General features: G+C 44.7%; 8 protein-coding genes across 11 annotated transcripts; 5 read left to right on the top strand and 3 right to left on the bottom strand.

Annotated features, from left to right (window-relative positions):
- Positions 1-2,156: 2,156 nt before the first annotated feature.
- Positions 2,157-2,890, bottom strand: LOC135427679 (uncharacterized). Its single transcript, XM_064681257.1, has one exon. The coding sequence runs from the start codon at positions 2,844-2,846 to the stop codon at positions 2,424-2,426; it is 423 nt and encodes a 140-aa protein (XP_064537327.1). The 5' UTR covers positions 2,847-2,890; the 3' UTR covers positions 2,157-2,423.
- An 11,357-nt stretch (positions 2,891-14,247) lies between these two features.
- Marcal1 (SWI/SNF-related matrix-associated actin-dependent regulator of chromatin subfamily A-like protein 1) lies at positions 14,248-17,064 on the top strand. Its single transcript, XM_064681284.1, has 7 exons — positions 14,248-15,143; positions 15,205-15,695; positions 15,752-15,902; positions 15,959-16,123; positions 16,185-16,467; positions 16,526-16,720; positions 16,790-17,064. Exons 1-7 carry the CDS (start codon positions 14,425-14,427, stop codon positions 16,979-16,981), a joined length of 2,196 nt encoding a protein of 731 aa, XP_064537354.1. The 5' UTR covers positions 14,248-14,424; the 3' UTR covers positions 16,982-17,064.
- Positions 17,065-17,518: 454 nt separating this feature from the next.
- Positions 17,519-30,257, top strand: LOC135427638 (cilia- and flagella-associated protein 44). The gene is made up of 9 exons (XM_064681204.1): positions 17,519-17,700; positions 17,766-17,928; positions 17,984-19,800; positions 19,860-20,504; positions 20,573-20,680; positions 21,843-23,463; positions 27,413-27,835; positions 29,006-29,230; positions 29,287-30,257. Exons 1-9 carry the CDS (start codon positions 17,588-17,590, stop codon positions 30,187-30,189), a joined length of 6,018 nt encoding a protein of 2,005 aa, XP_064537274.1. The 5' UTR covers positions 17,519-17,587; the 3' UTR covers positions 30,190-30,257.
- On the bottom strand, positions 30,179-32,238 carry LOC135427639 (KIF-binding protein). Its single transcript, XM_064681205.1, has one exon. The coding sequence runs from the start codon at positions 32,129-32,131 to the stop codon at positions 30,329-30,331; it is 1,803 nt and encodes a 600-aa protein (XP_064537275.1). The 5' UTR covers positions 32,132-32,238; the 3' UTR covers positions 30,179-30,328.
- A 145-nt stretch (positions 32,239-32,383) lies between these two features.
- Taf10 (TBP-associated factor 10) lies at positions 32,384-33,093 on the top strand. Its single transcript, XM_064681208.1, has 3 exons — positions 32,384-32,676; positions 32,734-32,883; positions 32,945-33,093. The coding sequence occupies exons 1-3, from the start codon at positions 32,437-32,439 to the stop codon at positions 33,050-33,052; spliced, it is 498 nt and encodes a 165-aa protein (XP_064537278.1). The 5' UTR covers positions 32,384-32,436; the 3' UTR covers positions 33,053-33,093.
- Positions 33,094-33,215: 122 nt separating this feature from the next.
- On the top strand, positions 33,216-62,117 carry tweek (transmembrane protein KIAA1109 homolog tweek). Of its 3 annotated transcripts, none has more exons than XM_064681300.1 (22): positions 33,216-33,736; positions 37,785-38,064; positions 38,121-41,307; positions 41,609-41,812; positions 41,874-42,393; positions 42,456-42,718; positions 42,783-42,894; positions 44,700-45,280; positions 48,441-48,777; positions 48,840-50,075; positions 50,136-50,300; positions 50,382-50,583; positions 51,688-51,796; positions 52,036-52,091; positions 52,150-52,944; positions 53,004-53,883; positions 53,938-54,559; positions 54,616-55,539; positions 56,634-60,366; positions 60,429-60,629; positions 60,690-60,820; positions 60,892-62,117. In XM_064681300.1, the coding sequence occupies exons 1-22, from the start codon at positions 33,623-33,625 to the stop codon at positions 61,558-61,560; spliced, it is 15,321 nt and encodes a 5,106-aa protein (XP_064537370.1). In that variant the 5' UTR covers positions 33,216-33,622; the 3' UTR covers positions 61,561-62,117. The 3 variants fall into 3 exon arrangements, with proteins under 3 accessions (XP_064537370.1, XP_064537369.1, XP_064537371.1); XM_064681299.1 differs by having other exon boundaries at positions 51,976-52,091; XM_064681301.1 differs by lacking the exons at positions 33,216-33,736; positions 37,785-38,064; positions 38,121-41,307; ... (3 more) ...; positions 42,783-42,894; positions 44,700-45,280 and having other exon boundaries at positions 48,364-48,777; positions 50,382-50,634; positions 51,976-52,091; positions 60,892-62,113.
- LOC135427701 (methylmalonic aciduria and homocystinuria type D homolog, mitochondrial) lies at positions 35,203-36,446 on the top strand. Its single transcript, XM_064681297.1, has one exon. It carries the CDS (start codon positions 35,574-35,576, stop codon positions 36,297-36,299), a length of 726 nt encoding a protein of 241 aa, XP_064537367.1. The 5' UTR covers positions 35,203-35,573; the 3' UTR covers positions 36,300-36,446.
- LOC135427704 (uncharacterized) lies at positions 45,576-47,553 on the bottom strand. Of its 2 annotated transcripts, none has more exons than XM_064681302.1 (5): positions 47,393-47,553; positions 47,159-47,336; positions 46,208-47,102; positions 45,865-46,087; positions 45,576-45,815 (listed from the first exon to the last, which is right to left on the bottom strand). In XM_064681302.1, exons 1-5 carry the CDS (start codon positions 47,453-47,455, stop codon positions 45,690-45,692), a joined length of 1,485 nt encoding a protein of 494 aa, XP_064537372.1. In that variant the 5' UTR covers positions 47,456-47,553; the 3' UTR covers positions 45,576-45,689. The 2 variants fall into 2 exon arrangements, with proteins under 2 accessions (XP_064537372.1, XP_064537373.1); XM_064681303.1 differs by having other exon boundaries at positions 45,576-45,801.
- Positions 62,118-69,360: the final 7,243 nt, after the last annotated feature.

Below are 69,360 nucleotides of genomic sequence, written 5' to 3'. Positions count from 1 at the left end.
TGCCAAATTGATCTAGAGGTCAAACCATGAACAAAAAGACAAAGCTTTTGAAAATCGGATGAGTTTTGACCAAGTTATGGAGGTGGAAAAAATCGACCTATGTCTATATAGGATATTGCAAGGGAACCATTTTCACATGAACTTCGACCAAAAATAATGTTGTCGGATTTGGTTGCCAAATTGTTCTAGATGTCAAATAATGAACAAAAAACAAAGCTTATGAAAATCAGATAAGTTTTGACCGAGGTATGGAGGTAGGAAATTTCGACCTATGTCTATATAGGATATTTGAGGATACCATTTTCACATGAATTTCGACCAAAAATAATGTTGGCAGATTTGGATGCCAAATTGTTCAACAGGTCAGACCATGAACAAAAAGGCAAAGCTTATGAAAATCGGATGAGTTTTGACCGAGGTATGAAGGTGGGAAATTTCGACCTTTGTCTATATAGGATATTTGAGGATACCTAATAGTTTTTTCTTTTTTAGTTTCCAAAGCCGCTTGAAAACTAAAATATTTCTTTGAAGCTATTTTAAAATCGAAATATTTGCAATATTTTCAAATTGAACCTTGAAAAACGTAAAATCCAAATTTGCATAAGAGACAAAGTATTCCCATTTCGAACTGTGATATAATTGAGACCCAAATTTCAACAAGCATTTATTGATATTGATTACACACACACGAACACACACACAGATGCAAACACACACACACACACACACACACACACTGGCAAGCGCATGCAATCATTTTAAGCAATTTCCTACTGTATTTTGCATAGAGCGGTTCGGATTTTTGGTCGGGGCGGGGCACACATTTTGCAGCTGAGCCAAAAAGTATGCTACAACGTTTTTGATTTATATAGAGATTGATGCAGAAGGTGTTTTAGCACATCAGCACACAAATTAAGCAGAAAATAACAATAACAACAAGCAGTGAAAATGAAAACTCATGATGGTCATCATTCCAAGCTAAATGCCTCGCCCATTGCCCGGTAATTGCCAACAAGAGCAACAACAACAAACACGTATGAGTGCTGCAGCCGGGAATGTCCTCCTACCAAATACCCTAAACGCATTTTGGCTACCTTTTTAACATACACACGGAAACATATACAAATATATACATATACAAAGGAAGCACGTACGCACTTTATGCAGCTCGCTCTACTTCTGCTTCCCTATGGACCTTGACATGTAAGGGGAAATGCATTCTTGATTACCTTCGGTGCTTGTGATCCGATTCTTATGAGGTCTAAAGAGATTGTGTGTGCATATGTCAAACCTATAGAGAAGCTATATTTTTGTATATATCTGTGTATATCTTTGGTGTACATAGCTCTCTTTTTCTCTGTGACTCACAAGCTCATTCTGCCAGTTAAGCTGAATATATATAGGAGAATATATATTGGAGAATATATATAGGAGAATATATATTGGAGAATATTTATAGGAGAATATATATAGGAAAATATATATAGGAGAATATAAATAGGAGAATATATATGGGAGAATATATATAGGAGAATATATAGAGGAGAATATTTATAGGAGAATATGTATAGGAGTATATATACATATAGGAGAATATATATATTACAGATTTCACATTTCAAGCATCTGTAATTTCCGAATAGACCTGTTCAGACGGACTCGGTTCGATCGACTCGTCCGGAGTCGCAGCTGCCTCATCTTGCCTGTTACATTCATTGCCACAAAATCATCATACCCATTCTCAATGGGTGCAGGGTATAACAGCAAAAACAACGAACAAGCAAGCACAACAAATGCCTTTGCTTTCTGCTGTCTGCGCTGTTTCAGTTGCAATTTTCCATTTGCAGTGTTTAATGGAAAAATCAAGCCATCAGTTTTTCAGCTGCCCATAGTGCTTATGTTGCGCCCAACCCCCCTCCCCTCCTTTCGTCCCCCGCTACCCGGCAACATTTCTGTCTCTGCTAATTGCAACAACAATTGCAATGCACTAACTGAATCTGAAGGCAAGAGAGAACTAGGCCATAGCCGAACATGGCCAGAGCGCTGCCACTGAAAGCTGTACCCGCCCACAACCCACCGCCCACCGCCCATCGCCCAGCAGCTGCGGGGCGTTGGGATAACAAGCAGGGTGCAAATTTTACAAATTATAATCGTCATTTGTCATGATGCTGCTCAGCAAGGACTCAGGGTGTGGCCGCTCGCCTCAGCGCCCGGGCTGGTGTGTGTGCCCAGGACAGGCCTTCACCCACATCGCATTTTTATTGACACATTGAAATGACAAGGGACACGAAGACAGAGACAGAGACAGAGCAATAGAGATGAAGACGGACAACGACAGCGCCAGTCACGACTGATGATGAGCAGCAGTAAGAAAACTGAATTAGCAATTCACTTAAGCGCTTCGTTTCTGGCCTTAATCTCGTTCAGGCACGTCGCCGGCAACGCACTCCAAAGATTTCCAGACCCGGACGGCATTGCTGCAGCGTATCGAACAGCATGCCGCCGAATGCATCGCGCATTGTCATGCTCAGATCCTCGACATGTCCGATGTCGCAGTACGCCATCAGACCGTTGCCCAGCAGCGACTCGCAGGACGTGCCCGCCACCAGCTGCGGTTCGTAACGGTAGACGGCGACACACAGACGCACCTGCTGACGTTGCAGCAGCAGCGGTATCATCGCTCGCCAGTTCACCTGCGACAAATCCAAGTCATCCTCCAGCAGTGCCATCAGCTCATTGTGCTCCAAACGTTGTTCGGGGATCTGCACAAATTCCAGCCGATGGCCATGCCAAAGGCAGCTGAGCAGCAAGAGCTGAAGGCAGGCACCAGGCGGGGCTAACTGCATTTTTAATAGATATTTTTCCCCAATTTTCTTGCACTATTCAAATTTCTTTTCTTGCTGCGCAAATTTATGCAGCAATTAAAATCGCGTTTGTACGAATCGAAGCTTGAACACAAACTGTGCGCTGCCGCAGACAACTACGTGACTCTATACGCTCGAGAGTCGGGAGCGGGAGTCTTATTAAGTCGGGTAGAATTGGATTTTGCTGACGTGTGTGGCCCGGCACGACGATTGTAAATAAACCAAACTGCGTCAGTTCGGCAGAGTCGAGTTCTAGTTGATAAGTAGCTGGCGGAAAAGACAAAATCCAAGCTTGCTTTAAGACCGAAAACAACTTAAAGTGCTCTAATCGGGTGTGCTTGACGAGCAGATACCCTATACACAGCGCTGAGCTGCCTTTTAGCTTCCCTTTGCCTTATATTTCAAATTTCAAGTCTCTAGCTTTTATATTTCTCGAGATCGATGCGTTCACACAGATGGAGGGACAGACCCAGGCGGAAAAAGAAAGACTCAGCGGAATCCGGGTCAAGAGTACACTATAATATTTATTTAATTCTTATTCTATTATATAATAGTTTTCAATCTCTTCAATAATCCAAAGAGCATTTAATAGTCGTTTACTCGCCTAACATACTTTCTCTTTTAACTAAATCAAAAAGTTTTCCGATTCAAATGCAATTTCATGTTTCATTTAACGAATCGCAAGACTTTATTTGAATTCAAAAATTTTGCAATGCGAATGTTTAATGTTTAGCTTGGTTTTAATTTCTAGCTGCCAGCCGGGCTACGTGACTGTCGAACGGTTTCAAATGCAGCACGTGGCAGGCCGCTGCGGCATAACAAACTTTTATTTGCCCATTGATGACGCGCAGTCGACGCAAGCGACGACAACATTTGCAAGAATGTAGAAAAAACTAATTCCTTTAAAGCTTACATTTTAGAGCAACTATATTTTGAGCAATGAAGAAATTGAAGGAGTTTTCCAAACTGTTTTTATAATAAACTCGAAATGGGGGATATCTTCGGCATTAATAGACACTTCCCTTTTGCAGATATGTAAGAATTGTGCAGCTCGCAAATGCTGAGTTTGTGGAAATATCTTTGAAAACAGAATATTTTCCCTTATAAGATCCTACTAAGTATTCTATCAATCTTTCCTAATGCAGCTGTATGATATAGTGGTGCGATAGCTAATTATTATTAATTTATTATTATTAGTAATTTATGATTGTATTTTGCATATATTTGAGAATCATAATGGAGCTAATAAATCCCAAGTTTGTTCAAGTTATATTAAAGCAAAGAAAGGTTTCCAAATCGGAACCAACTTTTCGACCGATCGTTCCTATGGAAGCTATATGATATAGTGGGCCGATGTTGATAGGATTTTGTATATATACGAGGAGCATAGTAAAACTAATTAATGCCGAGTTTGGTCAAGATATCTTGATAAACGAAAAAGTTTTTCATCCAAGAACCTACTTTTCAAACGATAGTTTTTATGGCAGCTATATGATATAGTTTTCCGATTCAGCCGATTTCGGTACTCAAGTACTGCGTGCAACAGAAAGACAGGCCGATGCAAAGTTTCATGAATATAGCTTTAACACTGAGGGACTAGTTCGCATAGAAACAGACGGACGAAGAGACAGACAGATGGACATGCCTATATAAAAAAGAAGAAAAAAACTGGTCTGCTGATCAAGAATATATATACTTCTTCTACGCTTAACACATTTCATAACAAAATTATAATACCCTCTAGCAGAGTAAATAGTATGGGAAAGATTCTTAAGGAATTTAATAAAAAAGGTGTTTCAATATTATAAAACAATTTTTAGACTTGATCTAAATATTCAGAAAAATGAGAAATATTTAAATAGACATTTACATAAATATCAATTGAGCATTTCTTCATGACATGTTTGATAATAATAAATTTGTATAAAAGTGCACTCAATTATGCATTTTATGTCGCTTAATTTTCAATTCAGTAACAAATTTTTTATCAATTTAAAATAAACGTAAATAATTGAGCAAAAATCAAAGGCAAAGCGCGCAAATATCGGATAAAATTAAAAAAATATCATATAATATATTTTTAGAACTTTTTTTGGCAAATGGAAATAAAATGAAACATTTCTGAGAGCAACAGCTGCGAAATAATATTTGCATAGAGTTTTTTGGCGAACCCATAAATCGTGGGCAAAAAGTCAAACTAATAAATGTCCGAAGGACACGCCGAGAGACGCATTACACAACTAATTGGAGCCGGAATCGGGATCAGGCTGGATATGGCAGCAGCTGTTGTCCGGAAAGGGGCGAAACGTGCCAGTAAAATAACAAAAATAAAAAGAAATAAAACCCCAATTCGAAAGGATATATGTAAAAAGCAGACGAACATTTAAATTATAATTTTTTAATAATAATAAAACAAACAAAGCTGCAAGTTCAGCTAGCGTCGACATTGTGCGGTTGCGTTGGGGTCCACAAAATGGCGCAGCGGCCATTTGCCGTTTGGCCGGAAACAAATTACAGCAAACAATTTAAAAAATGTTTGCAAACAACAAACAGGAACTACAAAAATAAACTACACAAAAAGCAGGCAGGCAGGCGGGCAGACGGGCAGACGGAAACGTTATCTAGGCAATGGAAGAGAGACGGACGGACAGACAGAAGAGACAGCCGGAACGACGAACTCTGGGCCAAAGAGCAGAGCGCCCAAGATAAAAGTCGCTTTCAGTGCCAGAGACGATGTCCTGACGCCAGTTCCTGCCGGAGAGTCCAGCTCCAGCTCCAGCTCGAGCTTCTCCTCGTTGCGGTGCTGCTTTTAACCTTTTCTGTTTCACTTAGTTAAGCAAAAAATGAAATTTTTATTGCCAAAATGCATAAATGAATAGAAAATAGTTGCACAAACCAAAACACAGCACAAAACCCACAGCAAAACTGAAGAGCCAGCCCAGTCTGCACACACACACACACACACACACACACACACAGATACACACACATACCACACACAACCTTAGCCCACATGCGGCACACTCTTTGATTTCGTTTTTTCTGCTGCCCTCTGCGCTATTTGTGGACTCTCAAAGCGTGCTACGTGCCACACCTAGGCAAAATGTTAACCTCAGCACTAAATTTGAACTCGTCTAATAACTTGGACTGTTTGTTTGTTTTTCATAACTTTGCGATGCGCTAGCAAAGGGTATATTAGCTTTGGCTTGCGATATGCAACTAAAAAGCAACATGGCAAAAGCAAACAATGTCAACATCTACTTAGCCAGCTTCGGGTTCGAGCTTTTTTTTTATCATAAATACTTATATTTAAATAAACAGATTGTTTCTGAATTTATACATGTAAAAAACTTAGAAAAAAATGAATCAATTAAAAAACATGAATTCTATTCAGTTTAATGTTCGCATCTTCTTCAGCCAAATAATCCGATTTAATTTTCGACTTATGACTAAGAAAAGATTTGAATCGGTTCGGTGTAAGCCAAGTTAAAAGCCTTGGTGATAGGTTTGAACCCAAAACTTAAATATTATTTATAATTATAAATATATATTTTTTAAAATATTATATCTTTTATATACATATTTTATTACTATCACCCGAACCTTAAGCCGAATTGGCTTTCCCAAAGAAAAAGTTGAAGCTGGACTGTATTTAAAAATAAAAAGTGGGAAGCACAAAGAAAAGTTTAGATTTTCAATGGATAGACATATAATGCACAGTTCTTCTCAGAAAACATGCCTAAAAAAGTTGACTAAAATATATTTTTCATAATGTTTGTATATATTTAACAGTAGACATTATCAGTAGGAATAGCTTTACATAGGGTATTTTTGGATCGGCTTCTGTAGTCAACTTTTTTTTGTCTAGTTATTGCGCCTTGTTTCAGCTCGTTTGTGAGTTAAGCCAGGAATATTTTTCCCTTTGTTGTTTTGTTTTGCAATGATTTAGACATTAGATGGGGGGCGTGGCACATGAAGTTGCAGCACAGCCTCCAATCAGGCTACTTGCCACTTGCCACTTGCAACACTCTGCCGCACCCTGCTCATCAGGCACATGCGTAACTTTTTGCAACATTTCAATTAACAAATAATAAACAAGCTGGCAACAAAAAGCGCCTAAAAACACACGAAACTTGCAGTGCCCAGAAAAAAAGTAAGGAAAAAACAACAGAAAAAAACTTGTTTCGTAAGCAAATCAGAAAGTCATCAGAGTGCCAAAAATAGGCAAACGCTCCAAAGCCAATTTGCATTCGGGCCAATGAAGAGTTAGGTCCAAAGGCAAGTTAGCCGAGCCTGCTTGCCTGCTTGCTTGCCAGAGCCTGCTCACATTGCTTGCGCACTTTAAAAGTAATTTATCCTTTTATATACCCTATAGACAGTGGAGATAGGGGATGATGGTACTGTGAAAATGCATGGTACAGGCTGACAGCTGCGACTCCGTAAGCAGAAATGCGCGCTGAGCTGATCTAGTCATGTTTATCCGTCAGTTTCTGTAAGTTATTCTAAGATCGATAAATATCGATTTTGAAATTCGAGTTTTTGACCTATATATAGAAGGCAGCTAATAAGAGATTGTGCCACAAAATTGTGAGCTTTTCTATGATCGATAAATATCGATTTTAAAATTCGGGCTTTTGACATATCGAGACGACATGTAATAAGAGATTGTGCCACAAAGTTCCAACTTTTTGGTATAAATACACAATTTAAATATAATCTTTACGCCCTAAAATTTGCATAGATATTGAACAGGAATCACAGAAGTTTTTATAGAATATTTATAGAATAAAATAGAAAAAATAAAACTGCGGAAGTTCAAATGCTTGCTGCAAGAGCTCGAAATTGGGTACAGGGTATCAGCTAGTTGATCACACTGAATTAACGCACAGTTACTTGTCTTTTTTTGTCCAATTTCGGGACTCAACATGGCATTTGCATAAAACTTGCATGTGCCTCAAGTCCCGTTGGCATAAAATCCACTTTGTTGGCAGCAGCATTAAAAACTGCAACTGTCTCTTGTTGTTGTTGTTGTTGGCATTGTTAATTACTGCGCTTACGGGTAAGTTTTCAATAATGCGGAAAGCATGTAGCCAGAAAATTCCTTTTGTGCATCAATCTCTAATGACTTTCCTTTGTTCGCCCAAAAATACAAAAAAAAAAAAAAAACTGTGTCAATTTGAGAACTTACTTAGCCAAAGTGCCAGCCAAGTTAGCGTGTAAATATGCTTAACGCTTCACGCTGAGGATGAGCCGCACTTGAGTGAAAGTTTCATTGAACCACTAAGCACATACACCACATAGTTCGAGACTTAAAGGATGTGGGGTTAGCGCCAGAAATTGATGAATCGATGAATGAAAAAAGTGAACGCGAAAGCGAAACTGGAACAAAGAACTTTTTAGCTGCTTGACATTATTTACAGCCTCTACAAGTATTGGATAATAGAGAAGAGAAAGCGAAAGAAAGCAAGTTCCAGGAGAGCTGCATATCAACATAATTACCTGGCCTTGCCTTTGCCATTCATTCGATTTGGGTATCTAGTGCTCCCCCTGTTTTAGCATACACAAATTAACGTTCCAATGCACACCCGATGCGCACTGAATCATGGTGAAATTCCGTTTGGCTATACGCAAATACATATGAGTTCAGCACTCAAGACGGCAGACGATCTATAAAAAGACAGGTCGCACTTTCGATGCCCTACAAATGGGCATCAGTAGTATATATATAAGATTGTTTCTTCAGACTGATATTTTTATATCGAAACAACTAGAAAACTTTATTTTCCAATTGAAGTTTACTTTCTTGAGAATATTGAATACTATTGAAGACTTTGGTTAATTCACCACAATGAGCGGAAAATAAGGGAAAAAGTAATAGTTAAACGTTTATTATAAGTTAAATGAAGAAACACTCTTTGTGGAAACATTCCGGAAAATCTTTCCAGCCTTACAAAGCGTGTCACATACATTCACAAAACTTTCCTTTGGTAAAGTCACATACATTCACTCAACTATTCTATTAATAATTGATAGTCGTATATACCTTTAAGAATGTTAGGGTATTGTATACACACACATCCGAGCGGATCGCACGATTTGCACTTGCAGCTGAAGCTAAATAACTCGACGTAGACGCTCCTAAGAACTTGAAGGACTTCTAACACACACAGACAAACACACACACACATGCACACACACATACAAGTGCAGGGCTGCATATGCTTATTTGTTTGCGTTGTGCGTGAATGAGCCAATGAGTGATTGGAAAACTGTGAATGATTGAAGGCTTTGTCCGAGTGTAATTTAATTAAACAAATCAAAGCGTGTGAGTGTGTGTTGTGTGTGTGTGTGGGGGGGTGTTAAATGAGTGGGTTTTTTTTTTCTGTTAATTGAAAATGTGTTCAGCGAACGCGAACAAATAGCTGAAGGGGAGCGTAGCCTGGGGGTTCTGCCGGTGCACTCATTCATGGCCTTAAATAATAAACAGGCTTTTGCACGCTTCAGCATTGTTTTCCGTATTGTTCCAAATATATGCTGATTGTAATTGTGTGTTACGCGCAAACGCACTTGTATTCAATTTATTTGCAAATTTGTACGAAATTCTATAAAAATAAACATATTGTTGCCAGCATGTTGAGGCAACGGCACGCATAAAGTCAAATATATTAAAATACATTAAATGGCTCTTAAGCGCTTTTCTTTTTTCTTTCGCTTTTTTTATAATTATACTGTGTGACACACGTGTGTTTGTTTGTGCTTTGTGTGAAAATAATTTATAAAACACGTGCGCATTTAATTCTAACAAAAGTGAGTGCCAAAAATAATTAGCATATTTAATGGCATTTTTATGATAATTGTTTGAGTTTTATGATTTATTCAGTATTTACATTTGTTCAATGCGTATTAACACTTTTGTTTATTTATTACCCATTTTAAGCCCAAATGCAAAGCATCTAAAATTTATTGCCCGTTTTTTTTAATGCCCGCCGATTAATCAGCTGCATATCAAATGCTTAAAAATTATTATTGTAATATTTTAGACACAAAATAAACTATTTTATGCCGGAAATTGCAGTTGCATACATTAAGCAAATATTTTAACTATTTAACAAATACAAGAATTTATTCAAATTCCATTTGAAGAGCTTGCAACATAGCATTTCTTTTGCCAGTTCTTGCATATTTTATAATTATCTCCGATCAGAAGTTGTAACGAATTGACCGCAGAATTAACATACCAAAAGTTGTTGAAATAAATAACTATAAATATATGCACATTTGTTTATTATTTTAACCGTGAAGCGTCCTTGAAAACTAAAGCTTTGCCTTAATCGTTGCAATTAAAATGCAACGAAAATGTAAGCAATGCGATAATTTTTGCACACAAAACCGCAAAATGCCAAATGCAAAATGTAGAATGTAAAATGCATTTTCATGGAAAATTTTTTGTGCTTATGTTAAGCAACTAAACAAACACTTTAAAACGAGTGTTAAATATTAAATGTCACTGCAAAAACAATATCATTACAAAAATTTTATGCAAGCTAATGGCCGTCACATTCCAAAATGGCGCTGCATCCGGAGACAAAATGGCGAATGCAGCGGGAGGCGGGCAGCGGGCAGGGAGCAGCGAGCAGCGAGAAGCGTGACCTTGTACAAAATATAAAGGCAATAATAAATGGTCCTTCAGTTAGTTGTTCTTTTGCGGAACAACACATGCTGACAGAATCTTCAGCGTATCCCCCCCCAAAAAAAGAAGCCAGTAAACAGGATGCCAAAGACAGCGCAATACTCTGCCGTGAAGAGTCCTCTCGTCCAATGACTGTCAAACTTCAAAATTGGATATGGACTTTATATGTGGGCAGACGTAGGAAAGGCTCGAGAATAAGAGTCCAAGGTTGCCTCGAAACTATGCTAGACATAGTTTTTCATAACTTGCCCGTTCCGCGAGATACTCTTCTGATTTTGTGAAGAGAGTATAGAAAAATCTCCAAGAAAACGCAGAAAGGTTAAGATCAAGCACTCACAAAACCTTTCAGCTATATTCCACCCTATAGAACGAATATACATATACGCTTAAGGCATTGCACACCTTGAGCATAACCCATCTATTTCCTGAATGCAGGGCATGTGAAATGTGAAATTGGCTCAAATTGACAGTTCGAATTGCAGTTGAACGTTAACGAAACGTTTGAAAGTTAAGAAAGAAATCAGTTATGTTTTCTAACTTTACATTCCCGAGCTTTAAAAACTTTGCCAACTCTTTTCAACGTGGAAAAATCGCAAACTATTTGCGACTTATCGCCGGCAGAAAAAATGGGCCATTGAATAAATATCAAAAGCAAATGGCCATAAATATTTTCTGATCGGCTTTTCATTTCTCTTTTTTTCTATTCTTTGCCGCTTTTTTGTTTTTTTTTTTTGTTGGCAGCCACAATTTTTTTTTATGGTATCTTGCGCAGAGGTTTGCACATGGCGCACAAAAATACTTATTTTTAGAGAGATGCGAGACACGTTAAAATCATTTATGCCGCTTAAAAAGCCACAAATGTCGACTGGTATCCCGGCCAGACCGGGACACTGGGGCCAATGCCTGACAGCCGAGCCGCGTGGATTTTTGTTTTGCAAAGGGATTTGCACGGCTGTAAAGCGGGAGCTGAAAAGTGCGAGCACAATACTCGTACATAACGTATAACGTATACGCCGCGTATTCTTTTACGACGATAGAAAACGCGACGTGCAGCTTTACGATGCCCGCATCATTTGATTTTATTGCAAATGGGCCGAAGAGCGGCTCGCGAGTGTCAAAAGGGAAGAAGAACGAACCAGAAATCATCAAGAAAATCAAAACAGAGGTGTCCTAGTCGAAAAGTGATCGACTGGGAATACCCTGCAGACAGCTTTGAGCTCGCACAAGCTGCACACATTTCTTTCTCGATATTTATCGTTTTCAAGAGGAAAGCACGAAGCAGAAATCATAAAGCAAAGCAAGTCAAAAGTGCTCGACTAGGGATACCCTGTAAAGAGCTTTGAACTGGTATAAGCTGTGCATTTAATCCTCGATATTTATCGCTTCGAAGAGGGAAGGAAATGAAGAAAATCAAGTCGAAAGTGCACGACTAAGGATACCCTGTGAACAGCTTCGAACTGGCACAAGCTGCACACATTTTTTCCTCGGCATTTATCGTTCTGAAGAGACGAGAGTAATCGATCATTAATACGCTTTCATACAGAGAAAAAGAGGAACAGATAAATATAACTGGTTCAACTTGAATGTATATATAAACTCTATATATATATACTCAACTCATACAAGCCCCGATTCCTAGCATTCTTTTGAACGACTTCATTATCTATTTGCAATGTGTACAGGGTATTAAAGGAGAGCAAAGTTTTTGACGTGCGGTGGCGTATGAGCAACATGGCCATGTCCTTGAGCCAGTTGCGCCCTTTGTTTGTGATTAATGCGATGATTCCGACAATGCCGTGAATGCAGCGATGCGCAGCACGTCAAATGCAAATAACCGGCGGGCTGTATATAATCAAATCGAAATGGTAACAACATCAAAGATGACGACAACGGAAACTGCAGCAATGAAACAAAACACAGCGCAGCCCCAAGGGCTCCAATGTTTTTGCGAATGTGTACATGTGTGTGTGCGTATGCCAAGGCCAGGCAAATCAATTAAATTATGGAATTCCTATGCAGTTGGTCCCCAGGTCGCCCAGGTGCACATCTTCAACATCTTTTTCTAATGTAAAGCTCAGCAAATACTTCCACATTTTCTCATTTTATTGACATTTTCTATTTGCCGACGGACAGGGCAGACCGTCGGACAGCCGGAACAGACCAGACATACCCACACTTGGACAGGTTATTTCAATCGAGGTTTTCAAATTTGCAAAAATGTTCCATACTTCGGCATGTCACATTTGCATTTGACAAATGTGCATGTAAACTGAAGCAGGGAAATGTATTTGCAGTTTACATGTGTGAAGAATATTCCAAATTTTGATTTGTTGTGGGAAAAGAAATCCACCAGAAAGTGAATCAACATCGTATACTATGAAAACATGGAATAACCCATATGATAAAGTCGTTCTGAATAATATATATGAAAAAGAACTGGGAGAACGAAGAGAGAAATTGTGAGTAGAACCCAAAAAACCCAAATTCTTATACTTATATGTGCAATAGGAAGTATAAGTATAAGTATAAGTATAAGTATAAGTATAAGTATAAGTATAAGTATAAGTATAAGTATAAGTATAAGTATAAGTATAAGTATAAGTATAAGTATAAGTATAAGTATAAGTATAAGTATAAGTATAAGTATAAGTATAAGTATAAGTATAAGTATAAGTATAAGTATAAGTATAAGTATAAGTATAAGTATAAGTATAAGTATAAGTATAAGTATAAGTATAAGTATAAGTATAAGTATAAGTATAAGTATAAGTATAAGTATAAGTATAAGTATAAGTATAAGTATAAGTATAAGTATAAGTATAAGTATAAGTACAAGTATAAGTTTAAGTATAATTATCCTGCAACTAGCTTAAACTTATTATTATTTTTATTTTTATTTTATATTTTACTCTCAGACTTCATTGCTCACCGGCAGATGAAAAACATATGTATGTATGTGTGTATGTTTGTATGTATCTTTGTAAGAAGTTTAGCTTGGAGCTCCAATGGGCATACATCTATATGTGTGTATGCTTGTAGGTATCTTTGTCAGAAGCTTAGCTTCGAGCTCCACTTAGCACTAAAAATATTCACGTCCATTACACGGGTGTCTATTTAGCAGCGAGAGATTAAATTTAACTATTTGCACTAAGTAATTTTATGTTTTCACTCAATTAACAATTGCACACAAAAATTTATACGGTTTTGACTTTTACTGTTACTTTGCGGCTCTTGATATCGATAGTGTGTGGCGGCCGCACAATAACCGATAGCTCCGATCGATAGACATATAGTTACAAAAAGAAAGTAGGTTGGCAGCAAAGCCGTTCTTGGCTAAAAATATCGATAGCAAAACAACTTCGCCATATAAAAGGAGAAGAGTGCAAGGAATATAAACAAAATAATGGATTAAATTCATTTTGGCTTACTTGATATCTAAAAACAAATAGCAATTTATATTAACATTCAATTGTCAAAAAGATTCTACAAATGACATCCTCCTTTGCTTGCAAAATATTAAGCTAATTTTTACAATGTTGCCATTAATAACGTTGACAATTCCGAGTATATGGCATTTACACGGTTCGATAGTTGTTTAATCAGCAGATTTACGGTCATGATAACTTAAGAGGCTTGCGTGATTAAATGTCAATATAATATATAATTATAATATTAAGTACAAATATATTATGCACTGATACAAATCTAAAACTCACATTTAAATCAAACGCATTTGTTCGCGCCATCTGTTGAGCGCGAACAGCTGTTCGCGAATCAACCCTGTTTGTGCCTTGTTTCGAGCGCTTTGCTTATTTGTAATCAAATTCTAAGCGAGGCATATCCTGCAAATAAATATTAGCAGCGATAACCATGTCCGTCTGTACGGCTGCTGAGATAGCTGAGAAGCGACGCATTGCACTGGCCAAGCTGCAGGCGAAAAAAGCCCAAGCGCCGTCGATAAATTCAAGTACAAAAACCACAACAAGTGTCAGCGAGCAGCTGGGCGCCAAGTCGGCGGCCAACTTTTACAGATCCCCGCCACAAAGCAATGCACCAAAAGGCCCAACTGTCACCAATAACAACAACAACAACAACAACAATAGCAGCCAAAACAAGAGCTCCTCCTTTTTGAATGCGCTCAAAGCCATAAAGTCAACAAGTACGCGGGAACTGGGCCGCGCAGCTGCTCATCCGTATCACAAGCCCAAGCTGCAGCTCAGTCCCGATAAACAGCAGCCGCTCGCTGCTGTGTTTGTAAAATCCATCAACTGCCGCATCTATATGATAAGCGCACAGCGCTTTGCCGTTGCCGCCTCGGGCTATCACGAAAAGCTCATAGAAGTGTTCAAGAATATGCCCAGCAAATCGTACGACAGCCAGACACGGAACTGGGATTTCGATCTGAAGGACTACCAGTTGCTGCAGCAGCACGTAGGCGATCTCAAGCCACATGTGCTTATTGGCACCATACCAAAGAAAATCATTGAATTGTGCAAACAGCCGCCGAAGCCGCTGGAGCGCAGCGTCTTGGCTTCGATTGACCCGACGCTGGGCCAGAAGCTGATGCCCTTTCAGGAGGAGGGCGTCTGGTGAGTGGCATCGCACTTGGTTGGCCCCGCTCTTCTAATCTACTACTAATTTCTCTTACAGTTTCGCCATTGCGCAGCAGGGGCGCGTCATGATCTGCGATGAAATGGGCCTGGGCAAGACATATCAGGCGCTCGCCGTGGCCGACTACTTCAAGGATGATTGGCCCCTGCTCATCTGCACCACGGCCAGCACACGCGATGCCTGGGCTATGCACATAACGGAGCTGTTGCCGTCCGTGTCCGTGCACTGCATCCAGGTGCTGACCAACAATCAGGTGTATCTGACCGATGCCAAGATCCTCATCACCAGCTACAACATGATGGAGCGCTACATGGACAAGCTGCTGCAGCGCAAATTCGGCTTTGTCATCTACGATGAGTCGCACACGCTCAAGAACGGCAAGGCCAAGTGCACGGCGGTGGCCAAGCGCCTGGCGGATCAGGCCAAGCGTGTCATTCTCTTGTCCGGCACGCCCGCTCTCTCGCGTCCGCTTGAGCTCTTCACGCAGCTGCAGCTGGTGGACAGCCGGTTCATGAACTTCATGGAGTTCAGTAAGTCAACTAAACTAGAGGTATATAAATCAATTTGTAATATATTTAAATGCCAGCCTCGCGCTATTGTGATGGCAAGCAGACGCACTTTGGCTGGGATGCGAATGGCCAATCGAATTTGGAGGAACTGAGGGTGATTTTATTGCATAAATACATGCTGAGGCGCACCAAGGCCGAGGTGTTGCCGCAGCTGGTCGAGAAGAATCGGTACGTTAATTCAATTCTTATTAAATCCAATTAATATTTCATATATCTCTGCGCAGTGAAACAGTTGTGCTTGATCCGGCGCTGGTTTGGTCCAATGACGATGCGAAGACGACTTGCCATGAGCTCAACAACGAGCTGCAGAAGGCCAAGGGCAAGTCTCGCGAGGAGCTGCTGCTGCGCTTCTATGCGCGCACAGCGGAGGTCAAAACGCGCGCCGTCTGGTAAATATTGAAGGCTAAAGCCTGAATCTTGGTAAAGCTTATCCCTTCTCTCGCTAAGCAGCGCCTATCTAAAGACCTTGGTTAAGGAGCCAATCAAATTCATAATTTTTGCGCATCATCGCGTCATGATGGATGCCATCAGCGATTGTCTAAATGGGCTGAGGGTCTCGTTCATACGCATCGATGGACAGACGCGCAGCGATGTGAGAGCCGCCTACGTGGACACCTTTCAAAAGAAGAGCAGCTGCAAGGCGGCGGTGCTGTCGCTGAAAGCCTGCAATGCGGGCATTACGCTGACCGCCGCCGAAATGATTGTATTCGCGGAGCTCGACTGGAATCCTAGCGTATGCCTGAGCTCATGCATATTTGTATATTCTTTTATTATGTTATCAATTATTGCAGACTCTGGCGCAGGCCGAGAGTCGCGCCCATCGCATTGGCCAGACAAAGCCCGTGGTCTGTCGATATCTGATGGCCAATCAAACGGCGGATGATACCATCTGGAATATGCTGCGCAACAAGCAGGAAGTGCTCAGCAAAGTGGGCGTCTTTGCCGAGAATCTGCAGCATGCCACGCACACCGCCGCGCCCACAACGGTAAATTAGTAGCTCCAATTAAAATCCATTTGCAATCGGTTTAATTTTCTTTTGCACTTTTCGTTGCAGTCGCGAAAAATTGAAGAGTTCTTCTCACCAAATAAATCGACACCAGCCAAAAAGGGCACAATCGAGCAACACTTTGCACCGGTGCCGGCGCCGGCCTGCGATAAGGACCAGCCCATTGTAGATACTGAAAAGGATATAGCCGCCTTTTTCAACGAAGACGACGATGATGCATTTAGGGATTTGGTCTTTTGATTGTTTAGTTATAACTTATATATTTTGTTAGGTTTTCTTAATGCAATTGTACGAATAAATCAAGTTTCATTTAAATTTCATAATATGTCTAAGCTCAAGAGAGCGAAACCTGTCTAGATCTAAGCTATAAAACCTTGTTTTAAAAAGAGTTTAAAGTAAAGTTTAAATAAGTGTAAATATTCATTCTTTAGCAGTATCAAGAATTGCGTCGATTTAGCCAAGTTTGCGTGCTTCGATATGCGTCGGAACAGGCAGGATCGGGCGAGTATATTATATAGCTAATAACAATTATTATTATTATTTATTATGCTCATAACAACAACAACTGTTTTCTATATAATATAGCTCTTATAGGAACAATCGATTGGAATGTGAGTTTTTGTTTAAATCATTGTCTAACTATAGAAATATATATAAAAACATCTTCAATATTTCAGATTTCCTTCAGCTCTTGCCGAAAGGATACCTTTCCTTTGCGCATGCCCCGCGGCAAAAGTATTTGTAAATAAATGGATTCGTAAGTGCCTTGGCAACGATTCAAACAATAGTCGAGAAAACTTTTTGAATTGACTCAAAACAATAAGATAAATAAATAAACCGAGAGGCATGGATAGCTCAATGGGCGATGTGGTCGAGCCCGTGGGCGCCGAGGGCGAGGAGGAGGATCTGTTCGACGATGACTACAATGTGTCCTTCCTAACCGACATCCTCAGCCTGCAGTAGGTCCAGATACCATCCTCTATCCATCCTCTCCCTGAATATATTCCTGCGAGTTTTTCTGCAGGCACTCCTTTGGCTACGATTGCAAGCGGCTGTTCAACCTGGTGCTGGCGGACGATGATACCCTGATCTTTGCCTCCGGCAATTTTCTGCACTACTTTAGCATATCGAGGCGCGAGGTCACCTTCCGACAGACCGTCTTTGGCTGTGGGGTTGGCTTCATAACGGTGCGTAGGTCGAGTATCAAAAATCCACAAAAATTCCAAGCACAAACTTTTACAGAAAAACGAGCGGCCCGAGTTCAATAATCTGTTTACCGTCGGTGAGAACGGACCCAAGCCGACGATCTTTATCTATGAGTATCCCTCGCATGATGTTCGCATCAAGCTAACGAATGCGGCCAGGAACTGCTTTACAGCCGGCTCCTACAATTCGAGCGGCGAGCTGTTCGCCTCCCAGGCTGGCTATCCGGACTTTATTATCACGATTTGGCGCTGGGAGCGCGCCGAGGTGGTGCTGCGCGCCAAATCCTTTCAGAGCAACATACTGTTCGTGCACTTCTCGGAGCACAATCCAATACTGTTGTGCTCCTCCGGCCTGAGTCACATCAAGTTCTGGAAGATGGCAAACACGTTTACGGGCCTCAAGCTGAAGGGCGACCTGGGACGCTTTGGCAAGACGGACTTTAGCGATATCTATGCGATGTATATGCTGCCCGACGAGAATGTCATCTCGGGCTGCGACTGGGGCAACATGCTGCTGTGGGAGGCGGGCCTGATCAAGTTCGAGGTGTGCCGCAAGGGCCGCAAGCCGTGCCATGAGAAGCCCATAACGCGGATCACCATGAAGAACGGGGAGGTCACGACCGTGGGCATGGATGGCTATGTGCGCGTCTGGTTTTGGGAGACCGTCGATCTGGCCGATCCGCCCGAGGATGATCTTTTCGTTGAAATCGATCCCATCTATGAGTTCAAGATATCCGAAGTCGAGCTGCGCGCCATGCAGAAGGTCAAGCCCCACGACGAGTCGGATTTCGGGTATTATGCGCAGGATGGCGGCGGCGGGATTTGGTTCTGCGACATCAATACCTACGATGTCCCGAGGCCGTCAAAGCAGCTCTACTCGTGCGTGGGCGGACGCGTCCTGGCGGCCCAAATGTCGCCCATTTCGCCGCATCTGCTGGCCCTCTCCGAGACGGGCAAGATCTTCATCTACGAGTACGAGCAGAAGAAGCTCATTTTGGAGAAACAATTTGCGGCCAACGGCGTGGACATCCTTTGGCTGGACACACAGATCTCCAGCCTGGGCACGGAGCTGATTGCCGGCTTCGAGGACGGCATACTGCGTCAGCTCTTCCTCGATCTCAGCGTGCCGTCAAAGGCCTCGGTGCATCTGGTGCGCGCCTACAAGGCGCACACGGCGCCCATCACCGGGATCAGCGTGAATCGGGCGTGCAGCCTGCTGATCAGCGGCTCGGCAGATCGGAGCATGTTCATCTATAAGCTGGGCAATGATGCGGAGCAGCTGGTGGAGCTGCAGCCGCTGGGATTTGTCGAGCTGAAGGCGGTGCCCAGCTGCTTCTACTGGCACCTGGAGGATCCCGCCGTGGTGCTGATCGGCTGCAAGGGCGGCGAGGTTTACGAGTACAATATACGCACCGATGTCACCGAGGAGGAGACCTATCTCACCTACAATCTGACGGATGCGGCACGCATGCGCAGCACGCGCTTCGTCTCCGTCAAGAGTCGCATTCGCCGCGACCTGAAGCGGGAGAAAATCAAGAAGCGCAAGGAGAAGAAAAAGGAGCGCAAATTGCGCGAAATCGATAAGCTGAAGCAAGCGAATCCGGGTCTACAAATCGACATAGAGAGCGCCCTGGTCGATTCGGAGCCCGACGAGGAGGAGGATCCGCTGCATATACCCGCCGTGCCCAATCGCATCATCTGGCTGCGCTACACGGATCGCGACACGATCTGGCTATCAATGGCGGGCTACGATGCCGGCTATGTCTATGAGCTGGACTTTGAGAGCCCGGAACCGAAGATCTGCACCTTGATAGCGGATGCCGATGACATCGAGATACACTCCTATTACATTGTGTAAGTCCCCCGACTTTCAGATCTTCCAGATCTTCCAACTCTGATCCTTCTTGCCGCAGCGATGAGTTCATCATATTTGGCATGAAGAACGGCAGCCTGAGGATTAATCGTCTGAATCCTGAGGACTTTACGGATCTGGCTGACTATCGGAGCTATCCGATGCACGATTCCCTCAAGGGCATCATACCCTGCATCGTGAGCAGCTATAATGGCGAGCATCTGGTCAGCGTTGGCTACGACGGCAATGTCTTCCTCTACAAGTGGGAGGGGCCGAAGGTGAAAAGGAACTTGCTGAGGCCGAATCTGCCGGCGTTGCCCAGCCCCAAAGCTGTCGGGGACATAATCGATCCGGAGACACCGTCGCTGGAGCAGGAGAAGATCAATGCGGAGCTGAAGCGGCAACAGGAGGCAGCCGAGGCGCATGATCGCGATGTCCTGGCCAAGATTGGCGCCTTGCAGAGCGTTTACTTTGAGATTATCAAACGGAACGAGGATCTGCCGGCGGGTCTGCGCGTCGCGCACAAAGATCTGCTGCTCGATGAACGGATCACGCAACAAATCCGGGACGAGCTGCAAGCCGAGCTGGACGATGTGCGCGAGGATCTGGCCTACGATCTGGAGTTTGCCCAGGTCGGCCACAGAAAGCTCTTGAATCATTTCCTCCAAAAACTCGACCATGTGCCCTTCACCGTGACGCCGCTCTGGTAAGTCCCTTGATCCTTGACATCCACGCAGATCACGAATAGATCTAAGATCTCACAAATTCAAATAGTGCCAATATCGATGCGGTGTCCACGTTTCGCTTGGAGACGCTGGGCGAGGAATTTCAGCAAATCAAGCGCGACATCGAGGAACGTCTCAAAATGGAGCAGGACATGCGGTAAGCGTGAGGATTAGCTCCTTATCCTCCATTCGTAAATGAAAATATAATATAAATAAATTTGAATTATTTTTGAAAAACAACCGCCAACAAGCAGCAGAGAAAGCGACGAGCTTGTGCCAGAGCCGCCCGTAGTGTAAGAGTGTCCAACCAAGTCAATTAACTAACTAGTTAGACTAAGCAGTATTGCACATAAGCATGCTATTCATATACTCTTAAGAAGATCATTTTTTGTTATATTTCCTCTAGTTTTTAGTATCCAGAAGCTGAATTTAGAAGACTTCCTTGTAAACCTTGCTTTATCTTCCGTTGTAACCTTTTAAAGCTGCTTTTCATCAGTTGCTTCAAGGCTTAAAATTGTTCTAATTTCCCAAATTTCCTTAATTATTCCACATATATTTCTTTAATTTAACCTTATACTTGTATTCCAATTATGTCATCTTCCGCCGTAAATTCCCTGTAAACCTTGCTTTATCTTTCGTTGTAACCGCTTCACTTCAAGAAGGAATTCAATTTAAAAAATCCTTTGTTAATAGGTTTAACATTTTCCTAATTTCCCTAATTAATCCATACATATTTCTTTTAATTATCTTATTTTATACCTTTATTCCAATTATGTGATCTTCCACTGTAAATTCCTTAGGGATGCACTTGGAAGAAATTTTTAGTTAAACCGGGTTTTATATACGTTTATACTTCTAAGATGACCTGTAAAATTAATCGAAATTTCATTCATTTTTGGTTGTATTTCCTCTTATTCCTCTTATAGATTCAAGAAGCTGAATTTGGAAGACTTCCTTGTAAACCTTGCTTTATCTTCCATTCTTAACCTTTTAAAGCTGTTTCTCTTCAATTGTTTCTAAAAGAAGAATTTAATTTAAAACTTCCTTTGTTAATAGGCTTAAAATTTGTTAAATTTCCCCAATTATTGCATGCATATTTCTTTGATTTAACTCTATTTATACTTTTATTCCAGTTAAGTTCTCTTCCACTTTTAATTCCTGTGGAAACCTTGGGTGCACTTGGAATTTTTAGCTAAACTTTTTCTATATTACATTCCCTTTGATATTTCCACCTTTGCCAAAATCGATAAATATCGAACGTACACTAGTTTTATTTCCTATAAAGTCCATCCGCACATTTAACAAATTCCATTCGTTAGGCTGACCGAGATAACAGCCGACGATGTGAAGGAGGATCTGATGGGTGGTCCGCCGCCGGAGACGTTCTTCTTTGGACGTGATCCGATGAGCATAACGCCCAGATTTAGCAAAAAGATGATGCGCCTGCTGATGCGATACCGGAAGCGGCAGCTGTACGAGGTGCGGCGAATCTTCGACTGGGACAAGCTGGAGCGCCAGAAGCCCGATCCGAACCGCAATCATCCCGACGACGATGCACAGATTGCGCTCGCGATGCGCAGTCTGGGCGACTACAAGCTGAAGATCGGAGCGGACTACGAGCCGAAGACCTCGGAGACCCTGACGGCCAAGTACATTGAGATCGTGGAGTGCCGGGAGCGATATTTCGATATACTCGACTCGTACAATCAGCGCGTGATGATGTTGCGCGACCGCAAAAAGGATCTCATGGAGTTCATACAGAAGCGCCGCGAAAGACTACGGGTCATACACCAGTATCTGCCGGAGCTGAATCGCATGGACATCCGGGAGATCAAGGAGATCGACATGGAAATGGAGTATCCCGAGCTGAATCTCATCGAGCACTGCATGCCCGGCTGCGGCGTCAATGTGGATGACATACTCTATCTGGATTGGAGCGTCGAGGAGCTGATTGAAGCCAGGCAGCCGCAGATGACGCTGGACAATGTTAGCCTGTACGAAATGGCCGCCTTGGATAGCCCCGAATTGCACGAGGTGACCAAGTTCAAGGCGCTGCAGATCTCCAAGCTGAAGAGCACGCTGCCGCAGGACGAGATGATCGACTATATAAACAGCTTGCCGCCGGTCACCGATCCGGCCTACTTTGAGGTGAACGAGGAGGGCGATTCGCCCATGATCATGGAGATGCGGCATCGCTGGCTCCGCCTCCTGGTCGTCGAGCAGCTGCAAATCTTGTCCGAGGTCGACGAGGAGATACGCTTGTTCGATCTGGAGCTGGACAAGATTCAGGCGCAACGCTTCCACGTGAAAATGGATGCGGAATTCCTATCCTCCTACCTGATCACGCTCAACCAGGAGCTGTACATATTGCGCGACAGCGAGGAGATCGAGTCGCAGCTGCTGCTGAACGCCAAACAGGCGATGAGCATTCGGAATGAGCTGCAGGTTGTGATCAATGCCACCAACCGGCAGCTGGAGGAATTGCGCAAGAGCATCGAGAAAATCAACGAGCAAATCGCCGGACTGCAGACGACCTTCATGAACACGGTGAAGGGACATAAGTTCTATGACTTTTTGCGTCGCATCTTCAAAAAGAAATGGCGTCCGCCGAAGCGTGTCCACGGCGATGACGAGGAATCCTCATCGTCCTCCTCCTCGTCATCGTCCAGCGAGGACGAGGGCGTCGATGCCCAGAGCGTCGATTCCCTCGATATGACCACCATACGCCTGGACGAGGCCACCTGCCCCACCGGCCTGGATCGCACCCTCTACGAATGGTCCTTCTCCATGCGGGCCGATCGACACGCTTTCGAGCGCACCCTCGCCGACTGCCATCGGGACGTGGAGCGCAAGCGTCGCGAGATTGCCGAAATGCAGACCAAGATGAAGTACCACGAGGAAGTCTACCAGCGCGAGAAGAATACGCTCCTAGAGTTTCGGGTAGGTCGAGTGGAATAATAATTCCTTTATAACAGGGAAAATATCGAAAACTCCAGCATATTTTCGATATCGATAAATATCGATTTCGGGTAGGTCGAGCGGAATATTTCTTATACCTTGTAATCATGGAGAGCAATTGGAGTGCATATGTATTTGGAAGTCAGGAGAAGAATTCTTTCATCTTTCTAAAGTCCATCTGTATTTCACGGGCTTTTTAGAGCCCCAAAATCGATAATTATCGATTAACGCTTGGTTCCATAAAATTATTTCGATGAGCCAAAGACAAAATTCCTAAATCACATACAAAATATCGAAAAATATCCAGCATATACACAAAATCGATACATATCGGTTTTTGTGAGATTGGTAAATTGATATATATCGATTTTTGCGAGTGGGTATTTGCATATCTCGAAATTGAGCTGAGTCAAAGACTCTGAGTTTGTTCTGGCCCTTGTTTTATATACGAAAAGAATTTAATTCGATATCACATGCAGATAAATTTTTCAAAAATCGATAGCAATCGCACATACTCAAGATCGATATGTATCGTTATCTATGAGTGGTTTTATGTCCATATTTCAAAACTGAACTGAACTAAGGACAGGAAAATTTCACTTTATGCATAAGTTTCGCCTGCTCTTTTTTAGAGGTATTGATTAGTCTTGATTTTTCATATATAGACACATTTGAATGTCTTCTTGAAGGCCCTGAAAAACTCATTCATATCAGAAAATTAATTCTGAAGTTATTTAGGGATTATATTTTTCATAATTTGGGGCTCAGGCAAAACGAAGCGTGAGATTTTGTGGGTAGAGACTAGAAGAGATTTTATAGAAGTTATAAAGTTCGACATAGGTCGAAATTTCCCAACCTCATAACTCGGTCAAAACTCATCCGATTTTAACAAGCTTTGTCTTTTTGTTCATGGTTTGACCTCAAGATCAATTTGGCATCCAAATCTACCAACATTATTTTTGGTCGAAATTCATGTGAAAATGGTATTCGCAAATATCCCATATAGACATAAGTCGAAATTTCCCACTTTCATAACTCGGTCAAAACTCATCCGATTTTCATAAGCTTTGTCGTTTTGTTCATGGTTTGACCTCTAGATAAATTTGGCATCCAAATCTGCCAACAATATTTTTGGTCGAAATTCATGTGAAAATGGTATTCTCAAATATCCTATATAGACATAGGTCGAAATTTCCCACCTTCATAGCTCGGTCAAAACTCATCCGATTTTCACAAGCTTTGTCGTTTTGTTCATGGTTTGACCTCTAGATAAATTTGGCATCCAAATCTGCCAACATTATTTTTGGTCGAAATTCATGTGAAAATGGTATTCTCAAATATCCCATATAGACATAAGTCGAAATATCCCACCTTCATAGCTCGGTCAAAACTCATCCGATTTTCAGAGGCTTTGTCTTTTTGTTCATTATTTGACCTCTAGAACAATTTGGCATCCAAATCTGACAACATAATTTTTGTTCGATATTCATTTGAAAATGGTATCCTCAAATATCCTATATAGACATAGGTCGAAATTTCCCACCCCCATAACTCGGTCAAAACTCATCCGATTTTCAAAAGCTCTTTCTTTTTGTTCATTATTTGACCTCTAGAACAATTTGGCATCCAAATCTGACAACATTATTTTTGGTCGAAATTCATGTGCAAATTGTGTCCACAAATATCCTATATAGACATAGTTCGAAATTTCCCATCTCCATAACTTGGTCAAAACTTATGCGATTTTCATAAGCTTTGTCTTTTTGTTCATGGTTTGACCTCTAGATCAATTTGGCATCCAAATGTGACAACATTATTTTTGGTCGAAATTCATGTGAAAATGGTATCCTCAAATATCCTATATAGACATAGGTCGAAATTTCCCACCCCCATAACTCGGTCAAAACTCATCCGATTTTCAGAAGCTTTGTCTTTTTGTTCATGGTTTGACCTCTAGAACAATTTGGCATCCAAATCTGACAACATTATTTTTGGTCGAAATTCATGTGCAAATTGTGTCCACAAATATCCTATATAGACATAGTTCGAAATTTCCCATCTCCATAACTTGGTCAAAACTTATCCGATTTTCATAAGCTTTGTCTTTTTGTTCATGGTTTGACCTCTAGATCAATTTGGCATCCAAATCTGACAACATTATTTTTGGTCGAAATTCATGTGAAATGGTATCCTCAGTATCCTATATAGACATAGTCGAAATTTCCCACTCATAACTGGTCAAAACTATGGATTTTCATAAGCTTTGTCTTTTTGTTCACGGTTTGACCTCTAGAACAATTTGGCATCCAAATCTGACAACATTATTTTTGGTCGAAATTCATGTGCAAATTGTGTCCTCAAATATCCTATATAGACATAAGTCGAAATTTCCCACCTTCATAACTCGGTCAAAACTCATCCGATTTTCATAAGCTTTGTCTTTTTGTTCACGGTTTGACCTCTAGAACAATTTGGCATCCAAATCTGACAACATTATTTTTGGTCGAAATTCATGTGCAAATTGTGTCCACAAATATCCTATATAGACATAAGTCGAAATTTCCCATCTCCATAACTTGGTCAAAACTTATGCGATTTTCATAAGCTTTGTCTTTTTGTTCATGGTTTGACCTCTAGATCAATTTGGCATCCAAATGTGACAACATTATTTTTGGTCGAAATTCATGTGAAAATGGTATCCCAAATATCCTATATAGACATAAGTCGAAATTTCCCACTTCATAACTCGGTCAAAACTCATCCGATTTTCATAAGCTTGTCTTTTGTTCAGGTTTGCTCTAGACAATTTGCATCCAAATTGCAACATTTTTTGTCGAAATTCATGTGAAAATGGTCCCAAATATCCATATAGACATAGTCGAAATTTCCCACCCATACTGGTCAAAACTCATCCGATTTTCAAAGCTTTGTCTTTTGTTCATGGTTTGACCTCTAGAAAATTTGGCATCCAAATCTGCCAACATTATTTTTGGTCGAAATTCATGTGAAAATGGTATCCTCAAATATCCTATATAGACATAGGTCGAAATTTCCCACCTCCATAACTCGGTCAAAACTCATCCGATTTTCAAAAGCTTTGTCTTTTTGTTCATTATTTGACCTCTAGAACAATTTGGCATCCAAATCTGACAACATTATTTTTGGTCGAAATTCATGTGCAAATTGTGTCCTCAAATATCCTATATAGACATAGGTCGAAATTTCCCACCTCCATAACTTGGTCAAAACTTATGCGATTTTCATAAGCTTTGTCTTTTTGTTCATGGTTTGACCTCTAGAACAATTTGGCATCCAAATCTGACAACATTATTTTTGGTCGAAATTCATGTGAAAATGGTATCCTCAAATATCCTATATAGACATAGTCGAAATTTCCCATCTCCATAACTTGGTCAAAACTCATCGCGATTTTCATAAGCTTTGTCTTTTTGTTCATGGTTTGACCTCTAGAACAATTTGGCATCCAAATCTGACAACATTATTTTTGGTCGAAATTCATGTGAAAATGGTATCCTCAAATATCCTATATAGACATAGGTCGAAATTTCCCACCTCCATAACTCGGTCAAAACTCATCCGATTTTCATAAGCTTTGTCTTTTTGTTCATGGTTTGACCTCTAGAACAATTTGGCATCCAAATGTGACAACATTATTTTTGGTCGAAATTCATGTGAAAATGGTATCCTCAAATATCCTATATAGACATAGGTCGAACTTCCCACCTTCATAACTCGGTCAAAAATCAACCGATTTTCACCATGCTTGTTATTAGCTTGTTGTTCCTGCTTTGGCTTCTATAACAATTCGCCATCGCAATCTGGCAACATTATTTTTGGTCAAAATTCAAGTGAAAATGGAACCCTCAAAAATTTCCCACCCCCATATATATTTTCTCACTCCGATCTGCAGCGCAATAGACAGCACGAGATCAACAAGGTGCAGATAAGCACGATCTTGCGCATGGATCAGCTGCAGCATTTCTATGAGGGCGAGGACTTTCGCGATGTGTCCAATGCCATACTCTTCGATGCGGATATCCTGGTCGATCTGCGCCGGCGGGCGGAGAAGCTGCACGAGGAGACGTTGGCGACGCGGCGCTGGCATCGCATCAATTTCATTCATTTGCGCCGCATGAATCGGGACATCAAGTTCATGCGCTTCGAGATAACGCGGCTCGAGGAGGAGATCAAGCAGGCCATGATGAAGCGTTTCGGCTTGATCATCAATCTGGACGAGCTGGAGGAGGAGGTGCTGCGGCGCTACATATTTGAGCTGGAGACAACGGCGGAGGAGGAGCTGCGCGCACTCGAAAAGGAGTTCAGAGAGCGACAGGTGGGTTTGAATCGGAAAAGATGCTGGTTCAGTCTGTATTCAAGTTCATTATATCTTCACTAACAAGCAGTTAAATTTAGCCTACATGTCAAAGTGCTCCTCATGATGAAGCTTTCTTGTTTAACAAGCAGTTAAATAGTCTGTATTCAAGTTCATTTTATCTTTACTAACAAGCTGTTAAATTTAGCCTACATGTCAAAGTGCTTCTCAAGACGAAGCAGTTTAATAGCAGGTTCAAGTTGAATGTTACTCCCAAATAGTTAACTGTTAGTTAGCAAGCAGTTAGATAAGTTAAACTTCGCTTCATGTTAAAGTACATGTTAACTTTTACATGAGGATGCAAGCTAAAGTTCAGGATTTTTTTAATTTTCAACAAACTTGGAGAATATAATCTCGAATCTCCATAAGGATTCAGCGTATATTTGACAAGCAGTTAAAATCTAGACTTCCTCATGTTAAACTGCTAGTCAACATTTCTTATTCACTAATATTACAAGCTTAAACATATCGCCCTCAGTTTGAATTATTAGATGAAATTTTATTAAGTTCGTGTCAAAGTGCTTGTCAAAATTAACAAAAGAGATACGAGCTAATTCTCAATTACCATATTCCAAAGTGAACTTCTAATTTAACTATCAGTTAAAAAGCTAGTGCGGGTTAACTATAGGCCAAAGTGCTTGTCAGCAAATAAGAAAATGGTATTTCTTAAGATTTAACTGTTAGTTAAGATTCGTTTGTTAACTTTAACACTAGAGTGCAAATCATGTTTTCTAATTTTCTACTCGGATTCAACTAATATTTGATAAAAAAATTTAATTTCACTTACCCCCTGTCAAAGTGCTTGTCAAAACTAACAATCACTTGACACGAGCTTTAAATATGGTCTCAAACTGGTCTTTAGACTGAGTTATTTGCTGACACACAGTTGAGTTCGTGTCAAAGTGCTTGTCAAGATTAACGGGGACTACCCACTACTCGGATTCAACAATAATTGATAAGATAAATTTGACTTACCCCCTGTTAATGTGCTTGTCAAAACTAACAATCCCTTGACATGAGCTTTTAATCCTATCCTTCAGACTGAGTCATTTGTTGACACACAGCTCATGTCAAAGTGCTTGTCAAGATTAACGGGAACTACGCGTTCTCATCGATTTTCTCCACCTCCAGATTGAGCTATCGCGCTGCGAGGAGGAAATGGTCCAGGAGACACAAAACAACACGGAGAAGGTGAACATACAGACGGTACTGCTCGACCAGAAGAACGTGCTGGACGTGCTGCTGGACAACCAGGAGCGCAACTACAACAAATGGGCCAGTCCCCAGGTGCTCAACCTGAGCTACGACATCGAGAAGCTGATGGGCATCGACAACCAGCTGCTGCAGCAGATCGAGGTGCGTAGCCACAAACACTTTTTGTCCACAGCCGAAACTAAGCCAATGTCCAATAGTGCCTGGAGCGGGAGATCTGTACGCTGCGCCTCAAGGCGAAGCCGCTGCAGATAAACGAGCTAATCCCGCCGTCGCCGGAGGTCGTCCGCAGCGAGCTGCTGCCGCCTCCGCTTGGCAGCGAGACGGAGGTGTGCCCGGCCATACTCAATGTGGACGCATATATGCTGCCGCCCATGCCGGATGACTTCATCATGGATCGCGTGCACATGATTGTCACGAAGAGCTTCAATCAGTTTCTCGGCCGGCACACAACAGCCGAGAATGTGCGCAAGTTTGCGCAGAGATCGTCGCTGTATCTGTGCCAGGCGGCGTACAGCTTTCAGGGCAGATACACGGATCGCATTGCCGAGTGCATCACGGAGCATCTGGAGAGCATTGTGCCCAAGAAGTATTTCATACACATTCGTGCCGAGGATTTGCGTAAGCTCTTCAACGAGGTGGTCGCCGTCTTCGATTACGAGCGCTCCGACGTGAACACCGAGGAGCTTATCTCGGGCATATTCGAGCATGCCAAGGATTCGCTGTGCGCCCGCGGCGTCTGCGAGGTGGTCAATCGCACCCAGTTCCTTGTGCTGCACATGTTCAAGGAGCTGATCGAGGTGCTGCCCCTCGAGGAGTTCCAGGCGGAGGAGACGCTGCGCATCATTGTCGATGTGCTGGAGCGCGAGCCCATGTCCGATCCGCGTGCCATCAATGTCGAGGAGCTGATAACCAGCACACTAAAGCATGCGCAGGAGAATCTGCTGGACGGGATCACAGCGCTGCCAATCCGCCAGCTGGGCAACAGCATCCAGCGGGAACTGCTCAAGCGGCGCCAATACAAGCCGCCCAACTGTCAATCGCCGCTGGCGGTTCGCATTGCCAGTAAAAAGCCGACACCGAACACGGGACTTCCGTTCTAGGCTAGACCTAAACATGGACTAATTTTATTTTTATGCTGACTAATAAACATATAAAGCTTGAGAATGCATATATACTGGAATATGGGGATTAGGCTTGGCGGCAACGGCAACGGCAACGGCAAAGGCGGGATAGATATATTTACTCTAGACGTCTCTTGACCGTGTTAATTTTGAGCGGCAACAGATCGAGCATCTCGCGCACAACTCCAATCTCGCCGTGCAGCTGCTCGGCGGGCTCCTTGTGCAGGGCGCAGCCCTCGCTGAATCTCTTGTAGTAGACGAGACACTGGTTCAGCTGCTCCAGCTGGTGCTGTGGATGTGCGCTAATCAGCTTGTAGTATAGCCTTCCGATATGGAAGTGGGCGTAGAGCATCGTTCGCAGCTCCTCGATGTCCATATTCGGGCGCCATTGCTGGCTGACGCTGCTTCCGCTGCTGCTGCTGCTCGAATCGGGTGCGAGATAAGATTTGACATAGTTCTCGAAGTGCTTGATGGCCTTGAGACAGCTCTGGTTGACTCGCTTGATCTCGTCCGGTGTGGGCGACTGCTTTAACTTCATGCTGTCGAGACGGACGTCGAGTACGGCGGCATGCGCTGTGCCCGCCACGTACCAGCACTCGCGGCAGATCTTCAGATAGTGACTGGGATCGAGCAGCTCGAGCAGATCCTCTAAGTATTTGGCGCGGCGCTTGTGCATCTTGGCCTGATTCTCCGGCAGCTCCTCGAAGAAGGCGATATGCTCGTATGCCTCGGCATAGTCCTGTATAATCTTGGCATATTCCGTGGCCTCGGTCTCCGCCTTGTAGTACTCCTTGGCCACGTCCAGCCACTCGTTGACAAAGTGAAAGACGAGCTTGGCATCGTCAAAGGTCAGGCAATAGTCGCAGGTGACGCGGCTCTCGCAGGCCGACAGATCTAGGTCGACGAAGCGATAGTCCTCGTCCATCAGGGACAACTGCTCGACGGCCCGGATCAGGCGCTGCGCCTCATCCTCGTCGTCGCGCAGCAGCCGCTCCTTGGACGTCTGCAGCAGGAGCAATCCGTACTTGGCCCAGCAGCGCGCCACGTCCGCATAGCGATGCTTGAACGTCTCCACAATGTCCGAGCGCTGCTGCTCGCTCAGCTCCGACTGCAGCATGTGCTCCTCGTACTCGGCCATGATGATCGTGGCGGCGGCCAGATGATGGCGCGCCTCTCGGAAGCGCTCCTGGCCAATGTAGTACTGCGATAGCGTGGCCGTGTTCAATGCAAAGTCAACGGCATCGTAGGATTTGTGCTGCAACTGGCGATGCAGTGTGCGATGGCAGCACTGGGCCGACTTTTCCGGCTCGCCCAGGTGGCCGTACATCTGTGCCAGATAGAAGCAGCAGAGCGTATAGAGATTCTCCAGCTCCTTCTCGCCCCTGGACTCCTCCTCCAGCTCATCGGGCGGGCTATAGAGATCGGCCATGGTGAGCGCTGTCTGGCCGCTCAGCTGGAAATCGTCGTAGCACTGGTCGGCTTGGAGCAGGAGCTCCACGGAGCGCTTGTACTCCTGCCGGGAGGCCAGCACAATGCTCAGCTCATTGACCGCGCCCACATATGGTATAATGCCCTCTGGCCGTAGCTTGAGCGGCTCCACTAGCTCCAGGCAGCGGTTGAGCAGCTTCTCGCCCTCGGCCGGCTCCTCGGTGTAGATATAGATGCGGCCCAGGTCGCGACAGGTGAACGCCAGCGTTGCCTTGTACAGCAGCTCATCCTCGCCGCCGTCTTCCTCGGCGGCTTGAATGGAGATCAGCTGATCGTCGAGTTGTTTTTTTAAATTGAGGAGCACGTCGCGCGCTTTGTAGTGGGAGCGATAGGGATCCGTGGGCGGATCGGTGCGACTGTGTTGCTCGACCAGCTGGCTGGATTTCTCGAACATCTCCTTATAGTCGCTGAGCACTTCCTTTGGAATAACCATATTGTTTGTACTTTAAGCTTCTTAACTTCGAAAATTTTCAATTTTTTTTTCTTAAGACTTCTGACATATTTTTTTAATACCTATTCAGCTAAATTGTGGTGGTCGACCGATAAGCTCAGCGGCTTGAACAGCTGGTCACATTTTATACATATCGATATATGGCGCTTTGTATTCATCGTGTATCATTGTTTTCCAATATATCGCATAGCGTTCCGCAGCACTGGCTAAGCGATAGTTGGCCAACTCTCATTACTAATTTTCTGTCAGCATATAAACTGTGAAGTAAATAAATATATAACTTAAGAATGGCTTCTGATGGCGAGGATATGGATATAACACCCGTGGAAAGTGAAGTTTCTGCAGCAGAAACTGAAACAGAAGCAGATGATGCGCACTTGCCGGACCTGGAAACAGACGATGAAAGTTTAGAGGTAGAAGCGGTGCCCGTGTCAAATGAAGAAGCAGAAATGGAAGAATTATTGGGACAACTCGAAGATTATACACCAACGGTGCCCGATGCGCTCACATTGCGTATTTTGAATAGCGTAAGTAAAGGAAATGACCAAATTGATTGGTAATAATAATGTTAATATCATATCTAGTCTGGCTTTGGCTCCGTCGACCCGCGGATTGTGCGCATAATTTCTGTATCAGCGCAAAAATTCATCTCGGACATTGCGAATGATGCTCTGCAACATTGTAAAACGCGCACAACGAACATTCAACACTCCAGTGGACACAGCTCCAGCAAGGTATTGCCTTTGAATTAAATTATTTTACAACTAAATGTAAATTTACAATTATTTTCCGCAGGACAAAAAGAACCCAAAAGATCGCAAGTACACTTTGGCTATGGAGGATTTGGTGCCAGCTCTGGCCGATCATGGCATAACAATGCGTAAACCTCAATATTTTGTTTAATATAATAAGAAATAAATATAAAATTAGCCATAATTCCCATACATTTGCGTGAGCAGCTGTAACTTATTTGTGTGCAAGGGTTTACAGTTACCGATATCGGTTACTATCGAAATCAAACAAGTTGATTGGTCCTATCGACGGCGAACAGCTGTTCAGTGGCAAGAAGCAGCACAAGATGGGAGTGTTTTCGTTTCGTGTTATATTTTTTTTATATTTTATTTCCGCGCTTAATAGTTGCAATCAATTGTGAAAAATATATTAAAACGCGTTTTCAACGTTGCGCGCATTCAATGAGTATAACGGCAAACGCGTCGCTTCGCTGAAAACGGACGAAAACAGTAAACGAAAAGTTGAGACAACGACGACCTCCAATACAAAGTGGGAAAAATCGAACTTTGTGCGCGCGTGTGTGTGTGTGTGTGTGTAATAATTAATTTTAAGAAAGAAAATCAAATAAACATGAAATGTTTATACATACAAATTAATTTTCCTAAAATGCAAAGCAATTGAAATGCATCTACGCAGCAATAACCGCTAATTTCATAAACGACCAGAAAAAAATACCTGAAAATGGACGTGGAGGAGACAAGCGACAATGGATTCCCGCTGGGCTTTCCAGAAGTGGGAACCTGGAACCGCACACACAATGTACCGCTGGAGAACATGAAAATCGATGCACCCATGGTAAGAACACACTCACATACACACACACACACACACATATATATATATATATATATATATATATATATATATATATATATGCATATGTAGATTTAAGTCAGTGTTGCCAACTGCCGCTCCAAAAAAAGAAGCTGGATGTTAAATATAGTCAAAAAATAATTGAATTAGCTTTCTGAATACAAATTGGCAATAAATAGGGACGTGAGTTGAAAATAAGATTAAAAGTTCAACTGTTGCCGGGTCAGCAGGAAGTGTTAGTCACTCTGTAAATAGCCTAATTTAGCTGGAAAATAGTTGAATTGGCAACGCTTACACACATATATACATACATATATACATACATATATACATACATGCATATACACATAAAAGCATTTTGATTAAAATGGCATGCGTTGGGCGTGAATCAGTCGAGGACGACGCTTTATCAGCGCAGCGCAGTCGAGTGCGTAATCTGCCGCTCGCTTCTCGCCTCCATTTCATTCTCTTATCAATCAATTATAATGCTTTGGTCATTGACACACACGGAAACAAATTTAGAGCACTATTTTTTGTGCAATCGATATTTATCGATACACACGATTACTTTCCAGCGGGCTTTCAATAATCAATTAAATCCTAGAAGCCCGTTATTTAGAGGGAATTTCTTGGATAGGAGTAAAACGGGTAGCTTAATAAAAATCTGATCTATAAATAAGTTATTTATTAATAAAGCCAGCTATGATGCCGGCGCGCACTTAATATAAATATTCAATATTACATCGACAACTGTCTGAGCGTATCAATTAATATTCGACAGTAAATCGATATCGAATAGTCGACAACTGTTTTAACGTAACGATAAATATGCAATAGTAAAGCGATCTAAACGTATAGATAAATATTCGATTTTAAATCAATTGTCGACAACTGTCTAAACGTATTGATAATTATTCGATAGCAAATCGATAGTCAAAAGTCGACAACAATCTAAACGCATCAATAAATATTGGATAACAAAATTTCCATACCCATTCGATTGTCATTTAGTACAGAGAAACGCTTCGAGCTATTCGAAATTTATTAGATAGTCAAGCCAATTAGATTGTGGATGTACACCCAAATCAGCTGCAATACGATCACTAATCGAAAACTATTCGATTAAGCCAGGTGGATATTCGATAACTATTTATAATCTTCTTCATAACGAACTTGTAGCATATTTGTACCCTATCACGGCCCGATATTCATAACCTTTAATTCGGTAAATATTCGATAGTATATCGATTAGAAATGCAGTTAAGTTAAGTATATTCAGCTACAATTCGATAACTAATCGATTAAGTCAAGTGGATATTTGATAACTATTGATAATGTTGAAATGAAATTTGTAACATATTTTTACAATATCTAAATCCGATATTCATTTCCTTTCATTTTTTTGAAATAATAATTTTTGAGCATAGGAATTAAGCATTTGATATTTCGCCTTGACAGTAAAGGGGGGAAGTTGTGCCTCATTCATACAATACGAACATTTTAGTCGGACAGCCTTTTGTTTTTACTTATATGAACAATCGTTCAAAATTCTTTTAAAAAAGGGACAGATTTCATTTTAAATCTGTTTTCGCGGTCTTTGGACGTCGCGCTCGCCAACAAAAAAACAGATCGAATAAATCTATTCAAAATACATATTTCGACCCCACGTTATTTCAATTGTTTTTAGTATCTGTAGTTTAAAATTTTGGTTAACCTTTCTTACCCGATACACCCAATTCCCTCTCGCACACACTCACACACACAAACACGATATACATACATACGCACTGACGCACACATACAAACACACACACGCATAATGCAAACATTGAGAGTTTTAATGCGCCGTTTAAAGGACCGTAAGTTTCTGCAGAATAAATCATGCGTAAAGTCCGGACGTCGCTATACAAGCAGCAGCCTGCCCAACTTCATACTGGTCGACGTGGATGAGCAGGAGGATGTCGAGCCGGAGGATAATCTGGGAATACATCCGATCTTTCCCATATTGGGCAATCGCTGCTCGGATCTGTTTTATATGCCGCAGAGCGTGGGTCCGGCCTATCAGGATCTGTTCACGACCGCCGATCAGTTTGATCTGAGCAAATACCACGATTCGATTGCCTGGAACGGCATCCAGCCGATCAAAGCCCAGGTTGTGCGCTGCCCCAAGCTGCTGCTGCCCCACATGAAGCGCCTCTTTACAATACCCTGCTCCAAGCTGAAGGATCCCGTCAACTTTAGCATATTCAATTTGTACTTCGACAGCGACGTGAACAGCGCCATCAAGGCCTTCGTGCTGATTGCCTCGCAGTATTCCGTAGAGTTCATGCAGGATGGCTACTGGTCGGACTTTGTCAATCCGTTTACGGGTCGTGCCTACTTCCGACCCGCCGCCCGACGCAGCCTGCTCAGCCAGGAGGCCCGCTGCCTGGGCCACAACATGATATTCAAGGATGTGCACGGCTGCACCGTCATCAAGGAGGCCAAAAAATGCACCTTTGCCGGCGCCATATTCAGCGACGTGCCGGTCAACTACTTCGATTGATCCAGATTCTACTATTTATATTTTAGTCCAATGCTTTGGCGTGCCTCTGTCTTGGTTCTCTGTCCACATTCAAGTTCAGTTCGAGTTTGTCCAAAAAAAACAAAACCGTGTACCAAGTGTTTAATAAATCGGAAGCCCGGCAATGTATTTATTTGGAAAAATCGAACAACTACCGTGCAAATATCGAACTGATTTACAGACTTTTCCAGCTTCATTATGACTAGGTCCAGGTTTCAACTTTCCCAATAAAATGGGGGTAAATAAATGCCTTAAGTGTGAGGGAAAACTTTTGCCTAGGGCAAAGCTGGGTATACTATAGAAATATATCTGGGCATTAATCCGATCTATCGATTTGTTTAGCCGCTTTAAAGTAAATCCAATATGGATTTCAATTTGTTTACCTAATGCAATATCTGCTTCACACTTTGTGTGTTTCGTTATCAGCTAGAGTATTCAAGAGCTTGTGACTAACCCAAGAATTTATGAGCCTGTCAAAAGTATGAGTTACAAGCGTAACAAAGACGTTTACCTTACCTTTATATAAATATGTGTATATATGCATCGATATCAGAGACTGTAAGAGCTAACTAGAAAAGGGCCTGTCTTTAGAACGCCGAAGATTTAATACCCTTGCTCTGCATCGATCTCAGAGACTGTAAGAGGTAAAAACTTGAGACTCGGGATTAGCAAAACATTTGGATGCCTTTTAAATTAGACTTGGGATTAGCAAAACATTTGGATGCCTTTTAAATGCCCTGCAAATTTCATAAAAATCGGATAGTAAACAACCGAGTTAATAGAGATAGCATTTGCCATTAGTGCGAGGCTACGGCGTGTATAGAAGAGAGATAGAATATGGTATACGACAGTTTGGAGCTGAGTGCAGGGTATCTCCTAGTCGGGCATTTTCAAATCCTTCATTTCATGGCTGGGGTCACAACAACATGAGCTTTGAACCCTATGATACGATCCCTAATTACCACCTTTGATGCTTGCTACAGATTGCTTGCAGTATCGATAAATATTCGATAGTGAATCGATAGTCAATATCTTGTAGTCGGGCACTTTCAAATCCTTCATTTCATGGCTGGGGTAACAACAACATGAGCTTTGAATCTTATGATACGATACCTAATTACCACCTTTGATGCTTGCTACAGATTGCTTGCAGTATCGATAAATATTCGATAGTAAATCGTTAGTCAATATCTCCTAGTCGGGCACTTTCAAATCCTTCATTTCATGGCTGGGGTCACAACAACATGATCTTTGAACCCAAGATGTGATGCCTAATTGCGATCCACCCTTGATGCTTGCAACAGATTGCTTGCTGTATCGATTAATATTCGATAGTAAATCGATAGTCAATATCTCCTAGTCGGGCACTTTCAAATCCAGCCATTTCATGGCTGGGGTCACAACAACATGATCTTTGGTCCCTATGATGTGATGCCTAATTACGATGCACCTTTGATCCGCCTACAGATTTGGCTGCTCTGCTCGCTGCTGACGACCATCACGTGGGTGACATACAACAACTTTTACAACTCGCGCGTAATCGGCATGCTGATCACAAAGATAGCGAATCGCTGGTTCATCAAGGGCGCCTACTTCAAGATTGGCTCGGTGGCGCTGAATCCTCTGGCTGGGAAGATAATGTTTCGGGATTTCGTGTACATAACCTACGACTACACAATGCGCGTGCAGGATGGCTATTTCATCTTTCGCTGGTGGCGCTCCTACGTGCCCAAGGATGTTTCCGAGGGTAAGTTTTAGCCAATCGCTAGATGAGTCCAATTAAATTCCTTTTTCTCCCCTCAGATCTCTCGCACTCGGACACGCGGCTGTCGGTGCAGCTAAATGGCTACGAGCTGCACATCTACAATCGCTCGGATCTGTACGACAAGCTGGAGAAGACCTTTGGCCTGGAGCCGTCACTGCTGATACCCACGGACGTGGTGAGCAACGAGGAGCGCAACAAGCTGAAGGAGCACAACATGAACCTGGAGAATGCGCGCCAAAATAGGCGCGTGAACAGCGTCAAGAACTCGGAGGCCATGCAAGCGACCACCTGGCGGGATTTGATACCCGTCATTAAGATAGACATCAGCTCCGGCCGCTTTGTCTTTGGCAATCGCCTCACACCGACCACGCTCTCCATTTCCATGGAGGAGGCACATTGCACGTACAGCACAAAGCCCGCGGTCTGCCGACTCGATCATTTCATGCACTTTGTCAAGGCAAAGGTGGAGAATGCCAAGGTGCTCTTCTGTCCCAGTCCCAAGTATACGGGCTTGATTGATGAACCGCCACGCTATATGGGCGAGGGTTTTGTGGTCATGATGTCCAACCAAATGGACCTGTATTTCTACATGGACGAGCCGGGCTTGGTGCCGGAAGAGCCCGTACAGATTGTGCTGGCCAACGGCGACGTCGTGGAGCCTTCGCCACCCGTTTGGGGCATCAATGCGCATTGCCTGAAGGGCACCGACTTCAGCTACGGTCCCTGGGCGGACAGACAGCGCGATCATCTGTACAGATACTTCTATCCATCCGATTGGAAAGAGGCCGAGGTCACGCCCACACCACAGCCGGGCGAGCTGCGCAGCTATCAGTCGTTCGATGTGACGCTGTGTGTGCTCAATGAGGCGACAATTGATATTCTGTTCTCCAAGGAAAAGGAGACGAATGCCATGCACATAACCGTCGGCCCCGCCTCCTATGTGGAGGTGACCATACCCTGGGTAACGCTGACCGACGGCTACACGTCCAAGATCCAGGGCCAGCTGTTCCACGTGGAGGCCACCACCTCGCTGCAGTATCGCAGCCTGGCCGAGTTCGAGTCGCTGGAGTACAAGGTGCGCATACACTATCCGACTAAGTGGAACGCGCCGCAGGACTGGAACATCTCGCTGGCCGGCTGCAAGACGAGCGCATTTATTGTGTACAAGCACAAGTGCTTCTTCCAGGATCTGATCGAGGACTGGGCCAACAAGGCGCGACCCGACATACTCAGCTTTGTGCCCTACACCTGCAACTTCAACATACGCCTCAACGAGTTCGAGATCCTGATGCTGTGCAACGAGTACAATTGGATCGACTGCAGCAGCGCCAACCAGGAGAACAATCATCTGGGCTTCTGCGGCGACGTCTTCGAGATGAGCTTCGCGCTGCCCTTTGATGATTTTCTGCCGAAGACTGTGACGCTCAAGTTCTGGATGCACGGCGAGGGTCTCGACCTGAGCCTGTACGTGCCGGAGGTCTCCTCGGTGCGACCCATTGTCCTAGCCATAGACGAGAACGCAAGACTGTTGACCCGCGAGGGCAAGCTGATCCGCCGGCCGGAGCTCTATACGAAGAAGTGGCGCAAGATTTGCCAGCGCAGCGCCGGCTGGATTGATTGCTGGGCCGTGCCCATTCTGGCGCTGTCCATACAGTATGTCTATCATCCGGTGCCGCCGCTGGGACCCGACCCGCAGGCGGACATCACCACGCCCGAGAAGGAGGAGATTCTGCTCAGTCCCATGCGCATACCCAAGGTGCGCAAATCGCCCGTCAGCTGGCAGCAGGCGCAGCAGTCGGAGCAGCAGCAAAACCGTTTCGATCCGGGCACGCTGACCGCGGATCATGTCACCGTGGAGCTGGAGATCGGCAGCTCCGTGCTGATGGCCTATGGCAATGTGCTGCGCAATTTCATGAGTCTCAAGGAGAACATATTCGGCGAGGATCAGAACTTTACCGATATGGAGCAGTCGAACGTGAGCCTGAAAGAGACGGGCGTCGCGCCCAATCCCAAGGATCAGCTGCTGGCCAAAGAGAAGGAGCTGGCGAACAAGTCCATATCAGAGACAACGGCGCCCGAGGAGAAGCGCAAACCCTTCGATCCGCGCCTCTATCGCCCGCTGGAGGTCATGGTCTCGGTCATCGTTCATGACATACAGGCGCACGTGATGAAGAACTGCAATCCAGAGGATCCGCCTTGCCCGGTGGTGCTGATCGAGCGCTTCGGCTTCGAGATGAACAAGCGCTACCACGAGACGACGCTGCAGGTGCTCGTCAGTCCCTCGTATCTGCTCACCGCGGACACGCTGCAGCGCCAGCAGCGCGAGCAGCACATCCAGCAGGGCCATCTGCTGCTGTCGGCTGTGCAGGTCCGCGGCCATGCCATGTTCAGCAACGAGGGCTGCGCCTTGGACGAGGATACGTTGGAGTATTCCTGGCTGGTCGAGGTGCAGCTGGGCAAGCTGACGGGCAAGTTGACGCTGCCGCAGCTGGTGAATGTGGTCACCGGATTGGAGACACTCGTTTTGCTCGCCATCGATCCGGAGAACTGCCTGAAGTCGCCGAAGACGGTGCGCAACTGCCATCACGGTGTGCCCAGCAACCTGTGCCCGCACACCAAGGAGGAGAACAAATACAAGTGCCCCTCCGCCGAGGACATCAAGTACAAGATGACGCGCGTCTCGGTGGACGCCGTCGATGTCTATCTCATCGAGAGCGGCACGGCGCTGCATGCCTGGATCTCGCCCATACGACTGGCCAATTGTAATCTGCACGGGCAGCGCGTCAAGTCGGGCATCTCGGGCCTGTTGCCCTCCATCCTGCTGCGCCTGTTCATGCTGCACGCGGGCAATGCGCCCAACAGCAGCTACAATACGAACACCACGGGCAGCAATCGCTCCGGTAAGCTGCGACGCGCCGACCAGGATTCGCTCAAGTCACAGGATGTGCCCAGCACTGGACACCATGCTGCCGCCGCACATAAGCCCGGTGGCAAGCGCAGCTCCAACTCCTTCTCGCAGCGTCGCGACTCACGTGAGGAAGCCGCACGGCAGTCCAAGCTGCGCGACAACATGGCGGATGCGAATGCCGCCAAGCGCACGCCGGAAATGGCAGAGCTCTGCGAGAACTGGGTGGAGGTGGGCTGCACCTCGCTGGGACCCATACTGCTGGAGGGCGCATCCGCGCTGCCCATACCCGACCACGAGCTGCATCTTGTCCAGCACAAGTAAGTTTTGAATTAGCAGCTGTTAATACCCGAGCAGAGGGTGATGAAATGTACAAGAAGGAGACTCCATCTATCCTTCGGTCGATCCTTTATTGATTACATTGACTTGTCCGTCTGTTTCTATGTTAAAAAGTCCCCTATTATATGCCACATCCACTTCATCTCTGCAAGAAGGAGACTCCATCCGTCCGTTTCTATCTGTTTCTATCTTAACAAGTCCCTCAATATATGCTTCCTCTCTGCAAGGGTATTCAATCTATATTCTATATTCCTTTTAATTTATTTTTTTTCTCTTGCCCAGCTTTCTGCGCGAACATGACGCCAAGTTCAAGCGTTTGTGGTTCCTATGGTCCAACAATGGCAACGCGCTCAGCTCGGGTTCGGAGACCTCGCGCTGCGGCTGCATCGGTGGCTGCGCCTTCTTTGGCACCAATCGCAATGGCCAAAAGTTCTTTAAGCCCACGGCGCAGGATGTGCACGACAACTACAATATTGCGCGCTACTTGTGAGTAGGATAAATAATAATTATATTCTTTGGCTCACTCTAAACCCTAATCCCTTTATAGCATAATTAACAACAACAAGGACTTTGGCTTTGGCGAGAGCATTTTGCATCAGGGCCAGCTGGTCTTCCACACGCCTCCCTATAGCCTGCACTGCGTCTCGCTCTACGATGCGGATGATTTCAATGGCAAGGGCAAGCTTTATAGGCCCGCTGTGGAGCTGCGCAACGGCAGTCTGAAGAAGTCGGAGCTGTTCAAAATTGGCGGCGGCGCCGTGGACAAGCCGGAGCTGGCCAGCAGCCGCAACAGGTCCCGCGAGAGCATCGCCTCGCCCAATACGCTGGAGCGGCGCAGCAAGCGCTTCACGTGCACGCGCCAGACCTCCGTGGAGGTGCCGTACGCGCGTCTCCTGGACAGTCCCTCCAAGAAGCTGCAGCTGCAGCAAGATTCCATCGAGAGCAGCAGCGCCGCCAGCAGCCAGCGACGCGGCTCGGATTCGCACAGGCTGCGCGTGTCGCCGCCCAAGACAAGCATCTCGGACTCCAGGCTGACCGGCGAGGCGGCGCTCGATGATGAGCATGAGGTAAGTGCAAATAATTTTGCAAGTAGAAAATAAACCTTCATCATATTCTGCTCTCCACACAGATACCCGACGAGATGTCGCACTCGGCGCCGCATTCTCATCCTCTCGAGTTCGAGATAGCGGACATTGTACTGCACGCTGGCGATCAGATGCCGCGCGAGGTGCAGCGCACCATATCGCTTACCTCGGAGAATCCCTCCGAGATGTTCTTCTCCGCCGAGGAAGACATATCCAATGTACTCTCACAGCGCGGCTCCATGAAGCAGCGCAGCGCCAATGGCTCCATCATATTGTCGGGCCGCAAACGTTTCTCCTCGGACTTCAGGTAAGTCTCAACCGAATTTGTATCCCACAGCCGATAGCTAAACCCAATTCCCAATCCTATGCAGCATTGGGGAGAATGGCAGCCACACGTTGCCGACCTACCGCAGCGATCTGGAGATCCATGCGCCGGAGAGCAACAAAACGCTGCCCAAGCGGCCGCAGAGCACCACAGAACTGGTAAAAACAATTGAGCAAAATGCTCAAAATACTTCTCTATCTCTATGTTAGGTCTTTACGTATTCAATTATATATTCTATATATATATTATATACTCTACACATTGAGGCTTTACTGCTTTTGGGGCCTAGTTAATGTTTGACTTTCATCACAAAAATTCAAATTGCAGCGCAGTTCTAAAATTATTGGCTAGAACTTGCGCAGAACTTTGCATGTTTCTCTAAGTATATTTAAGTTATCTTGCTCTCAACTCTCTCTATAACTGTTATCAATGCTTTATATAAACAAAAATCCACACCTAAATTCTATTCCTCTCCACAAACTCAAACTTTCGATTCATCCAAAACTAAAATCTATATAAAACTAACCATTAAAATAAAAATAAAAAACCGAATAAAATAAAACACATCCAGAATGAAGACGCGAGACGCATTCACGGTCTTGCAACACCTATAAGAAAATTAACAAATATATCATCACGACCCGAGTACCGACATTTTGTTCACGACGTGAGTAGTTCTTAGTTCCTAGCAAAAGCAAATCAAAGCACACAAAAAAAAAAATTAAAAATCCTTATCTTAAACTAACTTGTAGCGCAATTAAATTAAAATATTTTCTTTATTAGACAATCTTAATATTTAAACCATTGTCGAGTATAATTTTGGTAAAAAAAACAATTATCTTCGGATTGCCGATGTTAGTTATGCCATTGCAGACAGACAGAACCCCTGGGAATTCAAATTTTCTTATTTTAATAAAACTTTACTTTAAAAGCAAAACAAGTGCAATCTAGTGTCCGCAGAGGATACACTTTGCCTAAACAGGGCATAACTATTAGACCCTAAACCCATTGAGATTGGGTTAAAGGGTATTTGATATATATGAAAGGGGCAGAGAAAACCTTCTGCTGTCCAACTAGCTAAGTCCGTCTGTGTGACATCGTCGACATTGGATACCTCAATTTATATATATACTATATATAGATATATATTCCTGTGCCCAGGTTGCAAGCTTATAGTCTTTTCTCTGTACCTTCTTCCAAGAGCTCCCTGTCTTAAATATCCTATAAAAATTTAAATTTATAATTATCCGTTTTACAGCGCCTAAAAAATGTTTCGATACCTTTATTTAAAAAGTATATATATTCTCCTATGCTCTACGCCGGTAACGAGTTTCTATTCTATTCTCTTTAACTTCTTCCAAGAGCCCTCTTAATCATTTTCTATACAGCAATCAAATTTATAATCATCCATTTTGCAGCTTTTTAATTTATAATTAAATATATTCCCCTTTGCCCAGGTTGCGAGCTTATAATCTTTTTTCTGTATCTTCTTCTAAAAGCTCTCTTACTTGGTTTTTATATAAGAAAATAATTACAGCTTCTGAAAAATGTTTCGATACCTTTATTTAAAAATCTGAATATATATTCTCCTCTGCACAGGTTACGAGCCTGCAATCTTTTCTTTGTATCTTCTTCCAAGCGCCCTCTTCCTCATTTTCTATAAAACAAATGAAAATTTATAATCATCCATTTTGCTGCTACCAAAAGTGTTTTGATTGTGGTTCGACTCTCTGCAAGGGTTTTTAATATGTTGCCTGCATGTCTCACCTTCTGCATGGAACTTGGAGCTAGTCTAAGCTAAATGATTTCTAGTTTAGTCTTAAGTATTCGTTTAATTAGCACAGACCACCTTTTGCACTTTTTGCCGTGGTCTGCCCACTTTCGATTTTATTTGTAGCCGTTTAACGAAATAATTCTCTAAATTCCCCATTCTAACTGTTTGATTTTGCTCTGCATTTCACAGGCGGATTCGCGTGGCTCGTCGTCGGGCACGCCCTCGCTGTCCTCGAACTCGTTCATCTCGGCCATGTCCTCGCAGGAGGACGTCGCTCTGGTCAACTTGCATCAGCAGGTCAATCGACCCATCATCGATTCGCCGCTGCTGATGGCCAGCTACTTGAATCATTTGTCGCAGGTCAAGTGCTTCAACTGGAACGCTTGCTCGTTTCCGCTCGGGCCGGACGTCTTCTCCACCCCGCTCTTCCACGAGAACGAGGACGGCGGGCTGACCTATATAGGCAGCAAAATGCTGCCGCATTTCGACTTGTACTCGTGCTGGCGTGAGATCAAAGTGGTGCCGCGCTATGAGAACACCACCGGCAGCAACAGCTCGGCCACTTTTATGGGTGGTCCCAAGTCGCATCCCTGGGATCCCAGTGTGCTGCTCAAGGAGGAGGAAGCGGACAAGACAACAAACGGTTTCGACGACGGCGAATTCATGAGTCTCCAATCGGAGGGCGGCGCGGCCTGCACCTCGGTGGTCGCCAGACTAAAAGGACAACTAAATATATTCCTCACGCCTCTTCTGCCAGAGGGCTTACAAAGGTGAGTCGAATGTAAAAGAAAGAAACAAATATGCATAAATGAAAAGTGGGCAGAAAACTGTTGAATCGAGTATTTTTCACTCATTTCATGCGGTCTTTTAATCTATTTATGTAAAGCCGGATGAAAAGCCAGTTGAAAAGCCAGCTGAAAAGCCAGGCTAGAAATATTGCGTAACATTCAAATTGTATGGGCGTTACTAATCTTAGTGTTGTATATTGTGTATATTGTCTTTGGTTCAAAGTGCTACGATGTGAATGCGAATTAAAAACCAAGCTCGGTTAACGCCGGGTAAATCTGATTTCGATCGTTTTCAAGCGATTTAACTAGTTTATTCGCATATGCTTATAAAATATATACAAATATATATATATATAATATACACCTCAGTCAATTGAACAAATGGAAAAACTTAACTTCGTTTGACGCGAAAATGCGTGCGTTTCGCCTGCCTTATGGCCATATTGAGATTGCTCTGCCCACCCTGGTCACGTGGGAACGAGTCCATCAGCTTCTTCAGATAGCTTTCGTTGGTGTTCTGCTTCGAATCTTTAAATTGTCTGGTAAACGTGCCGGGTTCCACTTACCTCGGGTGCGTCGTCGGTTTTCCTGCTGTTGCGCTTGTAGCGCTTGGACTGCAGCCGAGTCTGGCCGGGATTAGAGTGCTGATACGCTTCATAGTTGAGCATTTCGCTGTGTCGTTTGTCCGTTTGCAGCTGCTGCTCGCCGGGCTCGTTCTCGCTCTTGATGATGCCGTTCTCGGTTTGGATAAGATAGCGCAAGGGTTCGCGCGCATTTTGCGCAATGAAACTGCAAAATTTAACAGGTAACAGGAACGTTTGCAGGTGCGTACGTGTATGTGTGTGTGTGTGTGTTCGTGTGTGTGGGAGGTAGTTCGATTGCATTCGTATGTGTATTTATGCGGCCAACCTGTCGCCATCGTTGGCTGCCATATCGTTAGCCAGCGCCAATGGTTCGGCGGCTTCGACCTCATCGCCGGCTCCTCGCTCCTCGGCGGCAGCTGGTGCTGCATTCTCATCGAGCACGGAGCCATCCAGTTCATCCTCCTCCTTATCCTCCTGCTGCTGCTGCGCCTGCTGCTGCTCGTGTGCGGTCCGCGCGAGCTGATGACGCTCGTAGGGCATTTGGAGTTCCGCCTGCTTGGACTCCTCTTCGTTTTGCTGCGGCTGGCCCTCATCCTCGGCCACCAGCTTGGGCAGCTCTTTAAAGTCATTCATATTCCCGGCTGCATTGGCATCGGATAACTTGGCGTAGTCCATGTTAAACACATCCGGCAAGGTGTCGTCCTTGCCATTCCAACCGTCCAGTTGCTTGTGCAGCTTAATGGATTCGTCGCGGTGCGCCTGGGCAGCTAAGCGCTCCAGACTGTCCATGCTGCTGGGCTCCTGGTCCGCGGCAAGATCGGAGAAATCCTGTATGTTCGACCGTTCCTTGGCTCTCTGCTGGTTGCGCTGCAGGCATATCTGATCCTCCGGATCACACTCCTCGATATCCTTGCAGTTCTTCTTCGAGCCGCCGTCGAACTTGCCACCATCCACATGTAAGTCCAGGAAGCCATCCAGGGACTTGCACGCTGTGGTGGCACATCTTCTAGTGGTTGAGGTGCAGCGTCGTGTGGTGGGTCGCTTGCACTTTGGCCGCTCGGTGCATTGGTCTTTCTCCTTGTCCGAATCGTCCTCGTCATGGCAGCTGTCGTCCAACGATTGCTTGTTCGATTTCAGAGCAACCTCCAGGTCCTCATCGACAGCATCCATGTCCTCGTAGTGCTGTTTCTTTGCCTGTCTATGGCGTCCCCTAAGGCTTGCTTGCTTTGAAAGGAGTTAATTATGGACTGTGCTCTTCATTCACTTTGCTACACACCCTCCAAATCGAATGGTCCATTGCCGGCATCATCCAACAGTTTATTCAGTGCATTCAGATCGTCTAGCGATAGACCGTTTAGTGTGGACTCCACTTCAGCATCGCTCAGTCCATTCGTCAGGTCGGGATAGTCGGCCGGATCAAGAGGCGCATTCTGTCCGGTTTTCCCTGGACCTTCCTGCTTGGTCGAGCCTTTAGCCTGATAAGTTAGCTGGAATACTATTGTCTACCTACCAAGGGATACGCTGCCATAAGGGACAGCAAGGCCAAGAGCAAACCAATCCGCAGTAGAAACATATTTTCGGAAACCTTTGGCACTTAAATTTGTAGTATATATATATTATCTTATTCTGGTCGAACGACAATGATTTTGTTTTTGACTAGTTGACTGGGTTAAATACAAATCCGACGAAGCTAAATGTCAATGTAGGGTGAGGTTTTATAATATTCTTAGGTGATATAATTTCCTTTCAAGTCTGGTGGGGTTTTATAATATAGGTAGGAAATATAATATCCTTCCAAATCTGGGCACATCTGAATCGTCAAAAAGAGAAAGCGACAACCATGTGGACTTTCTTTAATTAACTTTTATTCCTCCTCTCGTATTGTCAAGGACTGTGTTTCTTCCATCGAATAGCTTATCGCTTCTCGACTCACTTTCTCATAATTTTTTCTCCTATTGTTTCTAGTGTTGGTTCTTCCTAAGCTACTAACTTTGCTTCTTCCACTGCTTCTGAAAGCTTCTCCCTTTATTTTTCTTTTAATATTTGTAGATTTTCATGTCTACCTTCTCTTTTTACTTCTCTTATTATTTACTCTAATCGTTACTTCCCAAGTGTCCGGCTTATATATTTTAAGCTTCTTTTATTGTACCCTTTTCTTCTCTCTTTACTTCTTTCTTGCTGGTGGGCTGTGTCTTGCATCGAATCACTTATCACTTCTCTCTCTTGACTTTCTCATCATTTTTCTTGCGTTGGCTTTCCTATATCTACTACATTCGTTTCTCTGATTGCTTCTCAAAGCTTCTCACTTTATTTTCCTTTTAATATTTATAGATTTTCATGTCTTACTTCTCTTTTCGCTTCTCTTATTTTACTCCCATTGTTACTCCCCAAGCGTCTGGCTTAAATATTTTTAGCTCCTTTTATTGTTTGTCTCTTCCAAGAGACATACATCTTTACTTCTCTCTTGCTGCTTTTCGTCAACTATCTTATCGCTTATAGATTTAAGCTTCTCTCTTGTATAAGGGTGTCCATACTACAAATACTTTCATCCCTTGCAGAATGGTTGAGGCTGCTGTGCCGACGATTCAGTCAATGCATCTGCTGTCGGTGGTTAACTTTATACACGCCTCGTGCATAGCCAAAGTGAAGAACGATAATATACTTAAGCGGGATCAGAGTCTCAGCTACTGGTCGCAGGTGCACTCGAATTCCAAGCGCTCGACAACCGAGCGCCACTTGCAGGGACCCGGCGATTCATTTCTGAGCGATGTCTACGAGGAGAGCATATCGACCAAGACCCAGGGTCTGATTGTGCTGCCCAAGGTTAGCATAACCATGCTGCAGTCGTCCATTGTGGAGGAGATCATATCCGTCGCTGCGCTGGACAATGTGCAGGTGAGTGGAGGACACAATAGACCAAAGGAAATCCCAGTTACAAGCTTTCTATCTATTGACAGGATCTCAGCTGCGTCTCGCTGCTAACATTTTATATGGAGGGCATCTCCACGAAATTTCACCTGGGTAAAACCACACGCGCCTCCATGCATAATGTCTACATCCAGCAGACGGTTCAGTCGGGCAGCAGCCACAAGAAGGGCGGCATTATGAAGGGCACGCGGGCGCTGCTGGCGCATCTCTCCTCGCAGACGCGACCCGACAATGTGCAGGGCGAGCCCATACTCATAGAGACCTCAGAGAAGCAGCTGGAGGAGCTGGTCATAACGCTGGACATTGGACGGGCGCATGCGCAGCTGCGTCGCCTCAAGACCGAGGGCCAGTCGTGTGCACCCGAGACGCCCGTCATCGTTACAGCCATTCCGGAGCACAAGAGCAAGGTGCTGTTCGAGTGCCTCAAGATGCCGGAGAGCACGGGCATTGAGAGCATTGGCTACATCATGTTCGAGTGCGGCCTGGAGGGTGTGGGCGTCAAGATTGTCAAGCGCTCACATTTCGAGAAATCGGAGAACAGCAAAGAGGAGCTCGCCGAGATGACAGGCGGAGCCGATGGCGTTGCTTCTTCCGGCGGCGGCGGCTTCAATCTCAACGAGCTGGTCGTCGGCTCGGGCAGTGAAGCCGCAGCGCCGACCGCAGATGGCAGCGGTGCCACTTCGAAGGCTGAGGCCGCTTGGCGTTTGATAACCAAAAAGCCACCAACGCCAAAAACACCCAAGGAGAAGTTCCCCCATGGTCTGGACAGTGTTATTGTCAGCGATAGCGGCCCTGCGGCTGCTGAGCATGGACGCAAGGCGACGCCCAAGCAGCCGGCCGATGAGGATGTGGAGAAGGGTGGAGCGGGCGCCGGCGGCAATGCGCAGCAGGCAGGCGCTGCGCAGAAGCAGAGCGGCGCTGGCAAAGATGGCGCCAAGGATGGCTACGACAAGGCGCTCTCGAATGTCAAGGGCACCGACAAGACCTCCTCCTGCGTGATCGAGCTCAAATCCGTGTGGTTTAACTTTGCGGCGCCTCCTTGTGTGCCCATCACGCGCAAAATCGACTTGACGCGCTTGGACTGGAATCTGCTGAGCACGGCCTCGCCGGCCATCACAGCCTGGATGAATCCCAGCAATCGCCTGGCCATTAAAATTGTGTCCCTCATGAAGGTGCTGCACACGCGCCAAACGGCTGTCGCCGCCTGTCTCATGGCGGACGCCATGGAAAACGAGAAGATTCAGCGCAATCCAAAGATCAAGAAGGTGGGTAATTGGAGTAATCTACATGGCATACGCTAATTGTATATTCTTCATCTTTCCCAGAGTCGTTATGCGAACAATTATACGCTGCTGTCGAAGACGCTGCAGGAGGATCCCAGCTGTCAGCTGTGCTACATCATGCAGAAACTGGTCCTGGACGAGGGAGTGCAGCGCATCGAGCAAATCTTTCAGCATGGCGAGGTGCCGCATCTGAATACACTGCGACAGGTGAGTGCAGTATCTCAGTATCTAAAAATGCCAATATATATATGTATATATAATTTAATTGCATCTCCATTTGTTAAACAGGGCATCATTGTGCTGAGTCGCCAGTGGAAGAACACCTTGTACAACCCGATATTGTTTGAGCATCAGTACAAGAATAAGCTGGCGCGTCCGATAAATGTGACATTCTCGTTCCCGCAGAACGAGGAGGAGTGCGAGGCGGATGAGTGTGAAGGTGATGTTGAAATGGGCGCCTATGCTGGCGCCGGCGAGAATCCGGAAGAGAGTGAGAATGCTTTATTACTTGGGCAAACACAGCATCATCGAACTCACATTGGTATTCCTTTGATTAACGCTGCTCAACTGCAACTGCTGCAGTTAACTCCCTTTTGTTATAACTAATATATATTTATTATTGATAGCTATAGGCGATATTTTTTCCTATACGTTTGTTACTTTTCTGCACGTATCTGTTGTTAATTTTTTTGCGCTAAGCAAAAGGTGCCTGTTGAGTGCGAGCTGAACTCGACTGGCATTTCTTGCCTGGTTTTAAATGTTTCTTCCTTACTTCTGCTGCTCCTTCAGCAACTGTATCCATCCTTGACTTTCTTTTCCTTTTTGTTGTTTCCCTTATTTTTCCATACATATTTTTCTGTTCCAAATGCTTTAAGTGTTCATGACTTCATGTTGTTTGATGCTTTGCGTTTGCATTTTGTATTCAAAAATATTCAATGTTACTCAACTATCCTTTCTGGCTATACTGTCCTAATATTAAGGCTACAATTATGTTGTGCAGTGTGCTTAATAAGCGCGTTTAAATTGATTTATTATAAAGTATATATATATACATATATATATATATTCTAGATTGGTATCAACCGAGGAGTCGATATGCCTGTTCGTCTGTTTCTATGCAAACAAGTCTCTCAGCTGTAAAACTTTCCATGCTTCCGTCTTTCTGTTTGGGAAGCGGTCGGATCGAACCACTTTATTATATAGATACCATAGGAATGATTGGACGACAATTAAGGTCTTATTTGAACAACTTTTTTTTGTTTCATATCATGACCAAACTCGGCATCTGAGTAATGAGCTCTTTATTTTGTCGCACATCTCGGTCACAGAATCAGTTTCGCTTGGATTAATGTTATATATTCCTAGCATAGCTGACCAAAAGCTTAAGACTTATGACTATTGAAATAATCAATCAATCAATCAATCAGTCAAAGATAGTAGTTCTTTCTTTATTTTTTTGTTCACTGTCGAGAAACTGAACACGTTCTTATTTCGCACACTGCACTTCAGGTCTCTAACTCCACTTGAGCGCAAAATTGTAATATTTCTTTTGATTTGTGCGCAATTACTCAATTCGTTTACCTTTCCTATTTAGACAACACACAATATGGTGGCATGTCCTATGCCCATGAGGCGCCACACCATGGACCTGCATCCCAGCGATCGACCTCGACGTCGCCCAACATGCACCACACACGCCGTGGGTAAGTGCTTCACCTGCTTTCCATTTGATTGGCTTGTGCTCATGCATGTCTCGTATATTAATGCCGTTGCCTGTGTATGTGTTTTTCTTTTCATACCCAACTCTCTCAAAATCGTATCAACTACCCATCGCATAAATATGAATATATATGTATAAATATGTGTTGCTTGCGCTTTAAAGTCTGAGCAAAGTGCACAGCAAAGCCTCGAATTATTCACATGGCAATTCGTCTCGTTCCAGCATACAAATGCTGCCCATTATATCGGGTCTGGTGGAGAAACAGGTGCCAGAGTTTGGTAAGTTTTAAATTATATAAATAACAACATGCATATTTATTCAATATATTCCTTGCAGAGTACGGCGCTTTGCAGGAGGGTTCCCTCAGTTCGACGAACTCTGTGAACAAGTTTTGGCTGGGCGCTGAGAATCACAAGGAGGACTTGTACTTTTGGATGGCCAAGCAACAGGACAACAGCAAAAAGAAGGAGCATGCCGCCGAAAAGGAGCATGCCCGTCCCGCTCCGGCCAAGCTGAATGGCCAGACGCATTCGCGCAGCGCCATCATGCAGGACTCTATAAAGCTGCTGGATGCGCATCTGATCTTTGAGCCGCTGCTCACGTGCCTGGGCGTAATGCCACAGCAAATGATCAACAAATTCTCGAATGCGGATATCTCATCGCTGGAGAACTTCGGCACGAATCTCTCCCTCATTGGCACCTTTGATTCGATACGCGTGGACATTGTGGTCAGCGAGGCGGGCGACAAGAAAACGAACACCAGCGCAAAGCCCGCCAAGCTCAGTAAGAAATCGAATGGCGGACGTGCATCCATCATGATGGACACTCCGCTCTTTCTGTGCGAGCGCGTGGGCGTTGAGCTCGAGGTGCTCAAAATGTCCGACGGCATGGTGGATCAGGCGCGACAGAATGTCATCTACATGTCCCGTCGCCAGCTCAAGAAGCACACGAGCACCGTGATCAACTTCAGCCTGAATGTGCGCTTCATCTCGCAGCAGGTCAACATGCCGCTGCTCCGGCTGCTCCATCAGATCTGCAATATGTATCAGAACGTGAAGGATGCACAGAACGAGTTCCACGAGCATCCCGAGCTGAGCAAAAAGAGCCAGACCAAGGACGAGTGCAGTTTGGGTATATATTTATTAACAATTATTCCAATTGAAAACTTTACTCAACGATTTCCTCTGCAGCCTCCGAGCCCACGGATATGCTAGCCTTCGCCTCGGTTGCGGAGCGTTTCGTATGCCACGGCGCGAGCTTCTCGGACGAGCGCTATGACAAATTCAACGAGACCATGCCGACAATGCCCACGACTGGACGTAGTCGTGGCGGTGGCCTGGCGCCAATTATACAGTTGACGCCGTCGCCCAATGCCAAAAATCGGCCGCAGAGCTTTGCGCAGAAGCTACGCTCCACGGGCAAATCGGTCAAGGGCAAGCTGGGCTACACCAATCTGAACGAGTCGAGCTCGTCGCCGCTGCGGGACAGTCCCACAATGTCGCTGCACGAGCAGAACATACTGAAGCTGGCCACGGAGTCGAAGGCCTCGCTAAATGGCGGCTGCGCGACCAGCGTTAGCGGCGACTACAACAACACGCTGACCAAGTCGGGCATTGCGACGCTGCTGCCGCCGCCGCTGCTGGAGACGCCCAACTGCTGGAAGACCATCTACCATCTGCTGGAGCTGTACGGCACCATGCCGGAGACCAAGACGGTCGTGCAGCGCAGTTCCCTGAACGAGCACAAGAAGCCCGCGCCCAGTTTTAGCAACAACGACGAGGACGATTTGACCAATGCGCCGACGCCGCTGCCGCAGCATCGCGACATGCAGCTGGTCGATGGCGTGCCGCAGGAGCGAACGCGTCTGATCGTATTTGGCGTGGCCAAGATACACAAGACGCGGCTGCTGGCGACGCTGTCGGGCCTGAAGCTGGAGTCGGAAATAACCACGCTGAACAGCACGGCAACCTGGCGCAAGAAGGCGCGCCCCGTTTCCCTCGAATGCTCGCTCACCGGCCAGGTCGGACGCGCCATGATCGTCTTGCTCGAGGGCGTGGCGCCCAGCCAGCAGTAAGTACTGGAAAGATCTTTAACTAGCATCGCTTGTTAACAATCCTTTCACAGAACCGTCGTCAAGGTGACCGTGGGCAAGAGCCAGACGCTCTACTCAAGCCTTTCGAAGCGCGGCAAGGACAAGAACAGCGGCCTGGTGTCCATTGGCCCCGTCAACATAGACATACCACAGCATCCGGTGGCACTGCACGGCATGATGACGCGCAGCTCCAAGCAGCTGTCGTCCACGCTGCAGGAGCTACGCGTTAAACGCAACTCGGGCCGATCCACGCTGCGTTCGCACACGGCCGAGGAGCCCGAGTCGCCGTTCCATGCGCGCAACTCGGGCGGCGCCGGCAGCGTCGGCGTGGGCACCGCCAACAGCGAAATGCGGGAACGGACCGTCTCCGGCGGCGCAGCACAGCCGCAGCCACAGTTTGCGGCACGGCGCTCCGCACGCCTGCTGCAGTCCAAGCCGGCGGCGGCGGCGGCGCATCAGAATGGCCTTCTGCAGCCGCTGGTCATGCAGTTCAACGTGCTGCTGCAGAGCCTGTCCATTAATGCGGCGCTGCTGCCTTCGCTGCAGGCCCAATACCGCATGAACCATGTCAGCTCCATGGGCGTTACGGGCCAGCGCGCCAAGTTTGTCATCGACTTGCCCACGCACACGCTCAGCTTCAATACCAAGATACAGGTGAGAGTCATAAGCCAAGTCATTTAAAGCCAAACTAAACCGGGTTAATCTTTTAGAATGAGATGAACCTGCCGTCGGAGGCGTGCATTGGCCTGCCGCCGGTGCATGTGCTGGCGGAATATATTCCGGACAATCGACAGGAGCACACGGAGAGCGTTGAGGGTATTGTGTTGCGGCAGGGCGGCTATGTGAATGCCAGCGCCGAGATTGGCGAATTCGAGCGCTGTCTGACCACGGATCTGCTGAACCATTTGGTCTTTGTGCAGAAGGTGTTTATGCGCGAGATCAACGAGGTGCTGCAAAAGGTCTATGGCGGCGAGAAGCCGGTGCCCCTCTGGACAGAGGAGAGTGGGGACAATGCCAGCGTGCAGGAGTCCACGCTGAAGCGCATACTCTTCTCCATCAACATATCGATGAAGCGCATCCAATTGACGGCCACGACGCCGTGCTCGTCGGCGGTGCGCTTCGAGACGGGCACGTTGGAGCTGCAGCTGTCGAATCGTGTCAAGAATTTGGGTGATTTGAGCAATCGCAAGCTGTTCTTTAAGGCGCACATCGATTTTAATCTGTCGCTGGGCCAGATCATAAGGAACGTGATCTTTGACGAGGCGGAGCCAGAATTTCAGCAATATGCCTTTTTCCATACGACCATCGGACTGCGTAACGCCTTCCAGGATGAGCTGCCCAACGAAGACAAGGAGCTCATATTGCTGACGCTCAAGCGTCCCCTGGTCTACGTCCAGCCGATAGCCGTGGACAAGGCCATATTGGTCTGGCTGAACTACAAGAACGCCTACGAGTATTGGGCCGAAAAGCGCGCCAATCTCTGCTACGACCACACGCCCCACAGGGACACCCAACAGGTATTCGATCGCGTCGCCTTTGGCCAGATCGCCAGCACGAATCTATCCACATTGTTCCTGCAACTAACCGTCGAGGATATGGGCATCTGTTTGCCCCTCAAGCAGGTCAACACGGTGGTGAGTCAAAAACCGATTGAGTATTATCTTATATATAAAGTTGTAAGTCCTGAATCTCCGACTGACTATTTGGAGATATAGAAAGCTTTAGATTCAGCTAGATTATGTGATTGAGGTTTGCGTTAAATCTGGCATTGGAAAAAGCCTAAGAAAGTTAGGGGAAATCTTGGGAAAAGTTTGTATAAAACTTTTCTGCTTACCAAGTAGAGCGGCTTCGAGCTCTAAACCACGAGAGTAAAATAGATTTCAAGCTCTGTTTCAAATATTTATATATAGTATAAGTATATATAGAATCTTATTTATAGTGTATCTCAATATATAAAACTTTTTGTCCCGCCTGAATGATTGGGGATCAATGCACAGCCCGAAGAATGCATTCCTCCTTGGTGGAAATGGGGGTCAAAGATTTGGTGGGTGACATTACGTGTTCTAATTTATATACAAAGACCTATACGACAAATCATTTGAGACGTGTTTCACGCTTTTCGCAGAATCCATTTCCAAGATTTGTTGTGCTAAGTTTTACGTTTTGTTCGATTTGCTTCAAACTTATTTTCAAAGCTCTAAAAAAAGAACTTAATGAATACGTGTTTTAACCATTTGGTCAATTCCACCTGCAACAGTGGAAAATTGGTGGAAAAACTTATCTTTTTGGTTTATTATCGGTTTCAAACTCATTTTCAAAGATCTTTATCAGAGCTTATTTGACACGCCTTTGCTAAGTTCACCGTAATTGGATGGAAAATGCGGGTCAAATGTTTAATAAACTCACAATTTTTATTCGACCTCAATACTAACATGGGCGGAAACCTCTGATTCCAACATTTGGTTCTCTATTCGATGCGTCTAAAACATATTTTTTAATAGAAGTGGAAATCAGGACGGATAGATTTCAATCTCCCACGGCCGTGTATTTAGTGAAACCGCAATATCTAAAATTGTTAGCAAAGAACCTTCCACGGCCAAGGCCGGGCAATATATTATATTTAGGATACGGGTTAGATTTAAATTAACCAAGGACGCGTGAAAAACTATACCATATGGAAAATGCCAGCTAGTAACTACACATGTATAATCCCGCATATCCTCCACAGTCGTACGGCAGCCGTTCGTATCAGGACTTTGATGCCAAAGGCGCGGTGGTCATCACGCTGGAGAACACGATCATCTCAGCGTGCAACTCGGGCTCGCTGGTGTCCAAGGGCAAATTCCAGGGCTTGTGCCTGCGCTTTGCCGATGACTTTGAGACGAATCTGGACGATTGGAAGCCCAGCTGCGTGGAGCCCATCATGAATGTGTGCGTCGTCTCCGAGGGCACCTTTGAGGTCTGTTCGCGCACCACGGCCGCCAAGAAGGGCGAGAATGCCAAGTGGCTGCTGAATGTGAAATGGCAAATGGAGGGCGTCGATATCCATTTGGATGTGAACATTGGCAAGCAGCTGTCCTCGCTGGGCCACACGCTCACCATGCTGACGGGCTTCGAGGAGGACGACACCCAAATGGAGTCGCCCGACAGCGACGAGGGCGACCAGAGCAGCCGGGACACGTATGTGCGGCGACGCGGCGAATTCGACAATCTGCCCGCCTTTGTGTTCGATCCGACAATCGATTCGAAGAAGCGCTCGTTCATGATGGAAAAGGAAATGGCCGAGCAGCTGAAGATCATCAACGATTTGCGCACGCTCGGCGCCTCGCACAACACCGTCGCGCACGAGGAGCGCCGCCTGCAGGAGCTGCAGGCCATTTGCTACAAGTACTTCCGCCGCGACATGATCCAAAAGTGGAAGCGTCCCTCGCTGCGCCGATCCCTCAAGAACTACAATCGCTCCCAGTCGTACATTGGCAGCGGCGGCGTCGGCTGCGTCGGCGGCGTTGTTGTCGGCGGAATGCCGGGCGTTAGCCTGGCCGCCCGGGAGCTGCCGCTGGACAATGGCGGCTATGCGGGCAGACGCCTGGACACGATCGCCTCCAACGACGAAATCTCCAGTTTGCAGAGCACGCCCGCCTCGTGTCATTCGCGCAGCGCTTCGCTGAAAACGGGCGTGGGCCGGGTTACCTTTACGGATGCGATGCGGCAGACATCGCTGCCGAATGCGGACACCGACACGGAGACGGCGGACAATGAGCTCGACTGGCGCAGCGTCGGGTTCCAGGGCGACTGCACCACGCCCAGCGAAATAGACGTGGATGGCATATCCGTGGAGATGCGGCGCAAGCATGCCCATGCTCACGCCCTCAAACAGCAGCCGGAGCCGAACATTGACTTCGAGCTGGACGTCAAGGTGCTTGTGAACTCCGGCAAATGTGTGCTGCACACGAAGGACAACCACAGCGGCGAGGATCGCGCCGCCTATGGCGCAGCTGGAGCTCCCGCCGCCGCCGCCGGCGGAGCCAGCGTGAAGACGCACAAGCGCGAGCGCAGCATCGGCAACGACTGGGGCAGTCCGACGCCGTCGCGCCGGCAGCGCGACAAGAGCAAGCTGCGCTTTAATGCCAGCGCCCACAACAATGCTCTGCTCGCGGATCTCACCATCTTTCACATACCCGGCCTCGATGTCAAGCTGCACTATCAGTCACGCACGCTGGCCGATCCCGCAGAGCTGCCGGGGACGACTCCGGCGGCGACGGCAACTCCGGCGGGAACTCACATCCGTCGCGTTGTGGGCAACAAGCGGGCGACGCTGAGCGCCTGGATGACGCTGCAGAGCATACCCGAGGAGACAATCATATCGCCTCACATTCTCGAGTTTCTCGAGCAGACGCTGGAGCCGATTCCCGCGCGGCAGACGAACAGTGTGCCGGCCACGCCCACGCACACAGCCCCCGTCAATCTGGACATATTGCCAGCGAATTATGCGACCTACGCCTCGTTTCCCGTCGATGTCATCGTCTACTTCCATATGCAGCCGTCGACGTTTCGCTTCAGCTGTTTGCCCGTGTCCCGGGTCGAGTGCATGCTGCAGCTGCCCAGCCTGGACATTGTATTTAGCTCCAAGCGCAGCGGTGACGAGGAGCAGCAGCAGCAGCAACAACAGCCGCCGGCGGAGCCGCAGCTGCCGACGGGCGGGCTGAGCGTGACGGGCTGCCTGGCCGACTTCAATGTGTACATCTTTCATCCGTATGGCGGCAAGAAGACCTCCAAGGAGACGCAGTTCTCGCCGCTGAGCGACACCGAGCGCAAGGATTCGCTCAGCATCAATGTGGAGTTTGTCAAGTTTCATATCACGCGCTGCCGCAAGGTCTATATCGAGCCGCTGCCCAGCTCGAAGCGCGCCTTGGATCAATCCCGCGCCGTCATACGCTTCTCCACAATTGTGGACATTGGCAGCGCCAGCTTCAAGTACGATATGCGTCGCCTCACCGAGATTCTGGCCTTCCCGAAAGCCTGGTACAGGCGTCGAATTGTCCGACGTCTCTTCCTGGGCGATCTCAGCGTCCAGCAGCAGCAGCAGCAGCAGGCGGGCGGGGAGACGCCCACGGGCTGTGCGCCGGCCACGCCCACGCCGAGCGAGGGTCGCTCCAAGGAGAAGCTGCGGTTGGACTTTGAGGGGCAGCAGACAACACAACAGCAGCCTGTCCAGCAACTGGGCCACTTTGGCGCGGTGCGCAAGCTCAAGTCCTTGGGCAAATCCTCAAGCGCCGAATCCTCTGGGACGCCGCCCTCGGAAAAGAATCAGATTACCGCCTGGGACACTTTGGTGATCTTCGCTGTGAACTTCACCAAGCTCAATGTCCAGATGAACATTGGCAATGTGTGCGGCAATGTGGTCTGGCTGACCAAGGACTTCCGTTCGGACGGACGTCTGTCGATTGGCAGCACGGGCTACAAGAACATGTACGCGGGCATCTATTTGGGCGGCTCGGCTCTGGATGCCAAGGGCGGCATTGTGGGCGGCAGCTTTGAGGTGAACAAAATCAACAAACGCTTTCACATCAAGGAGGAGGCCGGCATGGAGCCGTATCATACGCTGGGCCTCAGTTTCATGGCGCTGGAGCTGCGCCTGGACTATATGGGCACCTCGGTGCTGATGACGCGCATCAGCACCTTTGCGGCGGCCATGAAGGACGAGTGGCGCACGGCCACGCAGGCAGCTGCCTGCGGCAAGGATCAACCGCGTGCGCTCATCTTTATACATGGCGATCTCAGCTGGGATCAGCTGCAGATCATGATATCCAAATCGACGACGGCGGATCTCATGAAAATGTACTATAAGCTGGAGGAGTTCTTCACGCAGCAATTCAAGTCTTCGAAGCGCGTCTTCTCCAGCCTCGAGCCGCGTCTGCAGGATCGCACGGCGAGCATCAAGCGTCGCCAGCAGCTCAAGAAGAAGCCCAACGGCGAGCTGCCACAAGCCGCCGCCGCCGCCGCCGCCGTCAACTACTGCGGCGTGGACAACACGGATGCGCGGCATCATCGGCACTGGCAGAAGCCGCTGGCGCAGGCGATTGGGCTGGTGGTGCCGTCGCTGGTGACGCGCCTGCCGCGACATGGCAATGTGCTGGGCGGCACCGTGGAGCTGCGCGGCCAGAACATTTCGCTGGCCTGCTTCCATGGCATCAACTTCAAGTCGAAGGCTTGGGCGTTGTTTAGCCTGAAGTCGCCGTCGATTAATTTTGCCACCGAGGCGCGTCAGATCGAGGACAGCAGCGAGGTGCTCGTCACACAGACGCTCACCTCGTGCCTGGGCCAGACGACGGAGGTGCAGCAGCAGCAGAATCACTCGATGGCCATTGTCAGCCGCATCACGCGCAACATCATCTTTCCGCCGCAGTTCAAGACCCTCAACGAATGGTTCCACTACGCGTTCGCCAACAGCGAAATCGACGGTGAGTCTGGCAGGGAATTTAATCTGGCTTCCTTTTGCTTATACCGAGTTTTTCCCCAACAGCTGTGGATCGCTTTCCCATGCTGGAGTGCGAGCGTGAGATAGCCTCCAATTCGATTGAGCGCACGCGCGCCACGGGCAGCAGCAGCTCGGCCAAATCGCAGGAGCACAATCACAATCGCGAGGTCATCTTCGCGCTTCCCAGCCTCCAGCTGCACTTCAAGACCGAGCACAAGCAGGGCGCAAGCACGCCCGAGCCAAGCGGTAAACCATATCAATTCAAATACAAGAGTGTACTTTAAACCTTTTATGGTTTTTTTCTAGAATCGAAGCCGGAAGTTTTGTGCAGCTTCATAACGGAGTTCGATGATCACATATTTGTCACGGTCGATGCGGATGCGTTCTTCTTTCTACACGATCTGATAACGTCCTATGTCACCGAAAAGGAGAAGGTGGTGCGTATCAGGAGAAGACGCCTTCTGCCTGGAACCAGTTCCATAATTTGATGCCTTTTTCTATTTTGCAGCTCGGCGCTCAGTCGGCGCGCGCAGCCTCGCCAAATCTGTCGCAGAAGGCCAACCTCAAGCCCTATCTGACGGACGAGATACTCAAGGAGAAGAAAACCGCTTCCAATACGAATTTGACTGTACAAAGCCAGCAGCTGGGCGGCAGCAAGAGCAGCCTGGACCCACTGCAGGGCAGTCATACGAATCTAGCGACAGCTGCGAACACGGCGGCAAATGCTGCCACAACAGCAAACAGCACGACAACAACAACAACGACAGGCACGACGGCGACAACGACAACGAATTCGGCTGCCAGCGAAGGCAAAGATGCGGCCGGGCAGACCAAGCCCGGCGTGGAGCAGCTGCCCAGCTTTGATATCGAGTCCTTTGTGCGCGATTGGCGGCATTTTGACTGCCAGACTTGGCATCTGGAGCCGACGGTGCGGCTGCTGTCCTGGGCCGGCAAATCGATTGAGCCATATGGCGTCGATTATATACTCAATAAGCTGGGCTTCAGTCATGCACGCACCACCATACCCAAGTGGCTGCAGCGCGGCTTTATGGATCCCCTGGACAAGGTGGAGGCTTTGATGATGCTGCAGCTGCTGCTGTTGGTGCGCGAGAATAAATCCGAGACTGGCCATGCCAAGCAGCAGCAGCAGCAGAATCAACGACCAGCTCCCAATTAGCTGAGGTCCAGTTTATAGCCAAATGCGAAAGCACTCTATCCATGACAATTGGCCATTGTGTATGTTTATTAATTAGCTTTAAAGAGCAATTAGCTTAATCAGCATTGTATAGCGATATTTAGTACATGTAATTGTTGTAATATTTGTAATTTGTGTGATCTGTGTAATTTGAGTGTATCGATTTTTTGTCTAAGATCGCAAACATTTCCTCTGCCTTGCAAAGGAAATTCTTTTATTACACTCAGGATACTCGTAATATTATTATCATTATTATTCTTATAACTGGCCAATCGGGCAGCTTTGTTCAATTGTAAATTGTTTGCTCGCGTCTTCTATTCCCTTAAACATATATTTCGATTTAGGTGTAAAGTCAAGTGCTTCGCGTAGTTTGCTCAATTTTAGCGCTTTGTAATTCTAGTTTTGTTTATAACGTGATTGTGCAGAGCCAATGTTTAAACTTTAAGTAGCTCTAATTGATATACGTATACACAAACTATACTATTTAAACAAACTGTGTAAGTTTCTAAATAGGCAATAAAATCGTCTTTTAAAAGGGAATACTTATTCTGACAATTAAATGTAATTCTTTTAGCTGGAACTGCTTTGAAAACTTGTCTTAAAATGTTAAAGAAATTTATTAAATATTAATTTTGAGCCCTTTTTTATACTTTGTTAAAAGCCACATTAATGATGGTTAGCATTTTTATTGTTTTTTAATCTCTGGATTAATACTTTATTTAACTATTATTCATACTTAAAAGTTTAATTTACGCTAAAATTACGATTTTTTATTTGTATTTCCCAAGTCCCTTCTAAAAGCTCTACCCAAACTTGGATTTCCAATAGCTTTGTCAAAACTCAATCGATTTTCAAGATAAATGTCCATATAAATTTTAAATTTCGACAATTATGTATCTTAAAATGTAAAAGAAATGCATGAAATATTAGTTTTAGTTAAAAAATAGTATTTTGACTACATAAAAATTATTTTTTCCTAGACTTCTAACTCACATAACTTTGTTATAAGCCATCTTGAACTCCAGATTGATATTTAATTCATATATTAATCATTTTTCAAAATGGCAAAATATTTGATATGTGTATTTTCCAAGTTCAAGTCTCTACCTAGACTTGGAATTCCAATGACTATATCAACACTCTATTTATAAGTTTTGTAGAATTTTTCTTGAGCAATTATGTCTATATAGCACTTAAGTATACTCCAATAAGTTTTTGATTCGAGCTCCAAGTTGGGCTAAGCGTAGTTCAAAAAATTCTTTTGAAATGTTCTAGCTCTAGGCTTCGAATTCTAATCACTTTATATTTACCATTCCTGGCAAAATATTATTTGCCTCTTGACAAAAATTGCATCTATTTGAACATAGTTTGTCCTCTAGATTAATTAGGTTAGACAATTGATAAGTTCTGTAGAATTTTTCTTAGGCAATTTTGTCTATGTAGCACTTAAGAATACTCCAATAAGTTTTTGATTCCAGCTCCAAGTTGAGTTTAGTGGAGTTCATAAAATCCTTTTTTGCCATATTGTTTGCCTCTTGACAAACATTGCATCTATTTGAACATGGTTTGTTCTCTAGATTAATTAGGATAGAAAATTCATAAGCTTTTTATGTCTATAAAGTCTATAGTCTTTATGTCTTAAGTAGACTGCATAAGTTTTTGATTCCAGCTCCAAGTTGAGTTTTAGTTTAGCTTAGTTCATAAAATCCTTTTAGTTTTATACATGTTATTTGGGCAGCATATGGCTTGGCGTTTTGTATGGCGCTTGGCGCAGACGAAAATTCTCAGTTAATGTTTTTCTGCTTTCGCCTGACTTTGCATTCTGCGATTCAGTTTCCTTCGGCCGGGTGGGTCGGGGTGGGGCGAAGGCATCGCACTCCTTCCCCCCTCCCCCCCATTTCCTTGGCTTGCTTGAGTAAACTTTGCATCCGCTGCGTGTATCCGCTTTTTGTTTTCGTTTTGTGCTGCGCTGCTTGAGCTGTGGAAATGTTTCTGTTTTTTTTCGTCGCTTTTTTATTTTTTTTTGTGCTTTTTTAGCCTTTCAACGGGACTTTTTTTTCTTGTCACAGTTCTTTATTTTATTCGCCTGTGTGTCTTTGTAAACATTTCATTTTTATCAAGGTTGCGTTTTTAATTATTTTTCTTTTCTCTGGTTCATACCGCTTTTTGTGCTGCTTCTTGTTCAGCTTCAGCTTCATCTTCGTCTTCGTTTTTTTTCTTGGCTTGCCTTGCACACTGTTAGGTTCGTCCTGTTTCTACATCATTTTGTGCAGCAACTGAAGAAAAAAGAAAATTCATGGCGATTATCCTAAGAGCGCGCCCATTTGATGAGCTTTTCACGCACTGTAGGCGCGGCCTGAAAACCGTAGGGGCGGGTACAATGAGGGCGGGTAGTGGTTGTGTTAGGGTAGTCCACCCTCGGGCAGGGTCGCGCGAACACAAAAGGCCATGAATGCGAGTGGTTTACTTTGGAGATTAGTTTATCTAAAGTTAATGAGGGTTAAAACTAATAGGCGAATGGCTTAATTTTTAATTATGAGACTTGGTTTCTCGTTCAGCCCTCGTGTTCTGCTTTCCTTACATTTTTGTGGCTTGTTTGGTTTTTTTTTTCTTGTGTGTGTTTTTCTTTTTTGCCCCTTGACGTTGTAGCTTTTAATTTTTGTCATTTTGGCACAGAGCCATAGGCAATATTCGGGCTTATAAAATGCCATTCTAAAGGAAGCCAAATGAAGAGATTGGCTTTTTAAAATTCGTGGCAAAAATGAGATACAAAGACGCATAAAATTAGTCCAACGGCATAGCTGTACTGTGAAAATTTCATTTAATATGATTTTGAAATAGTTTTAAAACAAATTTGGCTCGTTGCCTGTGTCAATGAATGTATATTAACATATGATCAAGTTTTTTCCCACTGCGCAGCAAATGCACAATAGTTAAGCATTGCCCTTCTATGCGATTCTCATGGATTCAAGTTAGCCTTCAAGTGAGACTTACTGGTTTTCATGCTTTGATTATAAGAATTATATAAACAAGTTGTGTTGGCATTTTAATAAATCTGAACTCTGCTTATATTCACAATCTAATTTTGTCTAATTTTCTCTCTCTCTCTCTTTGTCCCTCTCTTTTTATCCCTCTCCCTCTGTCCATATACAATTGTAAATTTAAAAAAGAATTTACCTTAATGCAATAGTTACATTTAAACCTCTAATAAAAGTCAGTTAACAAAATCTTAGAAATTTAGCTCCAATCCAAGCTCTCACAATATTCAATTGCTTTCATATTACGTATACGCACCGTGAAACATTAGCTGCTGGGCATTTGATTTTTGGAATGTCCGAAAACATGTCATTTTAGTGGATATTTGATGCCAATTGCTGGCATTTGGTGAAACAATATACTCGTACAGAGTTTTATTAGTTTTCACTGTTGGCAAATTTAACGAGAATTTCTCACATTTCACACTGGAGTTCATAAATTGCGAACGCCTGTTTTCTGGCAACGGGGCGTGTTGAACATTTTTCAATTAAATGTTTTGGGCAAAAACTTCAAATTTATTGAGACGCAGCCAGCACTTGGCAAACGTTTTGTGATTTGCTATCCAGTGAAATATGAGTCCGGCACTGTCATAACACATTCGTACATAAATTCGCAAAGGGCGTCATTAGAAACTGCTGCTCGAATTGGGCCTTATTTATGTGGCCGTAAGCCGTAAGGCAATCAGACACACCCTGTGCCAGCCAGCCAAGCAGCCAGTCAGATCTTGGTAAATTTATGCAGCAGCCCTCGAGCTGGGCGTTAAATTATTTTTTAATTTCCCTGGGCTGAAGCCTAAGAAAACTTCTGCATTTCTTTTTGTTGTTGTTGTTGTTCTTTTGGCTTGCTTTTGGTCGAAAACAAGAGGCAACATAATAATCAAGTCAATAAAAAAGCCATAAAAAACGAAAATATCGCAATATGCCAAGTCTATTTGTCTATCTGTGTGTGCGAGTGTGTGTGTGTGTGTGTGGCATGGCCGAAACACACACAAGGACATGCCATAGACAAATATCAGACAAGACAAGACAAGGCGCAGAACTTGTAGAACGATAAAGCGGGCAATAAAAACCACTGAGCATAATAAAAATTACATTTTATTTTATTTCTCTGTGAGTTGTGGTTGTTGCTGTTGTGAATATAGAACATTTTTAAATACATAGTCTGAGGCACGCACATCAACAGGCTACAGGCTGCAGGCCAAAGTCCTTTCGCCTTCGCTCGCAAATTACGCCAAGATATTTTTGTCCTTAGATTGCGTGGGCAGCAACAACAACAAGAAGGACGAGACATTGACGCCGCATACTTTGAATAATGTGACCCCCGACTGCCCAATATAATGACTCCCCCGTGTGCCTGGCCAGTGACCAAGTGCTACGATTACAATTTGTGGACATTTAACTGTTTCTAATAATTATGTAAATGTGTGTCACTTGATAGCAGCACTTTTGGGGCCACAGCAGCCAGCTTCCAGTTCCTCCTCCTCCACTCCCAGCACAATTATGTGCCGCATATAATCAAGTGGACCCGACCATAAAAAGCACTCAACAACTGGGACATTATCAAATTTAATGATGCGCTCTTCTATTCGCAACTGGGAATTGTATTATCTCTCTGGGTTTTCTTGAGCTTAAAGAAATTGTTAATTATTTAAATTTAACGTTCGTATTTTTTATGGGATTAATAATTTATTGTTATTAATTTGAATATTTTATAATTCTCTTTTTTTATAATCATAAATATACCCTGAACCCATTAAAAATGGGTAAAAAGTGTATAATGTATTTGTAATATTTGTATGTAACAGGCAGAAGGAAGCATCTCCGACCCCATAAAGTATATATATTCTTGATCAGCATCAATTACCGAGTCGATTTCGCCATGTCCGTCTGTCTGTCCGTCCGTCCGTCCGTTTGTCCGTCCGTATGTACGAATGCAAGGATCCCAAAACCTATAAGAGCTAGAGATTTGAAATTTTGGGTGTAGGTCCTCCTAGTCCATGCGCAGATCGAGTTTGTTTCCGATATTCGATAACTTGCCCCGTTTCCAAGTAATCGATAAAAATCGATATCGAAATCCTGTTTTTTGAGCAACTCCGGCAAATAATATGAGCTAGAGTCACCAAACTTTACATGTAGCTTCTAGAATAGTATATATATATATCAAGTATCTTTCATTTTATACCTATCCTCTGTTGGAAGAAAAGGGTTCAGGGTATTCCCTAGTCGGGAGCTCCCGACTAAAACAAACCTCTTACTTGTTTTTTCTTAAATCTGTTATAGATTTAACCTAAGATTTCCAGGTTCTTTTAAGTTTTCAATTTAACGATCGTCCTTTTAACTAGATTAAAATTGTTATTAATTGTAGTATTTTATATCTATATTATTTTTATGAATTCCAGCTTTTAAGCATTGCACTGTCAAGTTAGAGGTTGCCGGTTCAAATCCAGCAGTAATTTTTTTATTTTTCTTAATTATTTATGGGGCGTGTTGGGAATTAGATTGTAATTTGTATTAAAAACTTAAGCATAAAATTGTAATTCTCGTTCTGTTCGTTTTCTTAAATCTATTATTGTTATTAATAGTAGATTTAACTCTAAGATTTGCAAGTTCTTTTTAGTTTTTTAACATGCATTATTTAAGTCTGAGGGTTCTGCTATATAATCTGCAAATAATTACACACTTTGCCCCAAAGCGGATGTCGCCCGGCCATGCAAATTAAGTGAAAAATTACAAGGCACAAAAAAATAATTACACACTTTGTATGCACTTCGCAGGGGGTGTGCTTGTGTGAGTCTGAGTGTGTGTGTAAGTGTGTGTGTGTGAGTGTGTGGGTTAGTTAGTGTGCGGAGGTCACACAATGCCATTTGCGCTTGCATAATTATAAAATTACTTGTCGCCAAGTGGCAAACAACGCGCACTTCCTTAGCTCATTCTTCTTTTGTGATGCGCACTCCGGAGTATATAAGAAATGCGAGTATATACAGATATATATACATAGATCTAGAAGTCCATACGGATGTATGAGAGTATATATATTTATTTCGCTGAATAGCCTGCAAATGCAAATATATCCTCTGTGTTTTAATAGGAATAAGTATAGCTCGTCTTTAAACTATTTGTATATTTATTATTAATTTCTAAATTCATTTATTTATTAATGATCGACAAAAACGATTATTTTATACATCAAATTATGAAAATGATGTGCTTAAAGCCTAATTAGAATTTTCTAATATCATCACCGACCGATGGAGTTGTTTTATTTGCCCTCTCGGCCAGCTACGAAGAAAAAGCTGGAGAAAAAGGGGTAAGTAAAAATTAAAATAAATCTTAATTTACTATATAGTTTAAGAAAATACAATAAATAGGAAAAAAGAAAGAATACAATAAATAGAAAAAAAAAGAAAGAAGTTAATAATAAAGTAAGGAAATTTATGCTACATATATACATAGATTGTTAAGTAGATAGGATAGAGAAATCACCAACCCGTTGTGGGAAATTTATAGTCTGTCCGGCAAGTATGCTATATATCCCACTATATTTATCTATATATATATCTTTAGCTTTTCAGCTACTTAAGATTCATTTAGTCTTATGTGAGGGAGCTTTACGAACTTCAGATATGGCAGAAACTAAGACTCAGAATTTTCTTTGTTAATAAAGCAAGGAAATTTATTCTATATATATAGAGTGTTAAGTATATAGGATAAAGAGATTGTGATGGGAAATTCCCGAGCCGGTGGGGGAAATTTATAGCCAGTCCGGCAAGATATGCACCTACTATACATTTCTATATATATCTTTAGCTAATTTTCTAAGATTCATTTAGTCTTAATCAAGGGGGCTTAACGAACTTCAGATATGGCATAAATTAAGATTCACAATTTCCTTTAACACGCCTTTTAATAGATTCGAATTGTATTAATAGGCCATTTGGCAAGTTGGCAGGTTGCATGTTTAAGGCTAAGTACCTGTGCTCCCCTCTGACGAAGGTTACCTCGTTACGTGTGAAGTTCATTAACAGTCGTCAGGCGATCACCTGCATTCCGTCATTTTTCATTTCCCGCTGCGCTGCGCTGACTAGACAGGTGAGGGGTGGGTGTGGCTGGGATTGCCATTATGGGCTGCCAGTTGGCCTCCAAACAATATCAAAAAAAAGGGCGGCTGGATTTCTTATTCGACTGCAGCGAGCCATAAAATTATTATGCAAATATGGGGGCGAGGTGCGAAGGAAGGGAGGGAGTGCGCACATTAGACGCACAAGCCGTTAATATGCAAATGCATAGGGCTCATTCATAAAAAAGCCAGCACAGTTTTTCCACTTAAAGCCTGGCGACGGGGCTGCTGCCCCTTTTCATTTCGAGGGGCTTCAGCTGAAACTGGGCAGCGCCAAAGGAACACAATGAAGTTCGAGCATGTGCATAGTTTGTTAGACTAATGAGCAGTCCAAGGGGGGAAGGGGAGGGGGAGCTATTAAGATGTGGCACTGTGCGAAAAAATGAAGGGGCAGACTACGTCGCGTTTCATATACAAGTTGCAACTAGAAAGTCTGCTTAGGGGGAAGTTTAAATAGATTTTGTACAGGTCAAGTTGTAGAGATAAGAAAATCTGTCAAAGTTTTCGCTCTGTTCGTCTGTTGCGGAGAGACTTGAAACCTGGTGTGTATATAATAATATAATTATATAATTTCTAAAGAGCTGGACAACAACAATTTGAAAAGATGACTACAGTTGAGCTTCCCAAGAA

The sequence above is a fragment of the Drosophila montana genome, unplaced genomic scaffold (genome assembly GCF_035044405.1).
Source record: "Drosophila montana isolate Dmon_TW-CO22-7 unplaced genomic scaffold, ASM3504440v1 contig_2192_1, whole genome shotgun sequence".
NCBI classification, from domain to species: Eukaryota; Metazoa; Arthropoda; class Insecta; order Diptera; family Drosophilidae; genus Drosophila; species Drosophila montana.
This window is presented reverse-complemented; position numbering and strand designations above follow the sequence as displayed.

Bases quoted from the DNA above. Each gene is read 5' to 3' on its own strand.
- LOC135427701 (XM_064681297.1), top strand. From the start codon at position 35,574: ATGCAAACATTGAGAGTTTTAATGCGCCGTTTAAAGGACCGTAAGTTT.
- LOC135427704 (XM_064681302.1), bottom strand. From the start codon at position 47,455: ATGTTTCTACTGCGGATTGGTTTGCTCTTGGCCTTGCTGTCCCTTATG. The intron at 47,337-47,392 runs GTAGGTAGACAA...TCGACCAAGCAG, and splicing joins TTATGGCAGCGTATCCCTTG to GAAGGTCCAGGGAAAACCGG. The intron at 45,816-45,864 runs GTAAGTGGAACC...GATTCGAAGCAG, and splicing joins AAACCGACGACGCACCCGAG to AACACCAACGAAAGCTATCT.
- Marcal1 (XM_064681284.1), top strand. From the start codon at position 14,425: ATGTCCGTCTGTACGGCTGCTGAGATAGCTGAGAAGCGACGCATTGCA. The intron at 15,144-15,204 runs GTGAGTGGCATC...TTTCTCTTACAG, and splicing joins TTTCAGGAGGAGGGCGTCTG to TTTCGCCATTGCGCAGCAGG. The intron at 16,468-16,525 runs GTATGCCTGAGC...CAATTATTGCAG, and splicing joins AGCTCGACTGGAATCCTAGC to ACTCTGGCGCAGGCCGAGAG.
- tweek (XM_064681299.1), top strand. From the start codon at position 33,623: ATGGACGTGGAGGAGACAAGCGACAATGGATTCCCGCTGGGCTTTCCA. The intron at 42,719-42,782 runs GTAAGTCTCAAC...AATCCTATGCAG, and splicing joins CGTTTCTCCTCGGACTTCAG to CATTGGGGAGAATGGCAGCC. The intron at 60,821-60,891 runs GTGCGTATCAGG...TCTATTTTGCAG, and splicing joins TCACCGAAAAGGAGAAGGTG to CTCGGCGCTCAGTCGGCGCG.
- LOC135427639 (XM_064681205.1), bottom strand. From the start codon at position 32,131: ATGGTTATTCCAAAGGAAGTGCTCAGCGACTATAAGGAGATGTTCGAG.
- Taf10 (XM_064681208.1), top strand. From the start codon at position 32,437: ATGGCTTCTGATGGCGAGGATATGGATATAACACCCGTGGAAAGTGAA. The intron at 32,677-32,733 runs GTAAGTAAAGGA...TATCATATCTAG, and splicing joins CATTGCGTATTTTGAATAGC to TCTGGCTTTGGCTCCGTCGA. The intron at 32,884-32,944 runs GTATTGCCTTTG...TATTTTCCGCAG, and splicing joins GTGGACACAGCTCCAGCAAG to GACAAAAAGAACCCAAAAGA.
- LOC135427638 (XM_064681204.1), top strand. From the start codon at position 17,588: ATGGATAGCTCAATGGGCGATGTGGTCGAGCCCGTGGGCGCCGAGGGC. The intron at 17,929-17,983 runs GTGCGTAGGTCG...AAACTTTTACAG, and splicing joins GTGGGGTTGGCTTCATAACG to AAAAACGAGCGGCCCGAGTT. The intron at 27,836-29,005 runs GTGGGTTTGAAT...CTCCACCTCCAG, and splicing joins AGGAGTTCAGAGAGCGACAG to ATTGAGCTATCGCGCTGCGA.
- LOC135427679 (XM_064681257.1), bottom strand. From the start codon at position 2,846: ATGCAGTTAGCCCCGCCTGGTGCCTGCCTTCAGCTCTTGCTGCTCAGC.